The sequence below is a fragment of the Heptranchias perlo genome, chromosome 20 (genome assembly GCF_035084215.1).
Source record: "Heptranchias perlo isolate sHepPer1 chromosome 20, sHepPer1.hap1, whole genome shotgun sequence".
NCBI lineage: Eukaryota > Metazoa > Chordata > Chondrichthyes > Hexanchiformes > Hexanchidae > Heptranchias > Heptranchias perlo.
Genome location: NC_090344.1, coordinates 8156561 through 8228649, shown reverse-complemented (window position 1 = coordinate 8228649; position 72089 = coordinate 8156561). Strand labels below are relative to the sequence as shown.

At 44.3% G+C, this 72089-nt stretch overlaps 12 non-coding genes across 12 annotated transcripts; 7 read left to right on the top strand and 5 right to left on the bottom strand.

Annotated features, from left to right (window-relative positions):
* The first annotated feature begins 966 nt into the window (after positions 1–966).
* On the top strand, positions 967–1040 carry trnat-ugu (transfer RNA threonine (anticodon UGU)). Its single transcript has one exon. It is a non-coding gene; the product is annotated as a tRNA-Thr (tRNA).
* A 3348-nt stretch (positions 1041–4388) lies between these two features.
* On the top strand, positions 4389–4470 carry trnas-gcu (transfer RNA serine (anticodon GCU)). Its single transcript has one exon. It is a non-coding gene; the product is annotated as a tRNA-Ser (tRNA).
* A 23126-nt stretch (positions 4471–27596) lies between these two features.
* Positions 27597–27669, bottom strand: trnak-cuu (transfer RNA lysine (anticodon CUU)). The gene has a single exon. It is a non-coding gene; the product is annotated as a tRNA-Lys (tRNA).
* A 4238-nt stretch (positions 27670–31907) lies between these two features.
* On the bottom strand, positions 31908–31981 carry trnai-aau (transfer RNA isoleucine (anticodon AAU)). Its single transcript has one exon. It is a non-coding gene; the product is annotated as a tRNA-Ile (tRNA).
* A 947-nt stretch (positions 31982–32928) lies between these two features.
* trnai-aau (transfer RNA isoleucine (anticodon AAU)) lies at positions 32929–33002 on the top strand. The gene has a single exon. It is a non-coding gene; the product is annotated as a tRNA-Ile (tRNA).
* Positions 33003–35492: 2490 nt separating this feature from the next.
* On the top strand, positions 35493–35566 carry trnai-aau (transfer RNA isoleucine (anticodon AAU)). Its single transcript has one exon. It is a non-coding gene; the product is annotated as a tRNA-Ile (tRNA).
* A 526-nt stretch (positions 35567–36092) lies between these two features.
* On the bottom strand, positions 36093–36182 carry trnap-ugg (transfer RNA proline (anticodon UGG)). The gene is given in 2 exon segments: positions 36093–36128; positions 36147–36182. It is a non-coding gene; the product is annotated as a tRNA-Pro (tRNA).
* A 1632-nt stretch (positions 36183–37814) lies between these two features.
* trnai-aau (transfer RNA isoleucine (anticodon AAU)) lies at positions 37815–37888 on the top strand. The gene has a single exon. It is a non-coding gene; the product is annotated as a tRNA-Ile (tRNA).
* A 526-nt stretch (positions 37889–38414) lies between these two features.
* Positions 38415–38504, bottom strand: trnap-ugg (transfer RNA proline (anticodon UGG)). Its single transcript is given in 2 exon segments — positions 38415–38450; positions 38469–38504. It is a non-coding gene; the product is annotated as a tRNA-Pro (tRNA).
* A 2894-nt stretch (positions 38505–41398) lies between these two features.
* On the top strand, positions 41399–41472 carry trnai-aau (transfer RNA isoleucine (anticodon AAU)). The gene has a single exon. It is a non-coding gene; the product is annotated as a tRNA-Ile (tRNA).
* Positions 41473–44835: 3363 nt separating this feature from the next.
* trnak-cuu (transfer RNA lysine (anticodon CUU)) lies at positions 44836–44908 on the top strand. The gene has a single exon. It is a non-coding gene; the product is annotated as a tRNA-Lys (tRNA).
* Positions 44909–56229: 11321 nt separating this feature from the next.
* trnag-gcc (transfer RNA glycine (anticodon GCC)) lies at positions 56230–56300 on the bottom strand. Its single transcript has one exon. It is a non-coding gene; the product is annotated as a tRNA-Gly (tRNA).
* Between the last annotated feature and the right edge of the window lie 15789 nt (positions 56301–72089).

Below are 72089 nucleotides of genomic sequence, written 5' to 3'. Positions count from 1 at the left end.
CTTCATAAAGTTCAACTAGTTTTGTTAGACTTGACTTTCCCGATACAAATCCATGCTTGCTCTCTCTGATCAATTCATGTTTATCCAAGTGCTCAATCTTTCTTTCCCTAATAACGGATACTGGCAACTTCCCCACAACGGATGTCAGACTAATGGGTCTATAATTTCCAACATCATCTCTGCTACCCATCCCAAATAATGGAGTGACATTGAAATTGTTTCCATCAAAGGAACAATTCCTGAATCAAGAGATTTTGAACGATCATGACTAAAGCATGTACAATTTCCTCACCTGGTCCTCTCAGTCCCCTGGGATGGTAACCATCAGGTCCTGGAGATTTGTCTATCTTTAATCTAATTATTTTCTCCATTGCCATTATTTTACTTATACTGAAACCCCTTGATTTATTTACAGTTTTCCTCATATCTCTGATATGTTAGCCTCATTTATTTCTGTGACGAACGAAGCAAAGTAAATATTTAGCAACTCTACATTTCATGATTTTCAATTGCAATATCACCTCCATCTGTCTTTAAGCGGCCCACATTACTCTCAGCCTCCCTTATTTCACTTAATATACTGGTAAAAATCTTGACTGTTGTCCTCATTTTCCCTAACAGGTTTATCTCCTTTTCCCTGTTCGGACCTCTTACGGTTTTTTTATTTTCAGCACCAAAATAAACAAAGTAAAGTGCGTCTCAGTAGTTCTTCACTTTCAGAGCGAGAATTGTCTAAACCGGTAATTTATTTAATGTAACAAACATAAGTACACATACTCATCCGCATATCAACGCATTGATGGAGACACAAAGATAAACAAAACAAGATATGTCGGCAGCATCGGGATGCACATGTGAACGGACAAACCAAACAGACAAAGATGAAACGGTCTGAACCCCAAACAGACAGTGACGTATCGCTGATAGATATTAGTGAGAGGAGGTGGGGCTGAGCTATCATGAATGGGCGCTGTGGCTTAGTTGGTTAAAGCATCTGTCTTGTAAACAGGAGATCCTGGGTTCAACTCCCAGCAGTGCCTTGCATAGCTAATTATTTTTACCTAATTTGTGGAATTAAGCGACAAAATGGCACTTTGGAATTGGTATTTGTTCAGGTTTGAGGAGGAAACTGATATCAGATTGACTCTTCTAAAACGCCCTTTCATTGTGCAGTCAGACCTCTCATAGAATGTGTCAGCAACGGGTTAACTTAAAGACACGTTCTCGTTTTGGGGCTCGTGGAGGTCAGGGCATAATTCACAATTTGAGGTTCAAACCCGGAAGTAGTCCTAATTTGGACCGAGACTTGTGATCTTGACCTGCGGTGAAAATCTTTGCAAAGAGGAAAATGAAGTCCGCAGATCACTCCACCTGAATCTCCCGACCCCGATGAAATATATCCCAGGCTGTTAACAGAAGCAAGGAAGGAAATAACGGAGGCTCTGGTCATCATTTTCCAATCCTCTCTGGTTACAGGTGATATGCCGAAGGATTGGAGGACTGCTAAAGTTGTACTGTTGTATAAACAGGGAGAAAAGGATAGATCAAGTAATTACAGACCGGTCAGGCTGAAGGTATTCTATTAAATCTACTCTGCACTTCCTCCACTGCCAATACACGGAGGAGAGGACTCTTGACTGACAAGCCTCAGCTCTATCAGGAGAGGGAGACTGACCCACGCTCTCTCTTGCTTCTGGGATGTACCACTTTTGAAAAAAGAAGGTGAATTTCTCGATATCTTTAAACGCTCTGTCTCACTGCACATGGTTTAAAGTGTATTGTGGGACGCTGTGAGTGTCTCTGTACCTGTAAACTCTCTGACTCACTGCACGGATGTTTAATGTGTACTGTAGGATAGTATGTAAGTATCTCTGTATCTTTAAACTCTCTGTCTCTCTGCACAGGTAATGAAAGTGTATTTTAGGATGGTGTGTGTGTCTTTATGCCTTTAAACTCTCTGTTTCACTGCACAGCATTGACAGTGTATTGAAAGATGGTGTGAATGGGATGAGGGTCTGTGGGGCGAAGTGTAGCCGATTGGGAGCAGCGCCCGTTTGCGGGGTGAGTATTGCACGCTTGATTTTCTCTCTCCCTTCTATCTTTCTTTCTCTCTCTCTTTCTTTCTTTCACCTCCCTCTCTCCCATTCTTTCTTTCACTCTCTTTTCATTCCTCTTATTTCGTGCTTTTTCTTTCTGCCCCAGCACCTTTTGTCTTTATCCTGTTTTTGTTCTCCATGTGTCTCTGCTGGATGATCCATAATTCAGACCTGCCGCTTCTTCCAGCTTTTCCTTCCTTCTACGATCATGGTCTATTTCATTGAGACTTTCCTGCGGCCTTGCCGAATCAAACATTCACTTTCACATTCTTCCGGCTTTAAGTTTGCTCTCCATCGACCGCTGTTTCTCGGGGACACATGTCCCGTTCGCATCAATGTTCATTTGTGCCTTGAAACCAGTCGATACATTTCGATCTGCTCCAGAGACAAGCTCTAAGAAAGCAGGGCTGGCATTCGGTAGGACAGCGCATACTTTTCCGTGAAATTTCCATGGGTTATCTTGTGACACGGGGGATGTTAACTGAAGAACTGGGTTTTGTTTTCATGGTCGTTGGCGCTTTTCCCCGAACAGTTGATGTGCGGGAGAGACGGGCGGCGCTACATAGCTGCGAAAGACGGCTGAAATGTGCATTTTTGGCAAACTGGGCGGTGCAGGAAAGTCGGAAATGTTCCGCTTGATCTTAATAGGTCTGTGGAAATGTCCGATTGAAAAGGAATGAGGAGAAATGAAAAGAGCGGCAATGGTGAAAAGGTGTCGATTACAGGAGGTTGGCCGTGAGCGAAAGGTCCTTTGAAAGCTCGTCGCGGAGGAGATTTTGTTCGGAAACGGCAGACTTTAAGCGCGTGGGGAAAGTAAAGTGCGAGCTGCGTTCTTGGGTCAAATTGGGTGTGTTCAGGAAAACAGCCACTGTGAAATCACAAAAATGAAAACAGAAAATGCTGAAAACGCTGAGCAGGTCAGGCAGCGCCTGTGGAGAAAGAACCAAGGAAACGTTTCAGCTGTATGAGCTTTGTCATCCGATCTGAATGGCTGACCATGTGCGTGAGTAACTGCGCTGTTTCAGATGCTGGTTTCCATCTCTGAATTATTTGGGTTCGAATCTCACTGCTGCCAGAATTTGTCGACCCTTCCATTTTCGCCGCCTCACCAAAAACCCTTCTTTGATGAGAAGTGCTTTTCCGCATTGCTGGTTTACACCTGTTTTCTCAATTCAGCTAAGTCTGGATTGCCACCCAACTGTTTCTTGGACGGAGGTGTTGGGACTGTGAGGTGTGATCTTGGTGAAGTATCAATCCATGTGCACAATGGCGCCCTGGTGAACCGAGTACCTCTTATAGTCAGTATAATATAAAAGATATGCACCATAATTATGAATTTCTTCTTTGCATCACACTAGGATTTATTATCAGGGAATATACATGAGCAGGTCGATTTACGTCACGCTCCGCTCGCTTCGCATCGCCTCCCACAAATAGAATAGAATCAGAGAAAGGTCACAGCACGAAAAGAGGCCATTCGGCACATCGAGTCCGTGCCGGCTCTCTGCAAGTGCAATCCAGACAAACCCACTCCCCCACCCTTTCCCTGTAGACCTGTATTCTCTTTCGTTTCAAATACTTATCCAGTTCTTTATTGAACACCATGATTGAATCTGCCTCCACCACCCCCTCGGTCGGTGTATTCCAGACCCTAAACACTCGCTGTGTCGAAAAGTTTTTCCTCATGTCACCTTTGGTTCTTTTGCCAAACACCTTAAATCTATGTTCTCTGGTCCTTGAACCTTCCGCCAATTGGAACAGTTTCTCTCTATCTCCTCTGTCTAGATCCTTCATGATTTTGAATACCTCTATCAAATCTCCTCGTAACCGTCTCTGTTCCAAGCAGAACAACCCCAGCTTCTCCAATCTATTCATGAAATTAATACCCCTCATCCCTGGAATTATTACAGTAAATCTCTTCTGTGGGGATTCGTTAGTAACATCGCCGAATCCCCCACCATCAACATACTAGTGGTCACCATTAACCAGAAACATAACTGGACCAGCGACATAAATATTGTGGCGACAAGAGCAAGTCAGAGGCTGGATATTCTGCGCCAAGTGACTCACCTTCTAACTCCCTAAAGCCGTTCACCCATTTACAAGGCGCAAGTTGAGTGAGTTGGAATACTCATGTGATGGTCATGGACCTGAAACGTTAACTCTGTTTCTATGTCGAAAGATTCTGCCTGACCTGCTGAGGATATACACATTTACAGTTTTGATTTCAGATTGGCAACATAGCCAGAATTTTAATTTTGAATAAAGGGGGTTTCGCATATATCTGCATGCGATGAGGTGGCCGAGAGGTTAAGGCGATGGACTGCTAATCCATTGTGCTCTGCACGCACGGGTTCGAATCCCATCCTCGTCGTTATTGCGTTTAAGTTTTGTTTCTCCCATTCAGTCCACCCAGAAGGTCTGGTGAAAGTCCCATCCTTCTCGAAACGGCAGACGGAGGGTTTTGCATTGTTTGCTGAAATCAGCAACAGTTCCTTCCAGGAAGGTGTTGAGATTGTGAGATCGCGAAATATCAGAGTGTACATTGGTGTCATTGTAAAATGAGTAAATCTTATGGTCAACGTAAGAGAAACTTACGTCCCATAATTATGATTTATGTCCGGATCATTTCGTGTCTGTGTCTGTTTAAAAGGGATGTGCTGTAAGTCCCGGATCATTCTGTGTGCGTTTTACGCGATTTTCTTGATACCTTTTTCCTTCTGAACTGAAATGACGATCCTCTCTCGAGAAAAAGGTTCACCGCCTGCTTCGGGCAACTGGTCGGAAAAATAACAAAAACTGATGAGACCAAGTTCATTCTGCTGGGCTTCCATTCCAAGCTCCGCACTCTATCCCCCATTCAGACCCACCCCCGCCTGGACAGTATAATCTGCGATATTCATAAGGGAATGGAGAAGCAGAATATCACGGTTATAATTTTCTTCGTTGCTCAACACTGAATAGCTTCAATTGTCATGATTCAGAAGGTAATCATAGGATCATAGAATCTTACATCACAGAAGGAGGCCATTCGGCCGTCGTGCCAGTGTCGGCTTTTTCGAAGACCTGTCCAAATTAGACCCACACCCCAGATTTTTCCCAATAATCATGCAAATTAGTCCTCTTCAATTATGTCCAATTGCCTTTTGAATGATCCCATGGAATCGGCTTCCACCATCCTTTCAGGAAGTGCGTTCCTGATCTTAACAACCCTCTGTGTGAAAAAAATTCTCCTCAATTCCCCTCTAGTTATTTTCCCAATTATTTTAAATCTATGATCTCTGGTTACCAACCCACATGCCAGAGGAAACAGTTTCTCCCTACTTGCTCTTTCAAAACCCCTCATTATTTTGAATACCTCTATTAGGTCTCCCGTTAACCATCTCTGCTGTAAGGAGAACAATTCCAGCTTCTCCAATCTCTCCAAATAACTGAAGTCCCTCATCCCTGGTATCATCCAGGTCAACCTGCGCTGAATCCTCTTCAATCCCTTTTCATCCTAAAGTGTGGTGCCCAGATCTGTACAATATACTCCAGATGAGACCTAAACACTGATTTGTAAGGATTAGTATGATTTCCATTTTTTGTATTCAATGCCCCTATTTACAAAGCGAAGTATCCCATATGCTTTCTTAACCGCCTTATCAACTTGCCCTGTTTTCTGAATATGAACCCCCAGGTTCCTCTGCTCTTGGAACCCCCCATAAATTGTTCCATTTAGATTATACTGCCTCTCCATGTTCTTCTTCTAAAAGTGCATCACTTCACACTGATCGGCGTTAAATCTGTCACGTGACCGCCCATTTCACCAGTCTGTCCATGTCCTCCTGAAGTCTGCTATCATCATGCTCACTATTTACTACGTTGCCAAGTTCTGTATCATCCGCAAACTTCGAAATTGTACTCCCTTTTCCCACATCCAAATCATTTATATATAACAAGAAAAGCAATAGTCCTAATACCGACCACTGGGGGATTCCACTGCATATTTCTCCCCAGTCAGAAAAACATCCGTTCACCACGACTCTCTGCCTCCTATCCCCCAGCCTATTACTTGCCCACGTTACCACCGGCCCTTTAATCCCACGTGCTTCTAGTTTTCGAATAAGTCTGAATTTCTGAAATGTGTCTTGAAAATATCTGTAACCCCGTAATTTTATTGTTAAACAATGAGAATACAGATATTAGGACCGGATGATAGATCGGGTTCATTCCCATTATCCGCAGGTGACGGGACCCGAGCAGGGGAAATCCCATCTCGGTTTATATTTTCCGAAAACGGAGACGGAAAATAGCAAAACTCAACCGGTCGAAATCCAACAATTGGACGAAGAACCGACAGCCTTTTCCCATCCCGGGTTTGCAGACCTGGCTGTTGAAGGAAGCCTGATAAGTCCATTAGGGATCAACAGCGAAAGTGAAGAAACGCAGACAGAGATAGAGAGATACATGCAAAGAAAAATAGTATAAATCTCCAATTCTGTGGTTGAGCAGAATTTAGGTGGCAGCTTAAAGGAAATTCGTCGCATGCCGTGAAATCTTAGACGTGTACATAGGGCTGGATTCTTACATTATTTCTGAAAAAAGTAAACGCTGCCTGGTAACTACAGCTCTTATTTATTTGACCATTTTACAGTGGCGGTTTGAAGTGATTTCGAATCTCAGTGAATTTCAAGACCATGCTTGATCCACTCGTTTGGTCACCCACAGGTAGCACGCGGTTGTAGACTGCGCAGGATAATCACAGGAACTCTGCCAGACTGCATGTTCCAGACTTGTATCCAACGCTACACGTGCAGCCTGCAGCCGTGCGTGCATTGGTGGTTCAGTGTAGAACCCTCGCCTCCCGACGGGAAACCAGGGGTTTGGTTCCAGGCCAATGCAGCTTCCTTTACCTTTTGTATCTGTACCAATGAAATCCCCTGAATTGGGATAAATTCATGTGCCGGCTTCAATCTGTACAACTTCTTGAAAGATTATCTTCATTTCGTCCACGTGTCTTTCGTGGACATACCTTCTGCATTCTGTCCTCTGGTGTTAAAACATGCTCGGCTGGAGATAAGTCAAACCTGCCTTCTGCACTTGCTTCAAAGATGTGAGAAGCCAATTGGTGGTTTTTGACGAAAAATGGGGACGCAAGGGGGCTCATACCGGGATTTGAACCAGTGAAACTCCCTCAGCGAGAATCAGATCCAAAGTCCAACTGGTAACAGAGCCGTGCAGCCACTGTAAAATTTCGCTGCCACGCAGCCGATCCGCCATCCTTTCAGAACACCATGGCCATCCAATCTCGCTTTCTTGTACGATATACGATGTAGAGCAATATCAGGTTCTAAACTAATTATTTCAGATCAACAATATTCGTCTCTCTTTATCAAATTTGTTTTGAATGTACGACTTGTATTATCAAGTAACACTTTACAGGATGAATTACTCTGAAACGACATTGTCGTCTGTCTCGGCATCGTCATAGTTTACACTCCACCAGAAGTACACTTGACTCAAATTGCTGCTTTCATTCACCATGAGAACGAAGAGCCACGAATGTGGAAACATTAGCTACGAAATTATCAGCTGGGTTGCACCTTTCCATTTCCTACTTCCTCAGTCTTTTTTTTCTTTACCCTTCTCTGCTATTTTTGCAGGTTAGATCAGCCATCGCCGTTCAAGAAAGCCTGAGAAGTCCATTGTGGACAATACAGAGAGACAAGAGACAAGAGACGGAGACATGGAGAGATGGAGCGATGCATGCAAAGAAAATAAAGAGTATAAATGTCATTTTTTGCAAACTAGCAGAATTTATGTTACAGATTGGGAGAGATTCCTTCTTGGGTCTTGAAATCTTGCAAGAGAAGATTGGACACAAGTTAAAATCGTAGGCCTCGCTGGAGAATCTCTCATTCTGGGAGAGAGATAAATGCGGTCAATTAACTCCAATTAATCTATTTCAGCAATGAAGGGATCTTTAAACAGTAGCTCTGCGAGCAGAATTCAAACCTGGGCAGGAAAACCTCAATTGAATTTTGAGTCCAACGCTTTAAACACTCGGCCACCGCAGCTGTAAACGGCATGTTCATTCAGATCGGATTCCAAATGGACACATGCTGCTGTTACAAACGCGCGCATTGGTTGTGCAGGGGTCGAATTCTTACCTGTTACGCTGGAGACCTTGGTTCGATTCCCAATACAATGCAGGATCATTCTGCAACAATGAGGAGCTGAGGAGCAAAAGTATACCATTTCGCCCCTCGAGCCTGGTGCGCAATTCAATGAGATCCTGGTTGACATGTAACCTAACTGCTTATTATCGCCATAGCCACATATCCCTTAATGCCTTTGGTCAACAAAAATCTATCAATTTCAGTCTTAAAATTGACAATTGAGCTCGCATCAACTGCTGTTTGCGGAAGAGAGTTCCAAACTTCTGCCTCCCTTTGCTTGCAGAGGTGTTTCCCAACTTCACGCCTGAAAGTCCTGACCCTCATGTTTAGGCTCTGTCCCCGAGTCCGAGACACGCTAACGGGCGAAAATATTTTTTTTCTGTTTACCCCACCAGTTCCCCTTAATATTTTGAAATGTTCGATCAAATCAGCACTTAATGTACTTATTTCGAGGCAAACCCGAGTTTATGTAATCTCTCCGCGTAATTTAAACTTTGGAGTCCTGGTAGCACTCTAGTAAATCGACGCTGCACTCACTTCATAGCCAATATATCCTTCCTAAGGTGCGTTGCCCAGAACTGAAGACAATACTCCAGGTGTGGTCTAAACAGATCTTTGTACAGCTGTATCATAATGCCTATCTCCTTGTATTCTCGTCGTCTAGATATAAAGACCAACATTCCATTAATCTTTATGATTATTTTTATGCCTGTCCATGACATTTTAATGATCTGTATACATGGGCCCCTCAGTCTTTTTGGACCTCCACTGTTTCGAGCTTTTCACCATTTAGAAAGTACACTGATTTATCCTTTTAGGTCGAAAGTAGATGACCTCACACTTGACGAAATTCAGAACCATTTGACGCAATTTTACCCATTCATTTATTATATTAATGCCTCTCTGTAATTTTATGCTTTCATCTGCACTGCTTACAATGCTGCCCATCTTGGTGTCATCGGCAAACTTGGATATGTGCCTTTCTATCCCGTCATCTAATATCCGCCTGAATTGGGAAAAATCCAAATTCAGTTTCAATCTCCTCATCAGCTTGAGACATTTTATTTGCTTCATGTGTGTTGCGCCGACGAAACTTCGGCATTCAGTCCACTGGAGCTCAAACATCCTCTGGCCACAATTCAGTTCTCCCAACAACAAAACTGAAAAGATGTGAGAATCCAATTGGTAACTTTTCACTAAAAGAAGCAACACAAGTCCGGGACTTGAACCCGGGACCTCTCGCATATTACTCAATGAAACGCCCTAAGCGAGAATCATACCCCTAGACCAACGAGCCGCTGTTAGTTTAGTTGTGAAGCCAGTGTAAATGTTCGTTGCGTCTCACAGCCGATCGGCCATCCTTTCAGACCACTTCTGTCCATCCAATCTCGTTTTCTATTCGGGTGCACAGCAATATCAAGTTGTGCTACAACTATTTCCATTCACCAATATTAGTCTCCCTTTACCAAATTGCTTTCGAGTCCACGACTTGAGTTATCAAGTAAGACGTTTCAGAATTAGCTGCTCTTAAACTGCATTGCTTGGGAGGATACTGAGAGTCGTGTCGATTTGTGGCACGCTCTGTTCCCTTTGCATTGCATCCGAAACATAGAATTGAATCATAGAAATGTTACAGCACGGAAAGAGACCATTCGCGCCAACGAGTCCGTGCTCGCTCTCTGCAAGTGCAATCCAGCTAGAACCAATCCTCGAAGCCCTGCATTATTTTTCCTTTCAAGTACTTATCCAGTTCCCCTTTGAAGGCCATGATTGAATCTGCCTCCATCGTACCCTCGGGCAGTCCAGATCCGAACCTCTCGCTGTGTAAAAAAGTTTTTCCTCATGTCACGTTTGGTTATTTTGACAATCACCTTAAATCTATGTCCTCTGGTTCTTGATCCTTCCGCCAATAGGTACAGTTTCTCTCCATCTCCTCTGTCCAGACACTTCGTGATTTTGAATACCTCTATCAAATCTCTACAAAACCGTCTCTGTTTCAAGGAGAACAACCTCAGATTCTCTTGCCTATACACGTAACTAATGTCCCTCATCCATGGAATTATGCTGGTATTTTTTATCTGCACCCCCTCCAAAGCCTTCACATCTTTCCTGAAGTGCCATGTCCAGAACCGGACACAATAATTCAGTTGTGTTCAAACCAGTGTGTTATAAAGTTTCATCATGACAGCTATACATTTGTACTCCATACATCTATTTATAAAGCCCAGGATCCCGTATGCTTTTTAACCGCTTTCTCAATCTGCCCTGCCACATTCAACGATTTGTACACATAAACCCCTCTTTGTTCCTGTACCGCTTTTACATTTGTGCCCTGGAGTTTATATTGCCTCTCCTCGTTCTTCCAACCGAAATGTATGACTTCTCATTTTTCTGCATTAAATTTCATCTGCCACGTCGCCGCCCATGCCACCAGCCTACCGATATCCTTTGAAGACTATCACTATTCTTATCACTGTTTACGACCATTCCAAGGTTTGTTTCACCTGCAAATTTTAAATTGTGCTCTGTGCACTCAAGTCCAAGTCATTAATATATATCAAGAAAAGCAGTGGTCCCAGCACTGATCCCTGGGGAACGCCACTGTACACCTCTCGCCAGTTCGAAAAACAACCGTTCACCAGTAATCTCTGTTTCCTGCTCTTAGTCAATTCCGCATTCATGTTGTTACTGCCCCCTTTATTCCATGGGCCGCAATCTTGATGATAAGCCTACCATGCGGCACTTTATCAAACGCCTTTTGAAAGTCCACATACACCACATCAACTGAATTGCCCTCATCTATCCTCTCTGTTACCTCATCAAAAAACTCTTACAGGTTAGTTAACCACGATTTGACTTTAACAAATCCGTGCTGCCTTTCCCGAATCAATCCACCCTCGTCCAGGTGACTGTTAATTCTATCCCGGGTTATCGTTTCGAAACGTTTCCCCACCACTGAGGTTAAACTGACTGGCCTATAGTTGCTGGATTTAATCGTACACCCTTTTTTGGACAAGGGTGTAAACTTTGCAATTCTCCAGTCCTCTGGCACCACCCACATATCTAAGGATGTTTGTTGATTATGGCCAGTAACTCCGCAATTTCCACCTTTACTTCCCTCAGCAACCTAGCATGCATCCCATCCGGACCTGGTGCTTTATCCACTTTAAGTACAGCCAGCCGTTCAAGTGCCTCTGCTTTTTAAATTTTTAGACCAACCAGTATCTTAACTATACCTTCTTTTGCTGAGACTCTGGCAGCATCTTCTTGGTAAAAACAGATGCAAAGTACTCATTTGGTACCGAGGCCATCCCCTCTGCCTCCATCAGTAGATCTCCTTTATCGGGCCTAATCGGCCTCTCCCCTCCCCTTACAACCCGTTGAATGTTTACATGCCTGTCGAAAACTTTTGGATTCCCTTTTATGCTGGCCGTCAGTCTATAGTCATATTTCTCTGTGCCTCTCATTTCCTTTTTCACTTCCCCTCTGAACTCCCTAATTTCGGCCTGGTGAAAGAGCGCATAAAAAAAGTTAGCATTTCTTTCAGCCGGAAACAGAAAGTTACTGGTTGATTAATGGCGATTTGAACAAATATTCGTCTTTTTTACAGTGTTTAATCAGTTTTGACAAGTTAATACAGTGAACTAATACAGTAAAGTATTTTGTAAAAGTTGAATTCCTGATCGGGAACCGCCTCAGACAGCGCATTACTGCCCATCCCTGGGATACAAGATACTACCGAAGCTTTGACAACACATCGCAGGTCCCGCTGCAAAGACACAGCTTGCCAGCTGTTCAGCAATTTGGAGCCTGGACAGGGAGTTAAACGCTGAACCATCATCTCACTACCCACTTTAGTCTGATACTCTACCGACTGAGCTACCCAGGCTCGATCGAACATAAGCTCCCATCGTACGTATTCATGGGAGGTCTCTGAATTATCCCTGCAGCCGTCGAGCAAGGGTGAGGTCCGTTTGATAAAATTCTCAGTAACGTGTTGAGGAGAATCCTTGTTCCTGTTGAACATGATGTAAGAAACATGGACAGTGAACTCGTGAGTTTATAATTCTTCTTGTTTGTGCCAAATGTCTTGTCATTCGTTAGCAGCAATTAAAATAACACTTTACCCAGCGGCTCAAAAGCTGAACTTATCCCACACGGGAGCTGGAAAAGGCATCTCGACCTTTCAGCGTATTAATATCTGTAAGCTGAATAATTTCTCCCGTTACACAGTGACACCAGGCAGAATATTTCCCTTCCAAATTTTCCCCACACGACACTTCCAACCGATGAATATCGGCTTAACGAAAAGAAGAATTTCTTGTTTGGTTCTTTCGATTTAAATATCTCGTAACGGCCCCTTTGCCATGTGAGATGCCGCTCAAAGCCCCCTCTCCCCCTATGAACAAGTAAACTGGCACCTGCTATTGCAAGACGGTAGACCAGAGGAACCCAAGAGCCCACATGGGAACACTAAGAAGTAGCTGCGTTATGGAACATACCAGTTGTACCTTGAACTCCAGTCAAAATGTTCGGAGTAAAAGGTTTGATTGTTTTAGAAGACGCTCGAACTCACAACCTGGTCATTTCTGGAGCCCACACTGCTATAAATAAGTAACGCACGCTTAACAATTGTGCAAAACGAGAGCAGCGCAAAACCGACAGCATCAGCGCTCCTGCCAAACAGCTTCATTTGCGGTCTCTCAATTATCACTTCGAGATCTTTCTCAAACAGAAGCCTCCAATCCAGATGCTCTTCGTTAAATAACAATTCCCGAATCAAGAGAGTTTTGATCGATCATGACTAAAGCATGTACAATTTCCTCACCTGTTCCTTTTAATCCCTGGGATGGTAAACATCAGGTCCTGGAGATTTGTCTATCTTTAGCCTAATTATTTTCTCCATTGCCGTTATTTTACTTATACGAATCCCCGTGATTTATTAACAGTTTTCCTCGTGTCTCTGGGATGTTATCCTCATCCATTTCTGTGACAACTGATGCAAATAAAAATTGAGCAACTGCCATTTCCTGATTTTCAATTACAATATCACCTCCATCTGTTTTTAAGCGGCCCAAGTTACTCTAAGCCTCCTTTCTATCTCTTAATATACTTGTAAAAACGTTGAGAGTTGTCCTCGTTTTCCCTCACAAGTTTTTCTCCTTTTCCCTTTTTGCTTCTCTTACGATTTTTTAGTTTCAGCACCACAATAAACAACACTTCGCTGTAAAGTTCGGCTCAATAGTTCTCCAATGTCAGAGCGAGAATTGTCTGAAGCCCTAATTTATTTAATGTAACAAATACAATCACACATAATCATCCGTGTATCAACGCACTGATGGATGCACAAAAGATCAACACAGCGAGAAATCCACTCAGTTTCGGAATGCACAGGTGAACGGACAAGCGAAATGGACAGAGATGAAACGGCCTGAACCCCCAATAGTGAAGTGTCGCTGATAGATATTAGTGCGAGGAGGTGGGGCTACTGCATCATCAATTGACGCTGTGGCTTAGCTGGTTAAAGCATCTGTCTCATAAACAAGAGATCCTGGGTTCAACTCCCAGCAGTGCCTTGTATAGCTTATTATTTTACATAATTTGTGGAATTAAGCGACAAAATAACACTGTGGTGTTTGTCTTTTTTCAGGTTTCAGGAGGAAACGGACAGCAAGATGACTGTTCAAAAACGCCCTTTCATTGTCCAGACAGACCTCTCATAGAATGTGTCAGCCACACGTTAATTTAAGGACACGTTCTTGTTTCTGGGCTCGTTGTGGTGGGGGCATAATTCACGATTTGAGGTTCAAAGTCGGAACTCGTCCAAATTTGGACCTCGACTTGTGATCTTGACCTGCGGTACAAACGTTTGCAAATAGGAAAAATAAGTCCTCAAATCGCTCCACCTGAATCTCCAGGCCCAGATGAAATATATCCCAGGATGTTAACAGAAGCAAGGAAGGAAAAAGCGGAGGCTCTGACTCATTTTCCAATCCACCCTGGCAAAAGGTCTCGTGCTGGAGGATTTGAGGATTGCTAACGTTGTACCATTGTTTAAAAAGGGAAAAAGGGATAGATCGAGTAAATACAGGCCAGTCAGCCTAAACTCGATGGTGGGTAAATTATTGAGCACAATTCTGACGGAAAGTATGAATCGTCATTTAGAAAGGCACGGATTAATCAAGGACAGTCAGCGTGGATTTGTTAAGGGATGGTCGTTTGAATTGAATTATTTGAGGAAGTATCAAGGAGGATCGATGAGGGTAGCGCGATTGATGTAGTCTGCATGGATTTTAGCGAGGCTTTTGGCAAAGTCCTACAGGGCAGATTGGTCAAAAATGTAAAAGCCCATTGGATCCAAGGGACATTGGCAAGTTGAATCCAAAATTGGCTGAGTGGCAGGAACCAAGCGGTTGTGGTCGACGGGTGCTTTTGTGACTGGAAGGCTGTTTCGAGTGGGGTTCCATGCTGCTTCGTACTAGGTCCCTGCATTTCGTGGTACAGATCATTGATTTAGACTGAAATGTAGGGGGCATGATTAAGAAATTTGCAGATGATACAAAAATTGGTCCTGTGGTTGATAGTGAGGAGGAAAGCTGTCGACTGCAGGAAGATATCCATAGAGCGGACAGGTGGATAGAAAAGTGGCAAATGCAATTCAATCTGAAGAAGTGTGAGGTAATGCATTTAGTCGGGGGGGGGGGCAAAAAGGCAAGGGAACACACATCAAATATTGTAATTAATTTGCCATTTAGACTCACTTTCTGCAATTTTACTAATGTCTTCCTTTATTTTTCGCATTTTTCCTTTGTATTAACTACAGCTCGCTATTAGGTGTCGTCCCTAAATTTTGAAATTGTACTTCCGATTCCCGTGTCCAAATCATGAATGTAAATTTTGAACAACAGTGGTCCCAGCACCGATAAATTGTGAACAGCAGTGGTCCCAGCACCGATAAATTGTGCACAGTGGTCCCAGCACCGATAAATTGTGAACAGCAGTGGTCCCAGCACCTATAAATTGTGAACAGTGGTTCCAGCACCAATAAATTGTGAACAAGTGTGGTCCCAGGAATTGTGATCTTGAACTTCAGTTGAAACTTTTGCATAAAAGGAAATAACGTCCCCAAATCGTCCCACATGAATCTCAAACGCTTTGGGAAGAAGTTCAATGGAAACAATCAGGACTTTAAAGGCACCTCAACGACCTGAACTTTCGTTGAATGAATTTTGTTAGCCATTACATTCGACCATGAAATCGCCCTTGACGTTCATCTCACTGAAGCAGAGTGTGGCCGCTTTGTATCTGTGAGCATGTCGGTCGCGTGTTTAGCTTTGATATTGATCGCTTCCAATTTGTAAAATTTCATCAATCGTCAGCGAAAAGAAAACTAGAATCGAATTGTCCCTGTAAGTGATGAAGTGAAGGGATTGGTGCTCCAAGCAGATCTGGAAAATGCGTGGTGCAATCGGTCAGGAGTTCCAAATCCACCCTCCAGCCTCTCGGCAATCATATTAACTGAGCTTTACTCTGGCCCAGTGTCACCGCACTGAAATCGAGTATTTGTGCGGCATGTTTTTCTTCATAGTTGCTGGTTTAAGAGTGAAGACCGGCTTGTTGGATTTTCAACCCTGCAAGTTTCAACCATTCATTTTTCACTGACTGTAGACAGTTGTTATATTGGTCGCTACAAACTCAAAGTTTAGCCCAGTGAATTATTGGTTTAGCAGGTGACCTCTTCACCTGTTTTCGGCGGTGTTATCCGTTCGCGTGAAAGTTTGATGGTTCGAGCCCTTATTTTATCCTCAGGATTCATCGCCTCAAAGTTCCAAGGTTTCAACGTATGTTTTGGAATCAAGAAAATGTACCGGAATCATTGCCAGCTGAGCAGGGCTGATATTCTACCATTTACCTTGCGGTCGGGAATCAGGCTCATGAATCATGTAAAGGAATGGAACATTGGCTTCACGGAAATTACAATTCTCCTTGACAGACAAGCCCCCGAAAGGCCCGAAGGGAGGCCGCATTCGCAGCAGGAGAGCTGGTTCGCTGTGACATGGAGATTTCTGTAGTGAGCGAGACCAGACTGTTCCTATGTTCAGGGAATAAATTTCACACCCTTTATTTTGGAAAAGCAAAACGGTGGGGATTTTTGTCATAGCCCGATGCCTTTCGTGTTGTATCAGATGTTCCTCGTTGCGTTCCTTTCATCTTGATCGGAGAACCAGTTCGGGCGTTCCTGTGATAAAGAGCGACAATTGCCAGTTAATGTTAAATTTAACAACGACTCTACTGCGTTTTTAATCCCACTCTTAAGATGCAGTCTATAAAATGAAAAAAATTCACCACATTCAAAGCATAAAAATCTTATTAAAGTTTTGACTGTGTCTCGGTAACCACGTCAACATCGCCATCAGTCTGAAATAGAAAGTTATCGATTGATTCATGGTGATTAAAACAGGGATTCAACTACGAACAGGATTTAATTAGCTTCATGTAATTAATTTAATAAGTTCATAACTCTTTTTAAAGTTAATTCCCTCACTGGGAATCGAACCACGCGGCGGTGAGAGTACCGAATTCTCACCACCAGGCCATTGGGGAGCTCCCAAGATTGCGCACGAGACAAAGTGGAACTGATGACATTATTTTTTCTTTCGCTCTTTCATAATTCATTCAGCTCTGTGTTTATTCTCAGGCCTCTTATCTCTCCTTCTTTTCAGCTTCTGACTGCGGATATTCCTGTGGCTAAATATGAATAATATAGAACATCTTACAGCCCCGTTATATTTGCTGTTTCTCTGTGCAGTTCTGTGCAAAATCAAACTGTACGCAAATACCGACAGTGCCTCTCTCTCACTCCCCAAAGAAGCAGCAGGAGATGCCACTTTAAACTGTCAGTTGCTTCAAATGATTCCCGATGGACCTGCGTGCAATTGCAGCTTTCCCAGGAGCTGCATTCGGTGCGTGAATTTTGGAAACGGAAACATGTCCATCAGCAGCTTGTGGTCGTATTTTACCTCACTTTCCATTTCATTTGCATGCCGACTTGCACTTGGTGATGTCATTGCCTGAACATCACCTCTGTCGCGATAGTATTAAGGGATATGGGCCAAAGGCAGGTATATGGAGTTAGATCACAGATCAGCCATGATCTTATCAAATGGCGGAGCAGGCACGAGGGGCTGAATGGCCTACTCCAGTTCCTGTGTTCCTATTCCTATATAATCTGCACTGCTTATAACGCTGCCCATTTTGGTGTCATCGGCAAACTTCCATATGTCGCTCTCTATCCCGTCATCTAAAATCAATGAGACCGCCTGAAGAGGGGGAGATTCACATTCAGCATCAATCTCTGCATCATCTTGAGACATTTTATTTACTTCACATGTGTTGCACTTTGGAAACTTCAGCACTCTGTCCTCTGGAGCTCAAGCATGCACTTTAATCCTACCAACAGGAACACTGAAAAGATGTCAGAAGCTAATTGGTGAATTTTACACTCAACGTAGCGGAACAGCAAGAGCTTATCGGGGATTTGAGCCCGGGATTTCTCGGATATTAATCAACCAAAGCCCCCGAAACAAGAATCATACATCTAAACCAACCAGACGCTGTTGCTTACATCATGCAGCCAGTGTAAACTTTCGCTGTCACCCATAGCCGATCGGCTACCCTTTCAGACATCTTCTGTCCATCCAATCTCGTTTTCTATTCCGGTATACAGCAATATCAAGTTGTACACTAGCTATTTCCAGTCACCAATATTAGTTTCCCTTTACTGAATTGGTTTCGTCTCTACGACTTATATGATCAAGCAAGACGTTTCAGAATCAGTTGCTCGGAAACTACATTGCTTTGGAGGATACTGAGGGGTGTCAATAAAAAGACGGACCTTGGAGTGCATGTCCACAGATCCCTGAAGGTAAGAGGAGAGGTGGTTAAGGTGGTTAAAAAGGTATAAAGGATACTTTGCTTTATTAGCCGAGGCATAGAACGTAAGAGCAGGGAGGTTATTCTGGAACTGAATAAAACACTAGTTCGGCCATAGCTGGAGTATTGCGTACAGTTTTGGTCACCACATTACAGGAAAGATGGGACTACACTAGAAATGGTACAGAGATTTACGACGATGTTGCGAAGAGTGGAGAATTTTGGCTATGAGGATAGATTGGATAGGCTGAGGTTGTTTTCTCTGGAACCGACGAGGCTGAGGGAAGATTTAATTGAGGAGTATAAAATTATCACGGGCCTCGATAGAGTGGATAGGAAGGACCTGATTCACGTAGCAGAGAGTTCAATAAAAAGGGTCATAGATTTAAGGTAATTGGTAGAAGGATTAGAGTGAAGCAGAGGGGATTTTTTTTCCACCCAGCGGGTGGTGAGGGTCTGGAACTCACTGCCTGAGAGGTTGGGAGAAGCAGAAACACTAATCGGGTTTAAAAAGCACATCAATATGCACTTGAAGAGCCGTAACCTACAAGACTACGGACTAAACGCTGGTAAGTCGGTTGATGCTGGATATCTATTTTCCGGCCGGTACAAACATGATGGGCCGAATGGCCTCCGCTAACGTAAATTTTAATGATTCTATGATTCTTTGATATAATTGCCGTCTGTCTCGGCATGGTGATAATATACACTATACCATAAGAACACTTTAAACAAATTGATGCGTAGTTTCACTGTGAGAGCGAAGAGATCTTAATGTTTAGACATTGACTGCAGCAGCTGGGTTGCACCTTTACTTTTCCTACCGTCTCAACCTTTCTTTAACCTTCTCTGCTGGTGTTGCAGGATCGATCAGGCATCGCCGTTTAAGGAAGCCTGAGAAGTCCATCAGAGGACAACACAAGAGACAGAGACAGGGAGAGATAGAGAAATGCATGCAAAGAAAATAAAGATTATAAACAGAATCATAGAATCATAAAATGGTTACAGCAGAGAAGGAGGCCATTCGTCCCATCGAGCTCGTGCCGGCTCGTTGTTAAAGCAATCAAGATAGTCCCATTCCCCCGCTCCTTCCAGTTAGCCCTGAATTTATTTCCCTTCAAGTATTTATCCAATTCCTTTTTGAAAGCCACCTTTCAATCAGCGCATTCCAGATTACAACTACTCGCTGGGTAAAGAAGTGTTTCCTTATGTCGCCTTTGGTTCTTTTGCCAATCACCTTAAATCTGTGTCCTCTGGTTCTCGACCCTTCCGCCAATGGGAACAGTTTCTCTTTATTTATTTATTCCAACCCTTCATGATTTTGAACACTTCGATCAAATCACCTCTTAACGTTCTCTGATCTAAGAACAACCCGAGCACGGGGTAAATGCGGTCAATTAGCTTCAATTCATTTATTTGAGCCTTAAACAGCACTTTAAACATTACTGTGACATTATGGTAGCGCGGCCTCGCGGTCTAAGGTGTTAAATTTAATTTCTATAGAGGCGTGGGTTTGAATCCCACTGCTGTTAGAATTTCTGCCAAAGTTTATTTTGATCTGTTCACAGAAAACCCGATTATAGTGCGATGGAGCAGAGAATGTGAAAGAAGCTGAAAATGAAAGTGCAGATATTATTTTCATCACGGGGACAGGACACGTTTCCACAGGAAAGGGTCTCTCACCTTAAGATTCTTTGCAGCAGAGGAGGAGAGGTGATCAAAGTGACCGGGCTCCAGCAGCGCAATCAGTCAGTGCGCGGTTCTTGTATAACCGTACAGGGTCGGGAAATGGCGAGGTTGTTCGTCGAGTCTCACCTTGGTCAACGAATCCTTTTCCTTGTGAACATTTCGAACGGAGCTGAACGTATAATTGAGTGTTCCAAAATGCATCAATTATTTGTATCGCCACGTGGTTCCTCTTGTTGCAATATCAGATGAGATATTTAGTGTTATTAGTTTACAGGAGGGAGGCTGCGGTATTGGAGCCGCAAACTATGATTTTGATCCATCTACAAATTATGGGATTTAGCTTGAGCTTTCACCCTGCGCGTTCGACCGCTCAGTCACGATACTTTCCATCTTGCGATGTTCAGGAGCTACTTTCACAGGAATAGAATTACTGCAAGCAAGAATTCTACCCCTCAAGCACCAATGCTCACAGGCAGCAGGATGAATGTGTCCAGTTGGAAAACTTTCTGAAGGAACATGCAGTCTGACAGAGCCGGAAGTCCAGCAGATTGACTTTTGCGGTGAACAGATGATGAGCCTCCATCTTGAGAGTGTTTCACCAATCCAGCTCAGAGAGGATTAAGCATTATAAATTCGGGTGGGACTGGAGCCACTTGTATCAGAGGAAGTGGAGGGAGTTGTTTCCCTTCCTTGACGGGCATTAATGATCCTGTTGCGGTTTTGCTGCAAAATTTCACTTCCCAGCGCCGAAATCACCGAACCCTGAACTAAAATTCAACGATGGTGAGATTCGGACACACAACCTTTGCAGTGATAAGAAGAAGTCCCACGTGCTACCCATGGCACCACAAATCGGCTGTCGATTAGGTTATTTAACGTTACCCATATGCTGCTTTGAAACTCTTGCTGCGGTGCAGTAAGTGGTTCAAAAGCTCAGTGGGGATTCATAGCGCTCCTGAGAAATCGACACATCGACGGTTTGTGCAATGCATAGTCCTCTCTCTCGCTCCCATTTGCTCACTCTCGCTTTCTCTCTTGAGCTCTGACTCTCCCCGTTTATCTCAAGAGGGCTGGAAAACAAGGGGTGGATGTTATGTTACAGCTGCACAGAGCTCTGGTGAGACCCCATCTGGAGGATTGCATTCAGTTCCGGGCACCCACCTCAGGAAGGATGTATTAACCTGGACGCTCGAGGGGCTGAATGGCTTACTCATGTTCCCAAGTTCCAATGAATGGAACAATAATTCAACTGTAGAGACCCTAATGTATCAGGATGAGTGAGTGAAGAATGTTTTCTGTTTGAAGTACTGATTTCATTAATTGAATACTCCCAGTGTCCTACCTCATTGCAGCCCAGGCCGGACAGAGTGCTCGCACAAAGTGGCATTTTCTGTGAGAACACGAAAGACTTGTTCAGGCCATGTCAGTACCGAGTGCGGGTAGGCCTGCGCGTGAAATGGAAAAGTGAGGTGAAATACTCCAACAAGCAGCGGATGTCTCTGTTTCTATTTCCAATATTCACGCAAGCACGGGCCCATGATCCCCACTCACACTCTCCTTCCAATCTCACACACCTCGCTTTGGTTCGAAATCGTGTATGTTTTCTCAATGGGACTTAATTTGAAGAAAGCAGTGCTGTAACAACCCGGGGATATTGAAGAGATGCAGTACAAGAAGATACATAAAAGGCAAATGATAAAAATGACTGTTCTGACACTGTGAGCTACAGTTAAAGGCTGACAACATTTAAAGTCTCATGCAGCAGGTACGGGTCCAAATCTTTCACGTGGCATCTCCTTCTGTTTCTGTCACTCCTTTTCCTCCACGGAGAGTGGATTTGGAATTCCTGTGCGGCTGCATTGCGCATTTTCCAGATCTGCTTCGAGCGCAATTCACTCCAGTTCATCAATTGCACACATTAGTTTGATCAAGGGGAGAGGACACCTTTTCACAGGCAAGGGCTGTTCATCCTATTGTTTTTCTAGCAGAGTAGGGCAGATCATCAAAGTAACCGGATTGGGTGAACTGTCCGTGCAGGTGCCTGGTGGGCTCGTGGTTATGATTCGGCGTTCACACCTCAAAAATTAATTGCATGAAACCAAATAAACTCGACGAAAAGAAGAATATTTCTGTAAACACCATTAACCAACCTATAACATTCTGTTGCAGACTGAAAGAGACGCCAACGTGGTTACCGAGTGACAGTCACAAGTTTAATAATGATTTGTTTTGTATGTGAAACGCTTTTCAGACTGCATTTTAGGAGACTGGTTGGACAGCTTGCTAGAGTAAAACATGCCACAATGTCGTGATCGCGGGTTTGATTCCTGTATGGGTTGATAAGGGGCTTTGTTTTGGGTATTCGTAATTTTAAAATCCAAGCTTTACAATCAGATCCACAGACAAATTCACGGGACAATTTTATTGAATAACATCCATTGTAACTTTACCCCTGGGCCGGAGAAACAAGTCTTTATTTTTCTTTTTCTTTCTCCGGTTTGCAGAGAAACGTTTAACTCGCGGCCTGTTCCCATTAATGATCATCAGCAACAACAGAAAGACAGAGCGGGTCCGACCGCCCCGAGATGTGGAAAAAGGATCAGTTTAGAACAAATGCATCAAATCAAATGGTCACCCGGCACCGAGAGAGGAAAAACCAAGAGGAAAAGGCAGAACGTAACAGAGAAATAAAAACCAAATGCAGACGATATAAATATTTCCCATCGTTGATGTCTCTCTGTTCCATCCCCAATCCTTCAGTGGCGGGGATAAAATTTCACTGCAAATAAATGTGAGAATCGACCCAAAGAAGAAGAAGCTAAATAACCAAAAACTGCCAAACACTGGATGACACCAAAGACCTTTAAGTTTTCAGTCGAATGCAACCGCGACTGAGCTATTGGGACACCAAAGCAAATGTAACTTTTCGCCATTGTCTTGCAAGAAAATATCACCCCAGCGACGCCTTACTGTTCATTACTGCACTTCATATATAAACATCACACTCATATATACCCAACCACAGTCCATAGATAAACACCACACTCATATATACACACCCACAGTTCATATGTCAATACTGCACTCATAGAAATACATCCCCAGTTCATATATAAACATCGCACTCATATATACATCCCCACAGTTCATATATAAACATCGCACTCATATATCCACACTCACAGTTCATATATAAACATCGCACTCATATATACATACCCACAGTTCATATATAAACATCGCACTCATATATACACACCCACAGTTCATATATAAACATCACACTCATATATACACACCCCACAGTTCATATATAAACATCGCACTCATATATGCACACCCACAGTTCATATGTCAATACTGCACTCATATATACACATCCACTGTTCGTATATAAACATCTCACTCAAAGACACTCACCCACAGTTCATATTTAAACATCGCACACCTATATATACATCGACAGTTCATATATCAACATCGCACCCACATATACAAATCCACAGTCCATATATCAACATCGCACTCATATATACATACCCACATTTCATATATAAACATCGCACGCATATATAAACACCCACAGTTCATATATAAACATTGCATTCATATACACTCACCCACAGCTCATATATAAATAGCGCATTCATTGATAGTCACCCACAGCTTATATATTAAAATCGCATTTTTTTTATTCGTGCATGCGATGTGGGCGTCGCTGGCGAGGCCAGCATTTATTGCCCATCCCTAATTGGCCTTCCAGAACTGCTGCAGTCCGTGCGGAGAAGCTTCTCCCACAGTGCTGTTAGGAAGGGAGTTCCAGGATTTTGAACCAGCGACGATGAAGGAACGGCGATATATTTCCAAGTCGGGATGGTGTGTGACTTGGCGGGGAACGTGCAGGTGGTGTTGTTCCCATGCGCCTGCTGCCCTTGTCCTTCTAGGTGGTAGAGGTCGCGGGTTTGGGAGGTGCTGTCGAAGAAGCCTTGGCGAGTTGCTGCACTGCATCCTGTGGATGGTCCACACTGCAGCCACTGTGCGCCGGTGGTGAAGGGAGTGAATGTTTAGGGTGGTGGATGAGGTGCCAATCAAGCGGGCTGCTTTGTCCTGGATGGTGTCGAGCTTCAAATGTGTTGTTGAGCTGCACTCATCCAGGCGAGTGGAGAGTATTCCATCACACTCCTGATTTGTGACTTGCAGATGGTAGAAAGGCTTTGGGGGGTCAGGAGGTGAGTCACTCGCCGCAGAATATCTAGCCTCTGACCTGCTCTTGCAGCCACAGTATTTATATGGATGGTCCAGTTAAGTTTCTCGTCAATGGTGAGCCCCAGGATGTTGATGGTGGGGGATTCGGCGATGGTAATGCCGTTGAATGTCAAGGGCAGGTGGTTAGACTGTCGCTTGTAGGAGATAGTCATTGCCTGGCCCTTATCTGGCGCCAATGTTACATGCCACTGATGAGCCCAAGCCTGGGTGTTGTCCAGGTCTTGCTGCATGCCGGCTCGGACTGCTTCGTTATTTGAGAGGTTACGAATGGAACTGAACACTTTGCAATCATCAGCGAACATCCACATTTCTGACCTTATGATGGAGGGGAGGTCATTGATGAAGCAGCTGAAGATGGTTGGGCCGAGGACACTGCCCTGAGGAACTCCTGCAGCAATGTCCTGGGGCTGAGATGTTTGGCCTCCAACAACCACTACAATCTTCCTTTTTGCTAAGTATGACACCAGCCACTGGAGAGTTTTCCCCCTGATTCCCATTGACTTCAATTTTACTGGAGCTCCTTGGTGCCACACTCGGTCAAATGCTGCCTTGAAATGAAGGGCAGTCACTCTCACCTCACCTCTGGAATTCAGCTCTTTTGTCCATGTTTGGACCAAGGCTGTAATGAGGTCTGCAGCCGAGTGGTCCTGGCGGACCCCAAACAGAGCATCGGTGAGCAGGTTATTGGTGAGTAAGTGCCGCTTGATCGCACTGTCGACGACACCTTCCATCACTTTGCTGATGATTGATAGTAGACTGATGGGGCGGTAATTGGCCGGATTGGATTTGTCCTGCTTTTTGTGGACAGCACATACCTGGGCAATTTTCCTCGTTGTCGGGTAGATGCCAGTGTTGTAGCTGTACTGGAATAGTTTGGCTAGAGGTGCAGCTCGTTCTGGAGCACAAGTCTTCAACACTACAGCCGGGATGTTGTCGGGGCCCATAGCCTTTGCTGTATCAAGTGCACTCAGCCGTTTCTTGATATCACGTGGAGTGATTCGAATTGGCTGAAGACTGGCTTCTGTGATGGTGGAGATATCGGGAGGAAGCTGAGATGGATCATCCACTCGGCACTTCTTCCTGAAGATGGTTGCAAACGCTTCAGCCTTGTCTTTTGCACTTACGTGCTGGATTCTGCCATCATTGAGGATGGGGATGTTTACACAGCCTCCTCCTCCCGTTAGTTGTTTAATTGTCCACCACCATTCACGACTGGATGTGGCAGGACTGCAGAGCTTTAATGTGATCCGTTGATTGTGGATTCGCTTAGCTCTGTCTATGGCATGTTGCTTCCGCTGTTTAGCATGCATGTAGTCCTGAATTGTAGCTTCACTGGGTTGGAACCTAATTTTTAGGTACGCCTGGTGCTGTTCCTGGCATGCTCTTATGCACTCCACATTGAACCAGGGTTGATCCCCTGGCTTGTTTATTAATGGTAGAGTGAGTAATATGCCGGGCCAAGATATTACAGATTATGCTGGAATACGATTCTGCTGCTGTTGATGGCCCGCAACACCTCATGGATGCCCAGTTTTGAGCTGCGACATCTGTTCTGAATCTATCCCATTTAGCACGGTGGTAGTGCCACACAACATGTTGGATGGTATCCTCAGTGCGAAGACGGGACTTCGTCTCCACGAGGACGGTGCGGTGGTCACTCCTACCAATACTGTCATGGACAGATGCATTTGCGACAGGTAGATTGGTGACGACGAGGTCAAGTAACTTTTTCCCTCGTGTTGGTTCTCTCACCATCTGCCGCAGTTCCAGTCTGGCAGCTATGTCCTTCGGGCCTCTGCCAGCTCAGTCAGCAGTGATACGACCGAGCCACTCTTGGTGATGGACATTGAAGTCCTCCATCTAGAGTACATCCTGTGCCCTTGCTACCCTCAGTGCTTCCCCCAAGTGGTGTTCAACATGGAGGAGGACTGATTCATCAGCTGAGGGAGGGCGATTGGTGGTAATCTGCAGGAGCTTTTCTTGCACTTGTTTGACCTGATGCCATGAGATTTCATGGGGTCCAGAGTCAATGTTGAGGACTCCCAGGGCCACTCCCTCCTGACTGGATATCACTGCACCGCCACCTCTGGTCGGTCTGTCCTGCCGGTGGGACAGGACATGCACAGGGATGGTGATGGAAGAATCTGGGACGTTGGCTGAAAGGTATGATTCTGTAAGTATGGCTATGTCAGGCTGTTGCTTGACTAGTCAGTGGGACAGCTCTCCCAATTTTGGCACAAGTCCCCAGATGTTAGTGAGGAGGACTTTGCAGGGTCGACTGGGCTTGGTTTGCCTTTGTCGTCTCCGGTGCCTAGTGGTCCGATGCCGGGTGGTCCGTCCGGTTTTATTCTTATCATGACTTTTATTAGCGAGATTTTACAACTGAGTGGCTTGCTAGGCCTTTTCAGAGGGCAATGAAGAATCAACCACATTGCTGTGGCTCATTTATACTCACTCACAGTTCATATATAAACATCGCACTCATATATATACACCCACAGTTCATATATAAACATCGCACTCATATATAAACTCATTCGGTTTATAAAGCAACAGCGCGCTCATACACCCACACCCAGTTTATAGTAGCAGATCGGTAAGGATCGCCGATAGAGCTCTCAGATTCCGAGAGTCCGAAGTAGCAGCGACCGAACAAATTCTGGATCGAATCCTTAACACAGACCGGTCGATCCACCTGTAAAATTACATCGCACTTGGATATCAGGGAGGGTAATGGTTTCTGAGAATGTATCAGGGAGCCTAATGGCTTCTTACTGGCGATCCATCGGGGCAAGGGGATCTCAGAGAGGGGAAGGGACTGTCAGAAGGTATCAGAGAGTGCAAGGGGATCTCAGAGCGGGGAAGGGATAGTCAGATGTCATCAGAAAGTGTCAGGGGGCTCAGAGAAGGGAAGGGACTGTCAGAGGGCATCGGAGAGTACATTAAGAACTGAGAGAGGGGAAGGACTGCCGAGTCTGAGAGAGTGTAAGGGGGCTCAGGGCAGATCTGTGTAAGGGGCACTCAGTGGGTATGAGAGAAGATAAAGAACGCTGACAAGGTTCAAAGATGATCATGGACTCTCTGAGGTCAGAGACAGAGTGTATCAGAGAAGTTATGGAGCTCAGCGAGAATCAAAGAGGGTAAGGGGGGCTCAGGATGTATCAGAGAGGCGAATGGATCCAGAGATGTCATCTTCTAAATATTACAATTTCTAACATTCAACATTTTTGATAACAGCAATAAATGAAGCCGATTGAACCGATAATCTGCCGTGTCCCATCTGGAGGGAATGAGAAGGTAGAATCGGGAGGGACTGGATATTTGGCAACGCTCAAGGTTTCATTTCACACAGCTCAGTGTTGTGTCTGTTTTTGAACTGGATTTCATGAACTCGAGAAAAGAGGTTGCAATTTGAAAATTTATTACCCATTGTGAAAAATAGAACACAAATCGCCCAACGTGGGGCTCGAACCCACAACCCTCAGATTAAGAGTCTCATGCTCTACCGACTGAGCTAGCCGGGCTGGTTACTAAAGTTCTTCCCATTCTATTATTGTAGAGAGACAGCTGTTGGCTTTGCTGCAGGGGTTCAGTTCGTTCTGCAATCTCAGGGTTTCTCCTTCTGTGCACCTGATTTTCATTCTGGAGTCAGTCTGATGCCTTTTGCACGTCATTCAGCACCACGCTGAGCTGAAAAGGAACATCGGAACAGGAGAGGGCCATTCAGCCCCTCTTCCTGCTGTGCCATTCAATTCGATCATGACGTGATCTGCAACTCAACTCTCCTTCCCCGCCTTGGACACATATCCCTTGGAACCCAAACCGAGAAATGACCTATCAATATCAGTCTTGAAAATTTGAATTGAGCCACAATCCACATCCTTTTGGCCGAGAGAGTTCCAGCTTTCGGCCGTATTTTGTTTGCTAAAGTAATTCCTGATTTCTTGCCTGATTGGTCTGTCTCCAATTTCAAGATTAAAACCCCTCATTATGGATTCCGCCAACATAGAGAGAGATGACACAAAAATAGACAGAATTATAAGCAGTGCAGATGGAAGAATGAGATTACAGAGAGATATTACGAGATAAAGTGAATGGGCAAAACTGCGGCAAATGGATTTCAACGTAAGCAAGTGTGAGGCCGTCCACTTTGGACCTCAAAAAGATAGATCAGAAAACATATTAATGGATGTCACTCCAAAAAATTAACCTTATGACATTTTGTGTGGATTCGCTTGTTTCTGAAGTCTGCCAAACTTTTAAAAGTTACCAAAATATTGCAATAGGAACCTTATGGTCAGAACAGGGATCGAACCCGCGACCTTGGCGTTATTAACACCACGCTCTCGCCAACTGAGCTAACCGACGATGCATACATCTTAGCTTTATGGGCTTACCCACGTGTTGGGTAGTTTGTGTTTATTTTTGAACCGGCTGACGGGGTTTTTGGACGAATGTTGATTACACCACATCCCTGAAACATTGTTACTTGTTTCTGTATACATTGTCGATGATGTAGATCAAAATTAACAAACAAAGAGCACTTTAATGTAACAAATTAAATTCCGATCAATATTATTTTACGAACAATGAACAGCCCATCCATAAAACACTGCCCCGCGATAAAACCTGTGGGCAGGACCCTGAGCTACTGTGAAAATGATATCACCGCAACGTGATTCGATCAGGCTGCGTTTTGACGTTGAGTCAGATGTCTGTCTGTCTATCTGTCTGTCTGTTTATCCGTCTGATTGGGTCTCTGCCTTATTCTCAGGCCAGGCTTTTTGTTTGCTGGCTGCAGGCCTCGCTCCCCGACTGACTGAACAACGACCGGGCCGTGTGTCAGAATCAATGACTGTGACTGACTGTCTGCCCATTTATGGCCACATTTCTGAGTTCCTGCCTTCGCTCTGTGTCGCAGGCCTTTCTCTGTCCATTAGGATGACAACACACCCACAAGCTTCACGACTGAACGCAGGTTTGGTCAGTCTGTCCTCGCAGGTCCTTCGGAAGCTAATGATTTTGAACTGAATTATTTTTCCTGAGTGCCTTGTGAAGTTTTGTTCAGTGATATGTTTGCGAAAGAGAAGGGAGGAAATAGTTAGTGTGCAACTCGACATTTCTCTACATCGGAATAGAAAACGTGATTGGATGGATAGAAGAGGTCTGAAAGGATGGCCGATCGGCTGTGGGTGGCACCGAATTCTGCAGTGGCTGCAGTGGTTCATTACCGGTAATGAAAATGAGGTAATATACTACCACAAGCTGCCGGTGAAAATCATTCCATTTCCCAAACTTGACCCACCGAATCAAATGAAGCTCGTGGGAAAGCTACAAGACAACGCCGGTCTATCGGGCATCGTTTGAAGCAACTGGCAGTTTAAAGTGGCATCTACAGCCATGCAAGTACTGCCATGTGCCGCTGCGATCGACGAGTGGTTGAAGCGTTAAAATCAAGATCAAATGGAGTTTTCCTTCGCAGGTTTGATTTCTGCTCGCTGAATTATTGTTTAAAGATCCGTTCAATGCTCAAATGAATGAACTGGATCTAAGTCACTTCATTTATCTCTCTCAGAGCATGAGAGATACTCGAGCGTGGCCGGCGCTTTGAATTGGGTGCCCAATGTACTCTTGCAAAATTCAAATACACAAGAAAGAATCTTGCCCAATCTGCAACTAAAATTCTGGTACTTTGCAGAACCACCCATTTATACTCGACTTTATTTACATGAATCTCTCTACCTCTCCATGTCTCTTGTCTCCATGTTGTCCCCTGATGGACTTCTCAGGCTTCCTGGAACGGTAAAGGCTGATCTAACCTGCAACACCAGCAGGGAAAGGTGAAGAAAATAAAGAATGAGACGGTCGGAAAAGTAAAGGTGCAACCCAGCTGATAAATTCGGAGCTAATGTCTCCACATTTTTGTCTCTTCGCCCTCACAGTGAAAGAAAACAGCAATGTGAGTAAAATATACTTATGGTAGCTTGTATACTCTGATGATGCCGAGACAGATGCCAATGTACCTTCAGATTAACTAATTCTGAAAAGTATTATTTGAAAAAACAAGTCGTACATTGTAAACGAATTTAGTAAAGAGAGGCTAATATTGGTGACTGGAAATAGGTAGTGTACAACTTGATATTGCTGTATTTTGGAATAGAAAACGAGATTGGGTGGACAGAAGCGGTTGGAAAGGATAGCCGATCGGCTGAAGACAATGGTGAAATTTTAGACCGGCTGCAGGGCTTTCTAGCAAGCGCTTCGTTGGTCTAGGGGTATGATTCTCGCTTAGGGCGTTTTTCTAATAGAATATGCGAGAGGTCCCGAGTTCAAATCCCGGACGAACCCTGTTATCTCACTGCTTTTTAGTGAAAAGTCACCAATTGGATTCTCACATCTTTGCAGTTGTTCGAATTGAATTATATTTGAGCTCCAGAGGACAAAGTACAAAAGTTTCCAAGGCGCAACACACACGGAGTAAATAAAATGTCTCAAGATGATGTGGAGATTGAAGCTGAATGTGAATTTACCCCAATTTAGGCGGTCTCATTTTTTAAAAATTCGATCACGGGATGTGGGCGTCGCTGGCAAAGCCGGCATTTATTGCCCATCCCTAATTGCCCTCGAGAAGGTGGTGGCGAGCCGCCTTCTTGAATCGCTGCAGTCTGTGTGGTGACGGTTCTCCCACAGTGCTGTGAGGAAGGGAGTTCCAGGATTTTGACCGAGCGACAATGAAGGAACGGCGATATATTTCCAAGTCGGGATGGTGTGTGACTTGGAGGGGAACGTGCAGGTGGTGTTGTTCCCATGCGCCTGCTGCCCTTGTCCTTCTAGGTGGTAGAGGTCGCCGGTTTGGGAGGTGCTGTCGAAGAAGCCTTGGCGAGTTGCTGCAGTGCATCCTGTGGATGGTGCACACTGCAGCCACAGTGCGCCGGTGGTGAAGGGAGTGAATGTTTAGGGTGGTGGATGGGGTGCCAATCAAGCGGGCTGCTTTATCTTGGATGGTGTCGAGCTTCTTGAGTGCTGTTGGAGCTGCACTCATCCAGGCAAGTGGAGAGTATTCCATCACACTCCTGACTTGTGCCTTGTAGATGGTGGAAAGGCTTTGGGGAGTCAGGAGGTGAGTCACCTGCCGCAGAATACCCAGCCTCTGACCTGCTCTCGTAGCCACAGTATTTGTATGGCTGGTCCAGTTAAGTTTCTGGTCAATGATGACCCCCAGGATGTTGATGGTGGAGGATTCGGCGATGGTAATGCCGTTGAATGTCAAGGGGAGGTGGTTAGACTCTCTCTTGTTGGAGATGGTCATTGACTGGCACTTATCTGGCGCGAATGTTACTTGCCACTTATCAGCCCAAGCCTGGATGTTGTCCAGGTCTTGCTGCATGCAGGCTCGGACTGCTTCATTATCTGAGGGGTTGCGAATGGAACTGAACATTGATATTAGATGACGGGATCGAGAACCACATATCCAAGTTTGCCGATGACACAAAGATAGACAGAATTATAAGCAGTGTGGATGGAAGAATTAGATTACAGAGAGATATTACTTGATTCAGTGAATGGGCAAAACGACGGCAAATGAATTTCAACGTAAGCAAGTTTGAGGCCGTCCACTTTGGACCTCAAAAAGATAGATCAGAAAACATATTAATGGATGTTACTTCAAAAGATTGACCTCATGACATTTTGTGTGGATTCGCTTGTTTCCAAAGTCCGCGAAACTTTTAAAAGTCACCTAAATATTGCAATAGGAACCTTATGGCCCGTACGGGGATCGAACCCGCGACCTTGGCGTTATTAGCACCACGCTCTAACCAACTGAGCTAACCGGCTATGTAGACATTTTAGCTTTATGGGCTTACCCGCGTGTTGGGTAGTTTGTGTTTATTTTTACACCAGCTGACAGGGTTTTGCAACGAATATTGAATAAACCACATCCCTTAAACATTGTTACTTGTTTCTGTATATACTGTCGAGGATGTAGATCAAAATGAACAAACAAAGAGCACTTTAATGTCACAAATTAAATTCCGATCAATAATATTTTACTCACAATGAACAGCCCATCCATAAAACACTGCCCCGCTATAAAACCTGTGGGCAGGACCCTGAGCTACTGTGAAAATGATATCACCGCAACATGATTCGATCACGCTGCGTTTTGACGTTGAGTCAGATGTCTGTCTGTCTATCCGTCTGATTGGGTCTCTGCCTTATTCTCAGGCCAGGCTTTTTGTTTGCTGGCTGCAGGCCTCGCTCCCCGACTGACTGAACAACTACCGGGACGTGTGTCAGAACCAATGACTGTGACTGACTGTCTGCCCATTTATGGCCACATTTCTGAGTTCCTGCCTTCGCTCTGTGTCGCAGGCCTGTCTCTGTCCCTTCGGATCACAACACACCCACAAGCTTCACGACTGAACGCAGGTTTGGTCAGTCTGTCCTCGCAGGTCCTTCGGAAGCTAATGATTTTGAACTGAATTATTTTTCCTGAGTGACTTGTGAAGTTTGGTTCAGTGATATGTTTGCGAAAGAGAAGGGAGGAAATAGTTCGTGTGCAACTCGACATTTCTCTACATCGGAATAGAAAACGTGATTGGATGGATAGAAGAGGTCTGAAAGGATGGCCGATCGGCTGTGGGTGGCACCGAATTCTGCAGTAACAATGTTTAAGGGATGTGGTTTATTCAATATTCGTTGGAAAACCCTGTCAGCTGGTGTAAAAATAAACACAAACTACCCAACACGCGGGTAAGCCCATAAAGCTAAGATGTCTACATGGCCGGTTAGCTCAGTTGGTTAGAGCGTGGTGCTAATAACGCCAAGGTCGCGGGTTCGATCCCCGTACGGGCCATAAGGTTCCAATTGCCGTATTTTGGTAACTTTTAAAAGTTTGGCAGACTTGAGATACAAGCGATTCCACACAAAATGTCATAAGGTTAATTTTTTGGAGTGACATCCATTAATATGTTTTCTGATCTATCTTTTTGAGGTCCAAAGTGGACGGCATCAAACTTGCTTACGTTGAAATCCATTTGCCGCAGTTTTGCCCATTCACTTAATCTTGTGATATCTCTCTGTAATCTCATTCTTCCATCCACACTGCTTATAATTCTGTCTATCTTTGTGTCATCGGCAAACTTGAATATATGGTTCTCGATCCCGTCATCTAATATCAATGAGACCGCCGAAATTGACGGAAATTCACATTCAGCTTCAATCTCCACATCATCTTGAGACATTTTTTTTACTCCGTGTGTGTTGCGCCTTGGAAACTTCTGCACTTTGTCCTCTGGAGTTCAAATATAATTCAATTCGAACAACTGCAAAGATGTCAGAATCCAATTGGTGACTTTTCACGAAAAAGCAATGAGATAACAGGGCTCGTCCGGGATTTGAACCCGGGACCTCTCGCATATTCCTTTAGAAAAACGCCCAAAGCAAGAATCATACCCCTAGACCAACGAACCGCTTGCTAGAAAGCCCTGCAGCCGGTCTAAAATTTCACCATAGTCTTCAGCCGATCGGCTATCCTTTCCAACCGCTTCTGTCCACCCAATCTCGTTTTCTGTTCCTATTTGCAGCAATATCAAGTTGTACACTACCTATTTACTGTCACCAATATTAGCCTCTCTTTACTAAATTCGTTTACAATGAACGACTTGTTTTTTCAAATAATACTTTTCAGAATTAGTTAATCTGAAGCTACATTGGCAACTGTCTCGGCATCGTCAGAGTATACAAGTTACCATAAGTATATTTTACTCACATTGTTGTTTCCTTTCACTGTGAGGGCGAAGAGACAAAAATGTGGAGACATTAGCTACGAATTTATCAGCTGGGTTGCACCTTTACTTTTGCGACCGTCTCAATCTTTTTTTTCCTTTACCTTTCCCTGCTGGTGTTGCAGGTTCGATCAGCCTTTACCGTTCCAGGAAGCCTGAGAAATCCATCAGGGGACAACATCGAGACAAGAGACAAGGAGAGATCTGGAGATTCATCCAAATAAAGTCGCTGATAAATGGGTGGTTCTGCAAAGTCGCAGAATTTTAGTTGCAGATTGGGCAAGATTCTTTCTTGTTGTATTTGAATGTTGCAAGAGTACATTGGGCACCCAATTAAAACGCCGGCCACGTTCGTGTATCTCTCATGCTCTGAGAGAGATAAATGAAGTGAGTTAGATCCAGTTCATTCATTTGAGCATTGAACGGATCTTTAAACAATAATTCAGCGAGCAGAAATCAAACCTGCGAAGGAAAACTCCATTTGATCTTGAATTTAACGCTTCAACCATTCGGCGATCGCAGCGGCAGTGGCAGTACTTGCATGGCTGTAGATGCCACTTTAAACTGCCAGTTGCTTCAAACGATGCCCGATAGACCGGCGTTGTCTTGTAGCTTTCCCCGGAGCTTCATTTGATTCGGTGGGTCAAGTTTGGGAAATTGAATGATTTTCAGCGGCAGCTTGTGGTGGTATATTACCTCATTTTCATTACCGGTAATGAACCACTGCAGCCACTGCAGAATTCGGTGCCACCCACAGCCGATCGGCCATCCTTTCAGACCTCTTCTATCCATCCAATCACGTTTTCTATTCCGATGTAGAGAAATGTCGAGTTGCACACTAACTATTTCCTCCGTTCTCTTTCGCAAACATATCACTGAACAAAACTTCACAAGTCACTCAGGAAAAATAATTCAGTTCAAAATCATTAGCTTCCGAAGGACCTGCGAGGACAGACTGACCAAACCTGCGTTCAGTCGTGAAGCTTGTGGGTGTGTTGTGATCCAAAGGGACAGAGACAGGCCTGCGACACAGAGCGAAGGCAGGAACTCAGAAATGTGGCCATAAATGGGCAGACAGTCAGTCACAGTCATTGATTCTGACACACGGCCCGGTAGTTGTTCAGTCAGTCGGGGAGCGAGGCCTGCAGCCAGCAAACAAAAAGCCTGGCCTGAGAATAAGGCAGAGACCCAATCAGACGGATGGACAGACAGACATCTGACTCAACGTCAAAACGCAGCGTGATCGAATCACGTTGCGGTGATATCATTTTCACAGCAGCTCAGGGTCCTGCCCACAGGTTTTATAGCGGGGCAGTGTTTTATGGATGGGCTGTTCATTGTTGGTAAAATAATATTGATCGGAATTTAATTTGTTACATTAAAGTGCTCTTTGTTTGTTAATTTTGATCTACATCCTCGACAGTATATACAGAAACAAGTAACAATTTTTAAGGGATGTAGTTTCTTCAATATTCGTTGTAAAACCCTGTCAGCTGGTGTAAAAATAAACACAAACTACCCAACACGCGGGAAAGCCCATAAAGCTAAGATGTCTACATGGCCGGTTAGCTCAGTTGGTTAGAGCGTGGTGCTAATAACGCCAAGGTCGCGGGTTCGATCCCCGTACGGGCCATAACGTTCCTATTGCAATATTTTGGTAACTTTTAAAAGTTTGGCAGACTTGAGAAACAAGCGAATCCACACAAAATGTCATGAGGTCAATTTTTTGGAGTAACATCCATTAATATGTTTTCTGATCTATCTTTTTGAGGTCCAAAGTGGACGGCCTCAAACTTGCTTACGTTGAAATCCATTTGCCGCAGCTTTGCCCATTCACTTAATCTAGTGATATATCTCTGTAATCTCATTCTTCCATCCACACTGCTTATAATTCTGTCTATCTTTGTGTCATCGGCAAACTTGGATATGTGGTTCTCGATCCCGTCATCTAATATCAATGAGACCGCCTAAATTGGGGTAAATTCACATTCAGCTTAAATCTCCACATCATCTTGAGACATTTTATTTACTCCGTGTGTGTTGCGCCTTGGAAACTTCTGCACTTTGTCCTCTGGAGCTCAAATATAATTCAATTCGAACAACTGCAAAGATGTCAGAATCCAATTGGTGACTTTTCACTAAAAAGCAGTGAGATAACAGGGCTCGTCCGGGATTTGAACCCGGGACCTCTCGCATATTTCATTAGAAAAACGCCCAAAGCGAGAATCATACCCCTAGACCAACGAGCCGCTTGCTAGAAAGCCCTGCAGCCGGTCTAAAATTTCACCATAGTCTTCAGCCGATCGGCTATCCTTTCCAACCGCTTCTGTCCACCCAATCTCGTTTTCTATTCCAAAATACAGCAATATCAAGTTGTACACGACCTATTTCCAGTCACCAATATTAGCCTCTCTTTACTAAATTCGTTTACAATGTACGACTTGTTTTTTCAAATAATACTTTTCAGAATTAGTTAATCTGAAGCTACATTGGCATCTGTCTCGGCATCGTCAGAGTATTCAAGCTACCATAAGTATATTTTACTCACATTGCTGTTTTCTTTCACTGTGAGGGCGAAGAGACAAAAATGTGGAGACATTAGCTACGAATTTATCAGCTGGGTTGCACCTTTACTTTTCCGACCGTCTCAGTCTTTTTTTCCTTTACCTTTCCCTGCTGGTGTTGCAGGTTAGATCAGCCTTTACCGTTCCAGGAAGCCTGAGAAGTCCATCAGGGGACAACATCGAGACAAGAGACAAGGAGAGATAGAGAGATTCTTGTAAATAAAGTCGCTTATAAATGGGTGGTTCTGCAAAGTAGCAGAATTTTAGTTGCAGATTGGGCAAGATTCTTTCTTGTGTATTTGAATTTTGCAAGAGTACATTGGGCACCCAATTCAAAGCGCCGGCCACGCTCGAGTATCTCTCATGCTCAGAGAGATAAATGAAGTGAGTTAGATCCAGTTCATTCATTTGAGCATTGAACGGATCTTTAAACAATAATTCAGCGAGCAGAAATCAAACCTGCGAAGGAAAACTCCATTTGATCTTGAATTTAACGCTTCAACCACTCGGCGATCGCAGCGGCACATGGCAGTACTTGCATGGCTGTCGATGCTACTTTAAACTGCCAGTTGCTTCAAACGATGCCCGATAGACCGGCGTTGTCTTGTAGCTTTCCCAGCAGCTTCATTTGATTCGGTGGGTCAAGTTTGGGAAATTGAATGATTTTCACCGGCAGCTTGTGGTAGTATATTACCTCATTTTCATTACCGGTAATGAACCACTGCAGCCACTGCAGAATTCGGTGCCACCCACAGCCGATCGGCCATCCTTTCAGACCTCTTCTAACCATCCAATCACGTGGCCATAAATGGGCAAACAGTCAGTCACAGTCATTGATTCTGACACACGGCCCGGGAGTTGTTCAGTCAGTCGGGGAGCGAGGCCTGCAGCCAGCAAACAAAAAGCCTGGCCTGAGAATAAGGCCGAGACCCAATCAGACGGATAAACAGACAGACAGATAGACAGACAGACATCTGACTCAACGTCAAAACGCAGCGTGATCGAATCACGTTGCGGTGATATCATTTTCACAGCAGCTCAGGGTCCTGCCCACAGGTTTTATAGCGGGGCAGTGTTTTATGGATGGGCTGTTGATTGTTAGTAAAATAATATTGATCGGAATTTAATTTGTTACATTAAAGTGCTCTTTGTTTGTTAATTTTGATCTACATCCTCGACAGTATGTACAGAAACAAGTAACAATGTTTAAGGGATGTGGTTTCTTCAATATTCGTTGTAAAACCCTGTCAGATGGTGTAAAAATAAACACAAACTACCCAACACGCGGGTAAGCCCATAAAGCTAAGATGTCGACATGGCCGGTTAGCTCAGTTGGTTAGAGCGTGGTGCTAATAACGCCAAGGTCGCGGGTTCCATCCCCGTACGGGCCATAAGGTTACTATTGCAATATTTTGGTAACTTTTAAAAGTTTGGCAGACTTTGGAAACAAGCGAATCCACACAAAATGTCATGAGGTCAATTTTTCGGAGTAAGATCTATTAATATGTTTTCTGATCTATCTTTTTGAGGTCCAAAGTGGACGGCCTCAAACTTGCTTACGTTGAAATCCATTTGCCGCAGTTTTGCCCATTCACTTAATCCAGTAATATCTCTCTGTCATCTCATTCTTCCATCCACACTGCTTATAATTCTGTCCATCTTTGTGTCATCTGCAAACTTGGATATGTGGTTCTCGATCCCGTCATCTAATATCAATGAGACCGCCTAAATTGGGGTAAATTCACATTCAGCTTCAATCTCCACATCATCTTGAGACATTTTATTTACTCCGTGTGTGTTGCGCCTTGGAAACTTCTGCACTTTGTCCTCTGGAGCTCAAATATAATTCAATTCGAACAACTGCAAAGATGTCAGAATCCAATTGGTGACTTTTCACTAAAAAGCAGTGAGATAACAGGGCTCGTCCGGGATTTGAACCCGGGACCTCTCGCATATTCCATTAGAAAAACGCCCAAAGCGAGAATCATACCCCTAGACCAACGAGCCGCTTGCTAGAAAGCCCTGCAACCGGTCTAAAATTTCACCATAGTCTTCAGCCGATCGGCTATCATTTCCAACCGCTTCTGTCCACCCAATCTCGTTTTCTATTCCTATTTGCAGCAATATCAAGTTGCACACTACCTATTTCCAGTCACCAATATTAGCCTCTCTTTACTAAATTCGTTTACAATGTACGACTTGTTTCTTCAAATAATACTTTTCAGAATTAGTTAATCTGAAGCTACATTGGCATCTGTCTCGGCATCGTCAGAGTATACAAGCTACCATAAGTATATTTTACTCACATTGCTGTTTCCTTTCACTGTGAGGGCGAAGAAACAAAAATGTGGAGACATTAGAGCGTGGTGCTCATAACGCCAAGGTCGCGGGTTCGATCCCCGTACGGGCCATAAGGTTCCAATTGCAATATTTTGGTAACTTTTAAAAGTTTGGCAGACTTGAGAAACAAGCGAATCCACACAAAATGTCATGAGGTCAATTTTTCGGAGTAACATCTATTAATATGTTTTCTGATCTATCTTTTTGAGGTCCAAAGTGGACGGCCTCAAACTTGCTTACGTTGAAATCCATTTGCCGCAGTTTTGCCCATTCACTTAATCTGGTAATATCTCTCTGTAATCTCATTCTTCCATCCACACTGCTTATAATTCTGTCCATCTTTTTGTCATCGGCAAACTTGGATATGTGGTTCTCGATCCCGTCATCTAATATCAATGAGACCGCCTAAATTGGGGTAAATTCACATTCAGCTTCAATCTCCACATCATCTTGAGACATTTTATTTACTCCGTGTGTGTTGCGCCTTGGAAACTTCTGCACTTTGTCCTCTGGAGCTCAAATATAATTCAATTCGAACAACTGCAAAGATGTCAGAATCCAATTGGTGACTTTTCACTAAAAAGCAGTGAGATAACAGGGCTCGTCGGGGATTTGAACCCGGGACCTCTCGCATTTCATTTAGAAAAACGCCCAAAGCGAGAATCATACCCCTAGACCAACGAGCCGCTTGCTAGAAAGCCCTGCAGCCGGTCTAAAATTTCACCATAGTCTTCAGCCGATCGGCTATCATTTCCAACCGCTTCTGTCCACCCAATCTCGTTTTCTATTCCTATTTGCAGCAATATCAAGTTGCACACTACCTATTTCCAGTCACCAATATTAGCCTCTCTTTACTAAATTCGTTTACAATGTACGACTTGTTTCTTCAAATAATACTTTTCAGAATTAGTTAATCTGAAGCTGCATTGGCATCTGTCTCGGCATCGTCAGAGTATACAAGCTACCATAAGTATATTTTACTCACATTGCTGTTTCCTTTCACTGTGAGGGCGAAGAGACAAAAATGTGGAGACATTAGCTACGAATTTATCAGCTGGGTTGCACCTTTACTTTTCCGACCGTCCAAATCTTTTTTTTCCTTCACCTTTCCCTGCTGGTGTTGCAGGTTCGATCAGCCTTTACCGTTCCAGAAAGCCTGAGAAGTCCATCAGGGGACAACATCGAGACAAGAGACAAGGAGAGATAGTGAGATTCATCTCAATAAAGTCGCTTATAAATGGGTGGTTCTGCAAAGTAGCAGAATTTTAGTTGCAGATTGGGCAAGATTCTTTCTTGTGTATTTGAATATTGCAAGAGTACATTGGGCACCCAATTCAAAGCGCCGGCCACGCTCGAGTATCTCTCATGCTCAGAGAGAGATAAATGAAGTGAGTTAGATCCAGTTCATTCATTTGAGCATTGAACGGATCTTTAAACAATAATTCAGCGTGCAGAAATCAAACCTGCGAAGGAAAACTCCATTTGATCTTGAATTTAACGCTTCAACCACTCGGCGATCGCAGCGGCACATGGCAGTACTTACATGGCTGTAGATGCCACTTTAAACTGCCAGTTGCTTCAAACGATGCCCGATAGACCGGCGTTGTCTTGTAGCTTTCCCAGGAGCTTCATTTGATTCGGTGGGTCAAGTTTGGGAAATTGAATGATTTTCAGCGGCAGCTTGTGGTAGTATATTACCACATTTTCATTACCGGTAATGAACCACTGCAGCCACTGCAGAATTCGGTGCCAGCCACAGACGATCGGCCATCCTATCAGACCTCTTCTATCCATCCAATCACGTTTTCTATTCCGATGCAGAGAAATGTCGAGTTGCACACTAACTATTTCCTCCGTTCTCTTTCGCAAACATATCACTGAACCAAACTTCACAAGTCACTCAGGAAAAATAATTCAGTTCAAAATCATTAGCTTCCGAAGGACCTTCGAGGACAGACTGACCAAACCTGCATTCAGTCGTGAAGCTTGTGGGTGTGTTGTGATCCTAAGGGACAGAGACAGGCCTGCGACACAGAGCAAAGGCAGGAACTCAGAAATGTGGCCATAAATGGGCAGACAGTCAGTCACAGTCATTGATTCTGACACACGGCCCGGTAGTTGTTCAGTCAGTCGGGGAGCGAGGCCTGCAGCCAGCAAACAAAAAGCCTGGCCTGAGAATAAGGCAGAGACCCAATCAGACGGATAGACAGACAGACATCTGACACAACGTCAAAACGCAGCGTGATGGAATCACGTTGCGGTGATATCATTTTCACAGTAGCTCAGGGTCCTGCCCACAGGTTTTATAGCGGGGCAGTGTTTTATGGATGGACTGTTCATTGTTGGTAAAATAATATTGATCGGAATTTAATTTGTTACATTAAAGTGCTCTTTGTTTGATAATTTTGATCTACATCCTCGACAGTATATACAGAAACAAGTAACAATGTTTAAGGGATGTGATTTATTCAATATTCGTTGTAAAACCCTGTCAGATGGTGTAAAAATAAACACAAACTACCCAACACGCGGGTAAGCCCATAAAGCTAAGTTGTATACATGGCCGGTTAGCTCAGTTGGTTAGAGCGTGGTGCTAATAACGCCAAGGTCGCGGGTTCGATCCCCGTACGGGCCATAAGGTTCCTATTGCAATATTTTGTTAACTTTTAAAAGTTTGGCAGACTTGAGAAACAAGCGAATCCACACAAAATGTCATGTGGTCAATTTTTTGGAGTAACATCCATTAATATGTTTTCTGATCTATCTTTTTGAGGTCCAAAGTGGACGGCCTCAAACTTGCTTACGTTGAAATCCATTTGCCGCAGTTTTGCCCATTCACTTAATCTAGTGATATCTCTCTGTAATCTCATTCTTCCATCCAAACTGCTAAGAATTCTGTCTATCTTTGTGTCATCGGCAAACTTGGATATGTGGTTCTCGATCCCGTCATCTAATATCAATGAGGCCGCCTAAATTGGGGTAAATTCACATTCAGCTTCAATCTCCACATCATCTTGAGACATTTTATTTACTCCGTGTGTGTTGCGCCTTGGAAACTTCTGCACTTTGTCCTCTGGAGCTCAAATATAATTCAATTCGAACAACTGCAAAGATGTCAGAATCCAATTGGTGACTTTTCACTAAAAAGCAGTAAGATAACAGGGCTCGTCCGGGATTTGAACGCGGGACCTCTCGCATATTCCATGAGAAAAATGCCCAAAGCGAGAATCATACCCCTAGACCAACGAGCCGCTTGCTAAAAAGCCCTGCAGCCGGTCTAAAATTTCACCATAGTCTTCAGCCGATCAGCTATCCTTTCCAACCGCTTCTGTCCACCCAATCTCGTTTTCTATTCCTATGTACAGCAATATCAAGTTGTACACTACCTATTTCCAGTCACCAATATTAGCCTCTCTTTACTAAATTCGTTTACAATGTACGACTTGTTTTTTCAAATCATACTTTTCAGAATTAGTTAATCTGAAGCTACATTGGCATCTGTCTCGGCATCGTCAGAGTATACAAGCTACCATAAGTATATTTTACTCACATTGCTGTTTTCTTTCACTGTGAGGGCGAAGAGACAAAAATGTGGAGACATTAGCCACCCATTTATCAGCTGGGTTGCACCTTTGCTTTTCCGACCGTCTCAGTCTTTTTTTCCTTTACCTTTCCCTGCTGGTGTTGCAGGTTAGATCAGCCTTTACCGTTCCAGGAAGCCTGAGAAGTCCATCAGGGGATAACATGGAGACAAGAGACAAGGAGAGATAGAGAGATTCATGTAAATAAAGTCGCTTATAAATGGGTGGTTCTGCAAAGTAGCAGAATTTTAGTTGCAGATTGGGCAAGATTCTTTCTTGTGTATTTGAATTTTGCAAGAGTACATTGGGCACCCAATTAAAAGCGCCGGCCACGCTCGAATATCTCTCATGCTCTGAGAGAGATAAATGAAGTGAGTTAGATCCAGTTCATTCATTTGAGCATTGAACAGATCTTTAAACAATAATTCAGCGAGCAGAAATCAAACCTGCGAAGGAAAACTCCATTTGATCTTGAATTTCACGCTTCAACCACTCGGCGATCGCAGCGGCACATGGCAGTACTTGCATGGCTGTAGATGCCACTTTAAACTGCCAGTTGCTTCAAACGATGCCGGATAGACCGGCGTTGTCTTGTAGCTTTCCCAGCAGCTTCATTTGATTCGGTGGGTCAAGTTTGGGAAATTGAATGATTTTCACCGGCAGCTTGTGGTAGTATATTACCTCATTTTCATTACCGGTAATGAACCACTGCAGCCACTGCTGAATTCGGTGCCACCCACGGCCGATCGGCCATCCTTTCAGACCTCTTCTATCCATCCAATCACGTTTTCTATTCCGATGTAGAGAAATGTCGAGTTGCACACTAACTATTTCCTCCGTTCTCTTTCGCAAACATATCACTGAACAAAACTTCACAAGTCACTCAGGAAAAATAATTCAGTTCAAAATCATTAGCTTCCGAAGGACCTGCGAGGACAGACTGACCAAACCTGCGTTCAGTCGTGAAGCTTGTGGGTGTGTTGTGATCCGAAGGGACAGAGACAGGCCTGCGACACAGAGCGAAGGCAGGAACTCAGAAATGTGGCCATAAATGGGCATTGATTCTGACAATGACTGTTCAGTCAGTCAGATTCTGACAATGACTGTTCAGTAGTTGTTCAGTCAGTCGGGGAGCGAGGCCTGCAGCCAGCAAACAAAAAGCCTGGCCTGAGAATAAGGCAGAGACCCAATCAGACGGATAAACAAACAGACAGATAGACAGACAGACATCTGACTCAACGTCAAAACGCAGCGTGATCGAATCACGTTGCGGTGATATCATTTTCACAGGAGCTCAGGGTCCTGCCCACGGGTTTTATAGCGGGGCAGTGTTTTATGGATGGGCTGTTGATTGTTAGTAAAATAATATTGATCGGAATTTAATTTGTTACATTAAAGTGCTCTTTGTTTGTTAATTTTGATCTACATCCTCGACAGTATATACAGAAACAAGTAACAATGTTTAAGGGATGTGGTGTCATCAACATTCGTCCAAAAACCCCGTCAGCCGGTTTAAAAATAAACACAAACTGCCCAACACGTGGGCAAGCCCATAAAGTTAAGGTGTATGCATAGTCGGTTCGCTCAGTTGGCGAGAGCGTGGTGTTAGTAACGCCAAGATCGCGGGTTCGATCCCTGTTCTGGCCATAAGGTTCCTATTGCAATATTTTGGTAACTTTTAAAAGTTTGGCAGACTTCAGAAACAAGCGAATCCACACAAAATGTCATAAGGTTAATTTTTTGGAGTGACATCCATTAATATGTTTTCTGATCTATCTTTTTGAGGTCCAAAGTGGACGGCCTCACACTTGCTTACGTTGAAATCCATTTGCCGCAGTTTTGCCCATTCACTTTATCTAGTAATATCTCTCTGTAATCTCATTCTTCCATCTGCACTGCTTATAATTCTGTCTATCTTTGTGTCATCTCTCTCTATGTTGGCGGAATCCATAATGAGGGGTTTTAATCTTGAAATTGGAGACAGACCAATCAGGCAAGAAATCAGGAATTACTTTAGCAAACAAAATACGGCCGAAAGCTGGAACTCCCTCGGCCAAAAGGATGTGGATTCTGGCTCAATTCAAATTCTCAAGACCGATATTGATAGATCATTTCTCGGTTTGGGTTCCAAGGGATATGTGTCCAAGGCGGGGAAGGAGAGTTGAGTTGCAGATCACGTCATGATCGAATTGAATGGGACAGCAGGAAGAGGGGCTGAATGGCCCTCTCCTGTTCCGATGTTCCTTTTCAGCTCAGCGTGGTGCTGAATGACGTGCAAAAGGCATCAGACTGACTCCAGAATGAAAATCAGGTGCACAGAAGGAGAAAACCTGAGATTGCAGAACGAATTGAACCCCTGCAGCAAAGCCAACAGCTGTCTCTCTACAATGATAGAATGGGAAGAATTTTAGCAACCAGCCCGGCTAGCTCAGTCGGTAGAGCATGAGACTCTTAGTCTCAGGGTCGTGGGTTCGAGCCCCACGTTGGGCGATTTGTGTTCTATTTTTCACAATGGGTAATAAAATTTTCAAATTGCATCCTCTTTTCTCGAGTTCATGAAATCCAGTTGAAAAAACAGACACAACACTGAGCTGTGTGAAATGAAACCTTGAGCGTTGCCAAATATCCAGTCCCTCCCGATTCTACCTTCTCATTCCCTCCAGATGGGACACGGCAGATTATCGGTTCAATCGGCTTCATTTATTGCTGTTATCAAAAATGTTGAATGTTAGAAATTGTAATATTTAGAAGATGACATCTCTGGATCCATTCGCCTCTCTGATACATCCTGAGCCCCCCTTACCCTCTTTGATTCTCGCTGAGCTCCTTAACTTCTCTGATACACTCTGTCTCTGACCTCAGAGAGTCCATGATCATCTTTCAACCTTGTCAGCGTTCTTCACCTTCTCTCATACCCACTGAGTGCCCCTTACACAGATCTGCCCTGAGCCCCCTTGCACACTCTCAGACTCGGCAGTCCTTCCCCTCTCTCAGTTCTTAATGTACTCTCCGATGCCCTCTGACAATCCCTTCCCTTCTCTGAGCCCCCTGACACTTTCTGATGACATCTGACTATCCCTTCTCCGCTCTGAGATCCCCTTACACTCTCTGATACCCTCTGACAGTCCCTTCCCCTCTCTGAGATCCCCTTGCCCCGATGGATCGCCACTAAGAAGCCATTAGGCTCCCTGATACATTCTCAGAAACCATTACCCTCCCTGATATCCAAGTGCGATGTAATTTTACAGGTGGATCGACCGGTCTGTGTTAAGGATGAGATCCAGAATTTGTTCGGTCGCTGCTACTTCGGACTCTCGGAATCTGAGAGCTCTATCGGCGATCGGTACCGATCTGCTACTATAAACTGGGTGTGGGTGTATGAGCGCGCTGTTGCTTTATAAACCGAATGAGTTTATATATGAGAGCGATGTTTATATATGAACTGTGGGTGTATATATATGAGTGCGATGTTTATATATGAACTGTGGGTGAGTATATATGAATGCGATGTTTATATGTGAACTGTGAGTGAGTATAAATGAGCCACAGCAATGTGGTTGATTCTTCATTGCCCTCTGAAAAGGCCGAGCAAGCCACTCAGTTGTAAAATCTCGCTAATAAAAGTCATAATAAGAATAAAACCGGACGGACCACCCGGCATCGGTCCACTAGGCACCGGACACGACAAAGGCAAACCAAGCCCAGTCGACCCTGCAAAGTCCTCCTCACTAACATCTGGGGACTTCTGCCAAAATTGGGAGAGCTGTCCCACTGACGAGTCAAGCAACAGCCTGACATAGCCATACTTACAGAATCATATCTTTCAGCCAAAGTCCCAGATTCTTCCATCACCATGCCTGTGTATGTCCTGTCCCACCGGCAGGACAGACCCACCTGAGGTGGCGGTGCAGTGATATACAGTCAGGAGTGAGTGGCCCTGGGAGTCCTCAACATTGACTCTGGACCCCATGAAATCTCATGGCATCAGGTCAAACATGGGCAAGGAAACCACCTGCTGATTACCACCTACCGCCCTCCCTCAGCTGATGTATCAATCCCACTCCATGTTGAACACCACTTGGGGGAAGCACTGAGGGTAGCAAGAGCACAGAATGTACTCCAGTTGGAGGACTTCAATGTCCATCACCAAGAGTGGCTCGGTCGTATCACTGCTGACTGAGCTGGCCGAGGCATGAAGGACATAGCTGCCAGACTGGAACTGCAGCAGATGGTGAGAGAACCAACACGAGGGAAAAAGTTGCTTGACCTCGTCGTCACCAATATACCTGTCGCAAATGCATCTGTCCATGACAGTATTGGTAGGAGTGACGAAGTCCCGTCTTCGCACTGAGGATACCATCCAACGTGTTGTGTGGCACTACCACCGTGCTAAATGGGATAGATTCAGAACAGGTCTAGCAGCTCAAAGCTGGGCATCCATGAGGTGCTGTGGGCCATCAGCAGCAGCAGAATTGTATTCCAGCATTATCTGTAATATCTTGGCCCGGCATATTCCTCACTCTACCATTAATAAACAAGCCAGGGGATCAACCCTGGTTCAATGTGGAGTGCATAAGAGCATGCCAGGAACAGCATCAGGCGTATCAAAAAATTAGGTGCCAACCTGGTGAAGCTACAATTCAGGACTACATGAATGCTAAACAGCGGAAGCAACATGCCATAGACAGAGCTAAGCGAATCCACAACCAACGGATCAGATCAAAGCTCTGCAGTCCTGCCACATCCAGTCGTGAATGGTGGTGGAAAATTAAACAACTAACGGGAGGAGGAGGCTGTGTAAACATCCCCATCCTCAATGATGGCAGAATCCAGCACGTGAGTGCAAAAGACAAGGCTGAAGCGTTTGCAACCATCTTCAGGAAGGAGTGCCAAGTGGATGATCCATCTCAGCCTCCTCCCGATATCTCCACCATCACAGAAGCCAGTCTTCAGCCAATTCGAATCACTCCACTTGATATCAAGAAACGGCTGAGTGCACTGGATACAGCAAAGGCTATGGGCCCCGACAACATCCCGGCTGTAGTGTTGAAGACTTGTGCTCCAGAACGAGCTGCGCCTCTCGCCAAACTGTTCCAGCACAGCTACAACACTGGCATCTACCTGAGAATGCGGAAAATTGCCCAGGTATGTCCTGTCCACAAAAAGCAGGACAAATCCAATCCGGCCAATTACCGCCCCATCAGTCTACTCTCAATCATCAGCAAAGTGATGGAACGTGTCGTCGACAGTGCTATCAAGCGGCACTTACTCACCAATAACCTGCTCACCGATGCTCTGTTTGGTTTTCGCCAGGGCTACTCGGCTCCAGACCTCATTACAGCCTTGGTCCAAACATGGAAAAAAGAGCTGAATTCCAGAGGTGAGGTGAGAGTGAATGCCCCTGACAACAAGGCAGCATTTGAGCGAGTGTGGCACCAAGGAGCTCCAGTAAAATTGAAGTCAATGGGAATCAGGGGGAAAACTCTCCAGTGGCTGGAGTCATACTTAGCAAAAAGGAAGATAATAATGGTTGTTGGAGGCCAAACATCTCAGCCCCAGGACATTGCTGCAGGAGTTCCTCAGGGCAGTGTCCTTGGCCCAACCATCTTCAGCTGCTTCATCAATGACCTTCCCTCCATCATAAGGTCAGAAATGGGGATGTTCGCTGATGATTGCAAAGTGTTCAGTTCCATTCGCAACCCCTCAAATAACGAAGCAGTCTGAGCCGGCATGTAGCAAGACCTGGGCAACATCCAGGCTTGGGCTCATAAGTGGCAAGTAACATTGGCGCCAGACAAGGGCCAGGCAATGACCATCTCCTACAAGAGACAGTCCAACCACCTCCCCTTGACATTCAAAGGCATTACCATCGCCGAATCCCCCACCATCAACATCCTGGGTCTCACCATTGACCAGAAACTTAACTGGACCAGCCATATAAATACTGTGGCTGCAAGAGCAGGTCAGATATTCTGCGGCGAGTTACTCACCTCCTGACCCCCCAAAGCCTTTCTACCATCCACAAGTCACAAGTCAGGAGTGTGATGGAATACTCTCCACTCGCCTGGATGAGTGCAGCTCCAACAACACATAAGAAGCTCGACACCATCCAGGACAAAGCAGCCCGCTTGATTGGCACCCCATCCACCACCGTAAACATTCACTCCCTTCACCACCGGCGCACAGTGGCTGCAGTGTTTACCATCCACAGGATGCAGTGCCGCAACTCGCCAAGGCTTCTTCGACAGCACCTCCCAAACCCGCGACCTCTACCACCTAGAAGGACAAGGGCAGCAGGCACATGGGAACAACACCACCTGCACGTTCCCCGCCAAGTCACACACCATCCCGACTTGGAAATATATCGCCGTTCCTTCATCGTCGCTGGTTCAAAATCCTGGAACTCCCTTCCTAACAGCACTGTGGGAGAAGCTTCACCGCACGGACTGCAGCAGTTCTGGAAGGCCAATTAGGGATGCGCAATAAATGCTGGCCTCGCCAGCGACGCCCACATCGCATGCACGAATAAAAAAAATGCGATTTTTATATATAAGCTGTGGGTGACTATCAATGAATGCGATATTTATATATGAGCTGTGGGTGAGTGTATATGAATGCAATGTTTATATATGAACTGTGGGTGTTTATATATGCGTGCGATGTTTATATATGAAATGTGGGTATGTATATATGAGTGCGATGTTGATATCTGGACTGTGGATTTGTATATGTGGGTGCGATGTTTATATATGAACTGTCGGTGTATATATAGGTGTGCGATGTTTAAATATGAACTGTGTGTGAGTGTATATGAGTGAGATGTTTATATACGAACAGTGGATGTGCATCTCTGAGTGCAGTATTGACATATGCACTGTGGGTATGTATATATGAGTGCGATGTTTATCTATGAACTGTGAGTGTGTATATATAAGTTCGATGTTTATATATGAACTGTTGTTGTGTGCATGAGTGCGGTGTTTATATCTTGAACAGTGGATGTGAATATATGAGTGTGGTGTTTATCTATGGACTGTGGTTGGGTATATATGAGTGTGATGTTTATATATGAAGTGTAGTAATGAACAGCAAGGCGTCGCTGGGTGATATTTTCTTGCAAGACAATGGCGAAAAATTGCATTTGCTTTGGTGTCCCAACAGCTCAGTCGCGGTTGCATTGGACTGAAAACTTAAAGGTCTGGTGTAACCCAGTGTTTGGCAGTTTTTGGTTATTTAGTTTCTTCTTCTTTGTGTCGATTCTCGCATTTATTTGCAGTGAAATTTTATCCCCGCCACTGAAGAATTGGGGATGGAACAGAGAGACATCAACGATGGGAAATATTTATATCGTCTGCATTTGGTTTTTATTTCTCTGTTACCTTCTGCCTTTTCCTCTTGGTTTTTCCTCTCTCGGTGCCGGGTGACCATTTGATTTGATGCATTTGTTCTAAACTGATCCCTTTTCCACATCTCGGGGCGGTCAGACCCGCTCTGTCTTTCTGTTGTTGCTGATGATCATTAATGGGAACAGGCCGCGAGTTGAACGTTTCTCTGCAAACCGGAGAAAGAAAAAGAAAAAGAAAGACTTGTTTCTCCGGCCCAGGGGTAAAGTTGCAATGGATGTTATTCAATAAAATTGTCCCGTGAATTTGTCTGTGGATCTGATTGTAAAGCTTGGATTTTAAAATTACGAAAACCCAAAACAAAGGCCCTTATCAGCCCATACAGCAATCAAACCCGCGATCACGACATGATGGCATGTTTTACTCCAGCAAGCTGTGCAACCAGTCTCCTAAAATGCAGTCTGAAAAGCGTTTCACATACAAAATAAATCATGATTAAACTTGTGACTGTCACTCGGTAACCACGTTAGCGTCTCTTTCAGTCTGCAACAGAAAGTTATAGGTTGGTTAATGGTGTTTAAAGAAATATTCCTCTTTTCGTCGAGTTTATTTGGTTTCATGTAATTAATTATAGAGGTGTGAACGCCGAATCATAACCACGAGGCCACCAGGCACCTGTACGGACAGTTCACCCAATCCGGTTACTTTGATCATCTGCCCTACTCTGCTAGAAAAACAATAGGATGAACAGCCCTTGTCTGTGAAAAGGTGTCCTCTCCCCTTGATCAAACTAATGTGTGCAATTGATGAACTGGAGTGAATTGCGCTCGAAGCAGATCTGGAAAATGCGCAATGTAGCCGCACAGGAATTCCAAATCCACTCTCCGTGGAGGAAAAGGAGTGACAGAAGCAGAAGGAGATGCCACGTGAAAGATTTGGACCCGGACCTGCTGCATGAGACTTTAAATGTTGTCAGCCTTTAACTGTAGCTCACAGTGTGAGAACAGTCATTGTTATCATTTGCCTTTAAGGTATCTTCTTGTACTGCATCTCTTCAATATCCCCGGGTTGTTACAGCACTGCTTTCTTCAAATTAAATCCCATTGTGAAAACATACACGATTTCAAACCAAAGCGAGGTGTGTGAGATTGGAAGGAGAGTGTGAGTGGGGATCATGGGCCCGTGCGTGCGTGCATTTTGGAAATGGAAACAGAGACATCCGCTGCTTGTGGGAGTATTTCACCTCACTTTTCCATTTCACGCTCAGGCCTACCCACACTCGGTACTGACATGGCCTGAACAAGTCTTTCGTGTCCTCACAGAAAATGCCACTCTGTTCGAGCAGTTTGTCCGGACTGGGCTGCAATGAGGTATGACACTGGGAGTATTCAATTAATGAAATCAGTACTTCAAACAAAAAACATTCTTCACTCACTCATCCTGATACATTAGGGTCTCTATATTTGAATTATTGTTCCATTCATTGGAACTTGGGAACATGAGTAAGCCATTCAGCCCCTCGAGCATCCAGGTTAACACATCCTTCCTGAGGTGGGTGCCCGAAACTGAATGCAATCCTCCAGATGGGGTGTCGCCAGAGCTCTGTGCAGCTGTAACATAACATCTACCCCTTTGTTTTCCAGCCCTCTTGAGATAAACGGGGAGAGTGAAAGCTCAAGAGAGAAAGCGAGAGTGAGCAAATGGGAGAGAGAGAGAGGACTATGCATTGCACAAACCATTGCTCTGTCGATTTCTCAGGAGCGCTATGAATCCCCACTGAGCTTTTGGACCACTTACTGCACCGCAGCAAAAGTTCCAAAGCAGCATATGGGTTACGTGAAATAACCTAATCGATAGCCGATTTGTGGTGCCATGGGTAGCACGTGGAACTTCTTCTAATCACTGCAAAAGTTGTGTGTCCGAATCTCACCATCGTTGAATTTTAGTTCAGGGTTCGGTGATTTCGGCGCTGGGAAATGAAATTTTGCAGCAAAACCGCAACAGGATCATTAATGCTCGTCAAGGAAGGGAAATAACCCCCTCCACTTCCTCTGATACAAGTGGCTCCAGTCCCACCCCAATTTATAAGGCTTAATCCTCTCTGAGCTGGATTGGCGAAACACTCTCAAGATGGAGGCACATCATCTGCTCACCGCAAAAATCAATCTGCTGGACTTCCGGCTCTGTCAGATTGCATGTTCCTTCAGTCAGGTTTCCAACTGGACACATGCATCCTGCTGCCGTGCAAGCATTGGTGCTTGAGGGGTAGAATTATTGCTTGCAGTAATTCTATTCCTGTGAAAGTAGCTCCTGAAGATCGCAAGATGGAAAGTATCGTGACTGAGCGGTCTAACTCGCTAGTTTAAAGCTCAAGCTAAATCCCATAATTTGTAGATGGATCAAAATCATAGTTTGCGGTTCCAATACCGCAGCCTCCCTCCTGTAAACTAATAACACGAAATATCTCATCTGATATTGCAACAAGAGGAACCACGTGGCGAGACAAATAATTGATGCATTTTGGAACATCAATTATACGTTCAGCTACGTTCGAAATGTTCACAAGGAAAAGGATTCGTTGATCGAGGTGAGACTCGACGAACAACCTCGCCATTTCCCGACCTTGTACGGTTATACAAGAACCGCGCACTGACTGATTGCGCTGCTCGAGCCCGGTCACTTTGATCACCTCTCCTACTCTGCTGCAAAGAATCTTAAGGTGAGAGGCCCTCACCTGTGGAAACGTGTCCTGTCCCCGTGATGAAAATAATATCTGCACGTTCACTTTCAGCTTCTTTCACATCCTCTGCTCTATCGCACTACAATCGGGTTTTCTGTGAACAGATCAAAATAAACTTTGGCAGAAATTCTAACAGCAGTGGGATTCAAACCCACGCCTCTATAGAAATTAAATTTAACACCTTCGACCGCGAGGCCGCGCTACCATAATGTCACAGTAATGTTTAAAGAGCTGTTTAATGCTCAAATAAATGAATTGAAGCTAATTGACCGCATTTACCCGGTGCTGGGGTTGTTCTTAGATCAGAGAACGTTAAGAGGAGATTTGATCGAAGTGTTCAAAATCATGAAGGGTTGGAATAAATAAATAAAGAGAATCTGTTCCCATTGGCGGAAGGGTCGAGAACCAGAGGACACTGATTTAAGGTGATTGGCAAAAGAACCAAAGGCGACGTAAGGAAACAGTTCTTTACCCAGCGAGCAGTTGTAATCTGGAATACGCTGATTGAAAGGTGGCTTTCAAAAAGGAATTGGATAAATACTTGATAGGAAACAAATGCAGGGCTAACGGGAAGGGGCGGGGGAATGGGACTATCTTGATTGCTTTAACAACGAGCCGGCACGAGCTCGATGGGACGAATGGCCTCCTTCTCTGCTGTCACCATTTTATGATTCTATGATTCTATGTATTCTCTTTATTTTCTTTGCATGCATTTCTCTATCTCTCCCTGTCTCTGTCTCTTGTGTTGCCTTCTGATGGACTTCTCAGGCTTCCGTGAACGGAGTTGGCTGATCGAACCTGCAACACCAGCAGAGAAGGTTAAAGAAAGGTTGAGACGGTAGGAAAAGTAAAGGTGCAACCCAGCTGCTGCAGTAAATGTCTAAACATTAAGATCTCTTCACTCTCACAGTGAAACAAAACACCAATTTGATTAAAGTATACTTATGGGAGAGTGTATATTATCACCATGCCGAGACAGACGGCAATTATATCATAGAATCATAGAATCATTAAAATTTACGTTCGCGGAGGCCATTCGGCCCATCATGTTTGTACCGGCCGGAAAAGAAATATCCAGCATCACCCGACTTACCAGCGTTTAGTCCGTAGTCTTGTCGGTTACGGCTCTTCAAGTGCATGTTAAAGTGCTTTCTAAACCCGATGAGGGTTTCTGCTTCTCCCACCCTCTCAGGCAGTGAGTTCCAGACGCTCACCACCCGCTGGGTGGAAAAAAATTCCATCTGCTCCACTCTAATCCTTCTACCAATTACCTTAAATCTATGCCCCCTTTTTATTGAACTCTCTGCTACGTGAATCAGGTCCTTCCTATCCACTCTATCGAGGCCCGTGATAATTTTATACACCTCAATTAAATCTCGCCTCAGCCTCGTCGGTTCCAGAGAAAACAACCTCAGCCTATCCAATCTATCCTCATAGCCAAAATTCTCCACTCTTCGCAACATCGTCGTAAATCTCTGTACCATTTCTAGTGTAGTCCCATCTTTCCTGTAATGTGGTCACCAAAACTGTACGCAATAGTCCAGCTGTAGCCGAACTAGTGTTTTATTCAGTTCCAGAATAACCTCCCTGCTCTTACATTCTATGCCTCGGCTAATAAAGCAAAGTATCCTTTATACCTTTTTAACCACCTTAACTACCTGTCCTCTAACCTTCAGGGATCTGTGGACATGCACTCCAAGGTCCCTCTTTTTATTGACACCCCTCAGTATCCTCCAAAGCAATGTAGTTTCCGAGCAAATAATTCTGAAACGTCTTGCTTGATAATATAAGTCGGAGAGACGAAACCAATTTAGTAAAGGGAAACTAATATTGGTGACTGGAAATAGTTAGCGTACAACTTGATATTGCTGTACACCGGAATAGAAAACGAGATTGGATGGACAGAAGAGGTCTGAAAGGGTAGCCGATCGGCTATGGGAGACAGCGAAACTTTACACTGGCTGCATGATGTAAGTAACAGCGCCTGGCTGGTCTAGATGTATGATTCTTGCTTCGGGGGCTTTGGTTGATTAATATCCGAGAAGTCCCGGGCTCAAATCCCCGATAAACTCTTGCTGTTCCGCAACGTTGAGTGTAAAATTCACCAATTAGCTTCTGACATCTTTTCAGTGTTCCTGTTGGTAGGATTAAAGTGCATGTTTGAGCTCCAGAGGACAGAGTGCTGAAGTTTCCAAAGTGCAACACATGTGAAGTAAATAAAATGTCTCAAGATGATGCAGAGATTGATGCTGAATGTGAATTCCCCCGATTCAAGCGGTCTCATTGATATTAGATGACGGGACAGAGAGCGATATATGGAAGTTTGCCGATGACACCAAAATGGGCAGCGTTATAAGCAGTGCAGATTATATAGGAATAGGAACACAGGAACAGGAGTAGGCCATTCAGCCCCTCGTGCCTGCTCCGCCATTTGATAAGATCATGGCTGATCTGTGATCTAACTCCATATACCTGCCTTTGGCCCATATCCCTTAATACCTTTGGTTGCCAAAAAACTATCTATCTCAGATTTAAATTTATAAATTGAGCTCGTATCAATTGCCGTTTGCGGAAGAGAGTTCCAAACTTCTACAACCCTTTGTGTGTAGAAATGTTTTCTAATCTCGCTTCTGAAAGGTCTGGCTCCAATTTTTAGACATTGCCCCCGACTTCCAAAATCCCCAACCAGCGGAAATAGTTTCTCTCTATCCACCCTATCTGTTCCCCTTAATATCTTATAAACTTCGATCAGATCACCCCTTAACCTTCGAAACGCTGGAGAATGCAACCCCAATTTGTGTAATCTCTCTTCGTAACTTAACCCTTGAAGTCCGGGTATCATTCTGGTAAATTCCAGAGAGACATTAATATAATGAATGAATGGGCAAAACTGTGGCAAATGGATTTCAATATAAGCAAGTGTGAGGTCATCCACTTTGGACCTCAAAAGGATAGATCAGAATACTTTATAAAAGGTGAAAAATTCGAAACTGTGCAGTTCCAAAGGAACTTCGGTGTCCATGTACATAGATCAATTACATGTCATGGACACGAACAGAATATAATCAAAAAGGCTAATGGAATGGTGGCCTATATGTTTAGAGGATGAGAATAGACATTATGCTACAGCTACACAAAGCTCTGGTTGGACCACACCTGGAGTACTGTGTTCAGTTTTGGGCACCGCACCTTAGGAAGGATATATTGGCCTTGGAGGGAGTGCAGTGTGATTTACTAGAAAGATAACTGGACTCTTGGCAATAAATTATGAGGAGAGATTGCACAAACTATAGTTGTATTCCCTTCAATTTAGTAGATTAAGGGTTGATGTGATCGAAATGTTCAAGATATTAAGAGGAACTGATGGGGTAGATGGATAGAAACTATTTCCGCTCGTTGGGGTGTCTAGGACTTGGGGACATAGGCTAAACATTAGAGTCAGACTTTCAGGAGTGAAGTTGGGAAACACTTCTGCAAGCAAAGTGTTGGAGAAGTTTGGAAATCACTTCCATGAACAGCAGTTGATGCGAGCTCAATTGTTAATTTCAAACCCGTGATTTATCGATTTTTGTTAACCAAAGATATTTAGAGATATGGGACTAAGGCGGATACAGGGATTTCGGTCACAACTCAGCCATGATCGGATTGAGTTGCGGAACAGACTCGACGGACCAAATACCACAATCCTGTTCTGAGGTTCCTCATTGGTGCAGAATGCAAAACGATCTTGCGTTGGCCGGGAATCGAACCCGGGTCTCCCGCGTGGCAGGCGAGAATTCTACCCCTGAACCACCAATGCTGGCTTTTGTAGCAGTTACATGCTCCTATATGGAATGCTGTCTAAACGAACATGCCGTTTACAGCTGCGATGGCCGAGTGGTTCAAGCGTTGGTCTCAAAACTCCATTGGGGTTTTCCTGCCTTGGTTTGAATTCTGCTCGCAACCCCCAACTGTTTAAAGTTCTCTTCAATGCTCAAATAGATTAATTGGAGTTAATTGACTGCATTTACCGCTCTCCCAGCATCAGAGATACTTCAACGTGGCTGGTGCTTTCAATTGAGCGTCCAATCTTCTCTTGCAAGATTTCAAGACCCGAGAAGGAATCTCTCCCAATCTGTAACTTAAATTCTGGTCGTTTGCAAAACCTGACATTTATACTCTTTATTTTCTTTGCATGCATCTCTCTATCTTTCCCTGTCTCTGTCTCTTCTCTCTCTGTTGTGCCCGACGGGCTTCTCAGGCTTCCTTGAACGGCGAAGGCTGATCTCACCTGCAACACCAGCAGAGAAAGGTAAAAAAAAGGACTGAGACGGTTGGAAAAGTAAAGGTGCAACCCAGCTGCTGCAGCTAATGTCTACACACTTATGTCTCTTCACTCTCACAGTGAAACAAAGCATCAATTTGATTAAAGTATACTTCTGGTCGAGTGTATATTATCGCGATGCCGAGACAGACGGCAATGATATCATAGAATCCGAGAAAGTTATGCCAAAGAAGGAAGCCATTCTGCACATCGTGCCTGTGCCGGCCGAAAAATCGGTACCGAGCCTCATCTCACTTTCCAGCGTTTAGTCCCTAATCTTGTCGGTTACGGATCTTCACGTGCATATTGAAGTTTTTTATTTTTCAATGCGATGAGGGTTTCCGCCTCTCCCACCCTTTCTGGCAGTGATTTTCCGACCCCCACACCCACCACCCTCTGGATGGAAAAAAAAATTCACTCCCCTCTAATCATTCTACCGATTACCTAAGATTGATGTATCCTGATTATTGACCTCCCTACGAAGGGAAATAGGTCCTGACTATACACTCGATCGAGGCCCGTCATAATGTTATACACCTCAATTAAATCTCCCAACAGCCTCCTCAGTTCCAAAGCAAACAACCCCAGCTTATCCAATCTAATCTCAGAGCTAAAATTCTCCAGTTCTGGCAACATTGTCTTAAATCTCCTTTGTCCCCTTTCTCGTGCAATCACATCTTTCCTGCAATGTGGTGACCACAACTGTATGCAGTATTCTTGCTGTGGCCTAACTATTGTTTTATAAATTTCTACCAGAACCTCCCCTGCTCTTATATTCTATGCCTCGGCTAATAAAGGAGAATATTCTTTATGGCTTCTTAACCACCTTATCTAGCTGTTCTGCTGCCTTCTGGGATCTGTGGACATGCACTCCAAGGTTTTGCTGTTTCTCTACATCTCTCAGTCTCCTCCCAAGCAATGTAGTTTCAGAGCAACTCATTCTGAAACGTCTTACTTCATAATTCAAGTCGTACAGTCGAAACCAATTTGTTAAACGGAGACTAATATTGGTGACTGGAAGTAGTTCATGTACAACTTGATATTGCTGTGCACCGGAACCGAAAACGAGATTGGATGGACAGAAGAGGTCTGAAAGGATGGCCGATCGGCTGTGGGAGGCAGCGCACCTTTCAACTGACTTCACGACTTCAGCATCAGTGGTTTGTTGGTCTAGGGGTATGATTTTCGCTTCGAGGGTTGTGTTATGTGATATGCGCGCGATCTCAGCTTCAAATCCAGCATGACCCCTCCTGTTTCTGTGCTTTTAGTGAAAAGTCACCAATGTGCTTCCGATATCTTTTCAGTTTTGCTGTTGGTAGAATTGAATTATATCCAGAGAATGTTTGAGCTCCAGAGGACAGAGTGCGGAAATTTCCAAGGCACAACACAGGTGAAAAAATAAATGTCTCAATATGATGAGGAGATTGAAGCTGAATGTGAATTTACCCCAGTGCAGTCGGTCTCATTGATATAAGATGACGGGATAGAGAGCGACATGTGCAGATGACGCCAAGATGGGCAGCACTGTAAGCAAAGTAGATGGAAGCAGAACATTACAGAGAGTATTTAATATAATAAATGAATGGGCAAAACTGTGGCAAATGGATTTCAATTTAGGTAAGTGTGAGGTCATCCAACTTGGACCTATAGAGCATTGATCAGAATACGTTCTAACTGGTGAAATGCTCGAACCCGTGGAGTTCCAAAGGGACTTAGCGGTCCATATACATAGATCATTAAAATGTCATGGACAGGTACAGAAAATAATCAAAAAGGCTAATGGAAAACTAGCTTTTATATCTAAAGGACCAGAATACAAGGTGATAGACATTATGCTACAGCTATACAAAGCTCTGGTTAGACCACACCTGGAGTACTGTGTTCAATTCTGGGCACCGCACCTTAGGAAGGATATTTTGGCCGTGGAGGTAGTGCAGTGTAATTTTGCTAGATTGATACCTGGAATCCAAGGGTTAAATTACGAGGGGAGATTACACAAACTAGGGTTGTATTCCCTGGAATTTAGTAGAATAAGGGCTGATTTGATTGAAGTTTTCAAGATATTACGGGGAACTGTTGGTGTTGATGGAGAGAAACTCTTCCCGCTCGTTCGGATGTCTAGGACTCGGGAACCTGGCCTAAAAATTGGAGTCAGGAATTTCAGGAGTGAAATTAGTTAACACTTCGACAAGCAAAGGGGGGTAGAAGTTTGGATCTCACTTCTGCAAGCGACAGTGTCAGCTTAATTGTTGATTTTAAACCTGAGACTGATAGATTTGCGGAACCGGCTCGAGTGGCTAAACTCATCTTCCTAATTGGTGCAAAACATGAAACGTTCATGCATTGTCCGCGAATCGAATCCGTGTCAGAGGCCAGAATTCTATCCCAGAGCCACCAATACTCGTACGTACACGCACTGCATATGTACATTTATGTAACTCTCATAGTGATTGAAAGCAGCAATTTGAGTAAACTATACTTATGGTAGAATGTAAACTATGACGATGTCGAGACAGACGATTATGTTGTTTCAGAGCAATTCATTTTGCATAGTGTTACTTGATAATGCAAGTCTTACATTCAAAGCAAATTTGATAATGAGCGAGAAATATTGTTGATATGAAATGATCAGTGTGGAACCTGATATTGCTCTACATCGTGCATCGTAGAAGAAAGCGGGATTGTATGGCCAGAGCCTTCTGAAAGGATGGCGGAACGGCTGCATGGCAGCGAAATTTTACAGCGGCTGCACGGCTCTGTTGCTTGTTGGTCTTTGGGTCTGAATGTCGCTCAGGAAGTTCGAATCGTTCAAAATTCCGAATGAGCCCTGTTATGTCCCCATTTTTAGTCAAAAATCACCAATTGGCTTCTTACATCTTTTCAGCGGTGTGGAAGGCAGTTTTGACTTATCTCCAGCAGAGCATGTTTGAGCACCAGAGGAAAGAAAGCAAAGGGTTTGTCCATGCAACACAAGTAGACGAAATGAAGATCATCTTTCAAGAAGTTGTAGATTGAAGCCGGCACATGAATTTATCCCAATTCAGACAATCTCATGGGTACAGAACAAAAAAGTTAAAGGATGCTGCATTGGCCTGGAACCAAACCTCTGGTTTCCCACCAGCAGGCGAGGGTTCCACCACTGAACCACCAATGGACACACGGCTGCAGGCAGCACGTGCAGCTTTGGATACATGTCTAGAACATGCACTCTGGCAGAGTTCCTGTGATTACCCTGCGCAATCGACTCCACAGCCGCGCGATGCGTTTGTGTTAACTTATAGATTAAGCATGGTCGTGAAATTCACTGGGGGTTCGAAACCAGCTTACACGACGATTGTGAAACAGTCAAATAAATAAGAGCTGTAATTACCAGGCAGTGTTTACTTCTCTCAGAGGTTAAGGGATAATCCAGCCCAATGTTCACCTTTAAGATTTCACGACTTGAGACAGAATTTCAAAAAAACTGTACCTTAAATTCTGCTCAATCACAGAATTTAGAGATTTATACTATTTTATTTCTTTGCATGCATCTCTCTATCGCTGTCTACGTTTCTTCTCTCTCTTATCAGGCTTCCTTGAACGGCCAGGTCTGGAAACCGGGGATGGAAAAGACTGTCGGATCTTCAGTCCAATTGTTGGATTTCGACGGGATGAGCTTTGCTATTTTCCGTCTCCGTTTTCGGAAAATATAAACCCAGATGGGATTTCACCTCCTCAGTCCCGTCACCTCCGGGTAATGGGAATGAACCCAATCTATCGCTCGGTCGGAACATGCGTATTCTTATTGCTGAAGTATAAAATTACGGGGTTACAGCTATATTCAGGAGCATTTTAGAAATTAACACGTAACAGACTTATGCGAAAACTAGAAGCACGTGGAATTAAAGGACCTGTGGTAACGTGGGCACCTAATTGGCTCAGGAATGGGAGGCAGAGAGTCCTGGTGAACGGATACCCTTATACATTAGGGTCTCTATACTTGAATTATGTTTTCATTTATTGGAGCATAGGAACAGGAATCGGCGATTCAGCCCCTCGAGCCTCCAGGTTAACACATCCTTCCTGAGGTGGAGTGCCCAGAACTGAATGATGTCCTCCAGATGATGTCTCACCAGAGCTCTGTGCAGCTGTAACATAGCTTCCACCCCTTTGTATTCCAGCCTTCTTGAAATAAACGGGGAGAGTAAGAGCTCAAGAATGAAAGCGAGAGAGAGCAAGACTAATAGAGAGAGACAGACAGACAAACAGATCACTCGGCATTGGAGAAACCGTCGCTGTGTAGATTTCTCAGGAGCTGCTGTGAATCCCCACTGAGCTTTCGAACCACTTGCTCCACCGCAGCAAAAAGTCATAAGCAGCAAATGGGTAATGTGAAATCACATAATCGACAGCCGATTTGTGGCGCAATGGGTAGCACGTTGGACTTCAAATCATCAGCTCCAAAGTTGTGGATTCCAATTTGACTACCGTTGAAGTTGAGAGCTCAATTTTGGTGGTGGGAATTAGAACTTTGCAGCAAAACCACAACAGGATCACGAATGTTCATCAAAGAAGGGAAACAACCTGAAAATCGCAAGAATTCAAGTATCGTGACTGAGCGGTCGAACACGCTGGTTTAAAGCTCCAGTTAAATCCCATAATTTATAGATGGATCAAAATCATGGTTTGTGGCTCCAATTCCGCAGCCTCCTTCCTGTAAACTAATAAAACTAAACATCTCATCTGTTTTTGCAACAGCGTAGGCCAGAGGAACCACATGGCTGAACAAATAACTAGATGCATTTTGTAACACACCAATTGCACATTCTAATCCGTTCGAAATGTTCACAAAGAAAAGGATTGGTTGATCTAGATGAGAGTCAACGAACAACCTCGCCATTTCCCGACCCTGGACTGTCATATAAGGACCGCCCACTGACTGATCGCGCCGCAAGAGCCCGGTCACTCTGATCACCCGTCCCACTCTGCTGGAAGGAATATTAAGGTGAGCGGCCCTCACCTGTGGGAACGTGTCCTGTCCCCGTGATGAAAATAATATCTGCAGTTACACTTTCAGCTCCTTTCACATCCTCTGCTCCATCGCACTAAATTCGGGTTTTCTGTGAACAGGTCAAAATAAACATTGGCAGAAATTCTAAGAGCATTGGGATTCAAACCCACGCCTCCATAGAAATTAAATGTAACACCTCAGACCGCGTGGCCGCGCTACCATAATGTCACAGTAATGTTTAAAGAGCTGTTTAATGCACAAATATATGAATTGAAGCTAATTGACCGCATTTACCCCGTGCTGGGGCTGTTCTCCTTCGAGCAGAGAACGTTAAGAGGAGATTTGATAGAAGTGTTCAAAATCATGAAGGGTTTCGATAAAGTAAATAAAGAGAAACTGTTCCCATTGGCTGAAGGATCGAGAACCAGAGGACACAGATTTAAGGTGATTGGCAAAAGAACCAAAGGCGACATGAGGAAACACTTTTTTTACCCAGTGAGTATTTATAATCTGGAATGCGCTGCCTGAAAGGTTGGTGGAAGCAGATTCAATCGTGACTTTCAAAAAGGAATTGGATAAATATTGAAGGGAAATAAATGCAGCGCTACCGGGAAGTGGCGGGGGAATGGGACTAACTGGATCGGTCTTACAATGAGCCAGCGCGGGCTCGATGGACCGAATAGCCTCCTATGCTGTAACCATTTTATGATTGTATGATTCTATTGATAATCCTTATTTTCTTTGCATGTATTTCTCTATCTCTCCCTGTCTCTGTCTCTTGTGTTGTTCCCTGATGGACTTCTCAGGCTTCCTTGAACGGCGTTGGCTGATCGATCCTGCAACACCAGCAGAGAAGGTTAAAGAAAGATTGAGACAGGAGGAAAAGTAAAGGGGCAACCCAGCTGCTGCAGCCAATGTCTACACATTAATGTCTCTTCGCTCTCAATTAAGTCACTCTCTTTTCATTCCTCTTATTTCGTTCTTTTTCTTTCTGCCTCCAGCACCTTTATCTGTATCCTGTTTTTGTTCCCTCATGTGTCTCTGCTGGATGATCCAAAATTCAGACCCGCCGCTTATTCCAGCTTTTTCTTCCTTCCACAATAATGGTCCATTTCATTGAGACTTTACTGCGGCATTGCTACTCTAACATTCACCTTCACATTCTTACGCCTTTATGTTTGCTCTATATCGACCGCTGTTCCTCGGGGGCACATGGCCCGTTCATTTGTGCCTTGAAACATTTCCACCTGCGTGACTGTTCCAGAGACAAGCACAAAGAAAGCAGGTCTGGCATTCCGAAGGACAGCGGCATACTTTTCCGTGTAATTTCCATGGGGTATCTTGTGACACGGGGGATGTTAACTGAAGAACTGGGATTTGTTTTCATGGTCGTTGGAGCTTTTCCCCGAGCAGTTGATGTGCGGGAGAGACGGGCGGCGCTACATAGCTACGAATGACGGCTGAAAGGTGCACTTTTGACAATCTGGGCGGTGCAGTCAGGTCGGAAATGTTCCGCTTGATCTTAATAGGTCTGTGGAAATATCTGATTCAAAAGGAATGAGGAGAAATGAAAAGAGCGGCAATGGTGAAAAGGTGTCGATTGCAGGAGATTGGCCGTGAGCGAAAGGTCCTTTGAAAGCTCGGCGAAGAGGGGAATTTTGTTCGGAAACGGCAGACTTTAAGCGCGTGAGGAAAGTGAAGTGCGAGCTGCGTTCTTGGGTCAAATTGGGTGTTTTCAGGCAAACAGCCATTGTGAAAGCATAAAAATGAAAACAGAAAATGCTGAAAACGCTGAACAGGTCAGGCAGCACCTGTGGAGAAAGAACCAGAGGGAACGTTCCAGCTGCATGACCTTTGTAATCAGAACTAAAAGGTTTGTCATGTGTTTGAGCAACTTTGCTGTCGAAGATGCGAGCTTCCATCTCTGAATTATTTGGGTTCGAATCTTACTGCTGCCAGAATTTGTCGAGTTTTTCATTTTGGACGCCACACCAAAAACCCTTCTTTAATAAGAAGTGTTTTTCCGCATTGCTGGTTTACACCTGTTTGTAAAATTCAGCAAAGTCTGGATTGCCACCCAACTGTTTCTTAGACGGAGGTGTTGTGACTGTAAGGTGTGATCTCGGTGAAGTATCAATCAATGTGCACAATGGCGCCCTGGTGAACCGAGTACCTCTTATCGTCAGTATAATATCAAAGATATGCACCATAATTATGAATTTCTTCTTTACATCACACTAGGATTTATTATCAGGGAATGGACATGAGCAGGTCGATTTACGTCACGCTCCGGTCGCTTTGCATCGCCCCCGACACAAAGAATAGAATCATAGAAAGGTCAGAGCACGAAAAGAGGCCATTCGGCACATCGAGTCCGTGCCGACAATCTGCCAGTGCAATCCAGACAGACCAACTCCCCCACCCTATCCGTGTAGCCCTGTATTTTCTTTCGTTTCAAATACTTATCCAGTTCCTTATTGAAGACCATGATTGAATCTGCCTCCACCACCCCCTCGGGCAGTGCATTCCAGATCCTAAACACTCGCTGTGCAGAAAAGTTTTTCATCATGTCACCTTTGGTTCTTTTGCCAAACACCTTAAATCTGTGTTCTTTGGTTTTTGATAGGAACAGTTTCTCTCTATCTACTCTGTCTCGATCCTTCATGATTTTGAATACCTCTATTAAATCTCCTCGTAACCGTCTATGTTCCAAGCAGAACAACCCCAGCTTCTCCAATCTATCCATGAAACTTATGCCCCTCATCCCTGGAATCTTTACAGTAAATCTCTTCTGTGGGGATTCGGTATTAACATCGCCGAATCCCCCACCATCAACATTTGGTGGTCACCATTAACCAGAAACAGAACTGGACCAGCCACAGAGGCTGGATATTCTGCGCCAAGTGACTCACCTTCGAATTCCCTAAAGCCGTTCAACCATCTACAAGGCGCAAGTTGAGTGAGTTCGAATACTCATGTGATGGTCATCGACCTGAAACGTTAATTCTGTTTCTATGTCTAAAGATTCTGCCTGACCTGCTGAGGATACGCACATTTAAAGTTTCTGCTTCAGGTTGGCAACAGAGTCAGTATTTTCATTTTGAATAAAGGGTCTTTCACGCATTTCTCAATGCGACGAGGTGGTTGAGAGGTTAAGGCGATGACCTGCTAATCTATAATGCTCTGCAAGCGTGGGTTCAAATCCCATCTTCGTCGTTATTGTGTTTAAGTTTTGTTCCTCTCATTCGTGAAAGAATGTCTGGTTCAAGTCCCATCCTTCTCGAAACGGCAGACGGAGGGTTTTGCATTGTTTGCTGAAATCAGCTGCAGTTCCTTCCAGGAAGGTGTTGAGATTGTATGGTCGCGAAGTATCAGATTGAAGATTGGTGTCGTTGTAAAAAGAGTAAATCTTATGGTCATCGGAAGAGAAACGTATGTACCATAATTATGATTTATGTCCGGATCATTGCGTGTCTGTGTCTGTTAAAAATGGATGTGCTGTAAGTCCCGGATCATTCTCTGTGCGTTTTACCCGATTTTCTTGATACCTTTTTCCTTCTGAACTGAAATGACGATCCTCTCTCGAGAAAACGGTTCACCGCCTGCTTCAGGCAACTGGTCGGAAAAATAACAAAAACTGATGAGACCAAGTTCATTCTGCTCGGATTAAATTCCAATCTCCGCACTCTATCCCCCATTCAGACCCACCCCCGCCTGGACATTATAATCTGCGATATTCATAAGGGAATGGAGAAGCAGAATATCACGGTTATAATTTTCTTCGTTGCTCAACACTGAATAGCTTCAATTGCAATGATTCAGCAGGTAATCATAGGATCATAGAATCTTACAGCACAGAAGGAGGCCATTCGGCCGTCGTGCCAGTGCCGGCTTTTTCGAAGACCTGTCCAAATTAAACTCACACCCCAGATTTTTCCCAATAATCCTGCAAATTCGTCCTCTTCAATTATGTCCAATTGCCTTTTGAATGATCCTATGGAATCGGCTTCCACCACCCTTTCAGGAAGTGCGTTCCTGATCTTAACAAACCCTCTGTGTGAAAATAATTCTCCTCAATTCCCCTCTAGTTCTTTTGCCAATTATTTTAAATCTGTGACCTCTGTTTACCGACCCACTTGCCAGAGGAAACAGTTTCTCCCTACTTGCTCTTTCAAAACCCCTCATTATTTTGAATATCTCTGTTAGGTCTCCCGTTAATCATCTCTGCTGTCAGGAGAATAATCCCAGCTTCTCCAATCTCTCCATATAACTGAAGTCCCTCATCCCTGGTAACATCCAGGTCAACCTGCTCTGAATCCTCTTCAATGCCTTTTTATCCTAAAGTGTGGTGCCCAGATCTGTACAATATACTCCAGCTGAGGCCTAACCACTGATTGTAAGGATTAGTATAATTTCCTTTTTTTTTGTATTCAATGCCCCTGTTTACAAAGCCAATTATCCCATACGCTTTCTTAACCACCTTATCAACTTGCCTTGTTTTATGAATATGCTCCCCCAGGTCCCTCTGCTCTTGGAACCCCCCATAATTTGTTCCATTTAGATTATACTGCCTCTCCATGTTCTTCTTCCGAAAGTGCATCACTTCACACTGATCGGCGTTAAATCTGTCACGTGACCGCCAATTTCACCAGTCTGTGCACCTCATCCTGAAGTCTGCTATTATCTTGCTCACGATTTACTACGTTGCCAAGTTATGTATCATCCGCAAACTTCGAAATTGTATTCCCTATTCCCACATCCCAGTCATTTATATATAACAAGAAAAGCAATAGCCCTAATACCGACCCCTGGGGGTTTCCACTGCATATTTCTCCCCAGTCAGAAAAACATCCGTTCACCACTAATCTCTGCCTCCTATCCCTCAGCCACGTAACCACCGGCCCTTTAATCCCACGTGCTTCTAGTTTTCGAATAAGTCTGTTATGTGTTAATTTCTAAAATGTGTCCTGAAAATAACTGTAACCCCGTAATTTTATTGTTAAACAATGAGAATACAGATATTAAGACCGAACGATAGATCGGGTTCATTCCCATTACCCGAAGGTGTCGGGACCCGAGGAGGTGAAAACCCATCTGGGTTTATATTTCCCGAAAACGGAGACTGAAAATAGCAAAACTCATCCCATCGAAATCCAACAATTGGACGAAGAACCGACAGCCTTTTCCCATCCCGGGTTTCCAGACCTGGCCGTTGAAGGAAGCCGGATAAGTCCATTAGGGAGCAACACCGAAAGTGAAGAAACGCAGACAGAGATAGAGAGATACATGCAAAGAAAAATAGTCTAAATTTCCAATTCTATGATTGAGCAGAATTTAAGCTGCAGCTTAAAGGAAATTCGTCTCATGTCGTGAGATGCACATAGGGCTGGATTATAACTTTATTTCTGAGAGAAGTAAACATTGCTTGGAAACTACAGCTGTTATTTATTTAACCATTTTACAGTGGCGGTGTGAAGTGATTTCGAATCTCAGTCAATTTCAAGACCATGCTTGACCCACTCGTTTGGTCACCCACAGGTAGCACGCGGCTGTAGAGCAGACTGCGCAGGCTCATCACAGGAACTCTACCAGACTGCATGTTCCAGACTTTTATCCAACGCGACACGTGCAAACTGCAGCCATGCGTGCATTGGTGGTTCAGTGTGGAACCCTCACCTGCCGGTGGGAAACCAGGGGTTTGGTTGCAGTCCAATGCAGCTTCCTTTACCTTTTGTATTCTGTACCCATGAGATCGCCTGAATTGGGATAAATTCATGTGCCGGCTTCAATCTGTACATCTTCTTGAAAGATTATCTTCATTTCATCCACGTGTCTTTCGTGGACAAACCCTCTACATTCAGTCCTCTGGTGTTCAAACATGCTCGGCTGGAGATAAGTCAAACCTGCCTTCTGCACCGCTGAAAGGAAATGAGAAGCCAATTGCTGATCTTTGACTAAAAATGGGGACACAACGGGGCTCAACGGGATTTGAACCAGTGAAACGCCTTGAGCGAGAATCAGACCCAAAGACCAACTCGCAACAGAGACGTGCAGCCACTGTAAAATTTCGCTGCGACGCAGCCGATCCGCCATCCTTTCAGAACACCATGTCCATACAATTCAGCTTTCTTGTACGATATACGATGTAGAACAATGTCAGGTTCTGCACTAATTATATCATTTCAACAATATCAAATTTGTTCTGAATGTACGACTTGTATTATCAAGTAACACTTTACAGAATGAATTACTCTGAAACGACATTGTCGTCTGTCTCGGCATCGTCATAGTTTGCACTCCACCATAAGTACACTTTACTCAAATTGCTGCTTTCATTCACTATGAGAGTGAAGATCCATGAATGTGGATACATTAGCTACCAATTTATCAGCTGGGTTGCACCTTTCCTTTTCCTACTGTCTCCGTCTTTTTTTTCTTTCACATTCTCTGATATTATTGCCGGTTAGATCAGCTCTCGCCGTTCAACGAAGCCTGAGAAGTCCATCGGGGACAACACAGAGAGACAAGAGACAGAGACAGGGAGAGAAAGAGAGATGCAGGCAAAGAAAATGAAGAGTAGAAATGTCAGGTTTTGCAAACGAGCAGAATTCAAGTTCCTGATTGGGAGAGATTCCTTCTCGGGTCTTGAAATCTTGCAAGAGAAGATCTGACACTAATTAAAAGCACCGGCCACGCTGTCGAATCTCTCATTCTGTGAGAGAGATAAATGCGGTCAATTAACTCCAATTAATCTATTTCAGCACTGAAGTGATCTTGAAACAGTTGCTCTGCGAGCAGAATTCAAACCTGCGCAGGAAAACCTCAATTGAATTTTGAGTCCAACGCCTGAAACACTCGGCCACCGCAGCTGTAATCCGCATGTTCGTTCAGATCGGATTCCAAATGGACACTTGCCGCTATTAAGAACGCGCGCATTGGTTGTGCAGGGGTCGAATTCTCACCTCTTATGCGGGAGACTTTGGTTCGATTTCCGGCCAATGCAGAATCATTCTCACCAATGAGGATCTGAGGAATATAAGTGTGCCATTTCTCCCCTCGAGCCTGTTCCGCAATTCAAACAGATCATGGCTGATATATGACCGAACTCCATATAATCGCTTTAGCCCCGTATCGCTTAATAACTTCAGTTAACAAAAATCGATCAATCTCAGGTTTAAAATTAACAATTGAGCTCGCATCAACTGCCGTTTGTGGAAGAGAGTTCCAAACTTCTCCCTCCCTTTGCTTTGGAGAGGTGTTTCCCAACTTCACTCCTGAAAGTCCTGACCCTCATGTTTAGGCGATGTCCCCAAGACTTCGACATCCCAGCCGGCGGAAATAGTTTTTCTCGATCTACTCCATCAGTTCCCCTTAATATTTTGAAAAGTTCGATCAAATCAGCCCTTAATCGACTAAATTCGAGGTAAACCCCAGTTTGTGTAAACTTTCCGCCTAATTTAACCCTTGGTGTCCTGGTAACATTCTCGTAAATCGACGCTGCACTCACTCCACAGCCAATATATCCTTCCGAAGGTGCGTTGCCCAGAACTGAATACAATACTTCAGGTGTGGTCTAACCAGAGCTTTGTATAACTGTATCATAATGCCTATCCCCTTGTATTCTAGTCGTCTAGATATGAAGACCAACATTCCATTAACATTTTTGATTATTTTTTTTACCTGTCCATGACATTTTAATGATTTATGTACATGGACACCGAAGTCTTTTTGGACCTTCACTTTTTCGAGCTTTTCACCATTTCGAAAATACTCTGATTTATCCTTCCAGGTCCAAAGTGGATGACCTCACACTTGACTAAATAGATATCGATTTGACGCAATTTTACCCAGTCATTCATTGTATTAATGCATCTCTGTAATTTTATGCTTTCATCTGCACTGCTAACAATGCTGCCCATCTTGGCGTCATCGGCAAACTTGGATATGTGGCTTTCTATCCCGCCATCTAATATCCGCCTGAATTGGGAAAAATGCAAATTCAGTTTCAATCTCCTCATCATCTTGAGACATTTTATTTGCTTTCTGTGTGTTGCGCCGATGAATCTTCGGCATTCAGTCCACTGGAGCTCAAACATGGTCTGGAAAGAATTCAGTTCCACCAACAGCAACACTGAAAAGATGTCAGAAGCCAATTGGTGACTTTTCACTAAAAGGAGCAACACAGGAGGGCTCATCCGGGATTTGAACCCGGGACCTCTTGCATATTATTCAATAAAACACCCTAATCAAGAACCATACCCCTTGACCAAGGAGCCGCTGTTCGCTCAATTGTGCAGCCAGTGTAACAGTTCATGGCGTCCCACAGCCGATCGGCCATCCTTTCAGACCACTTCTGTCCATCCAATCTCGTTTTCTATTCCAGTGTACAGCAATATCAAGTTGTACACTAACTATTTCCAGTCCCCAATATTAGTCTTCCTTTACCAAATTGGTTTCGAGTGTACGACTTGAGTTATCAAGTAAGACGTTTCAGGATTAATTGCTCTTAAACTACAGTGCTTGCGAGGATACTGAGAGGTGTGTCGATTTACGGCACGCTCTGTTCCCTTTGAAACGCCTCCAACACATAAAGTTGAATCATCGAAAGGTTACAGCACGGAAAGAGGCCATTTGGCCCATCGAGTCCGTGCTGGCTCTCTGCAAGAGCGATCCAGCTAGAAACACTCCCTTGCCTTTCCCCGAAGCCCTGCATTTTTTTTCCTTTCAAGTACTTATCCAGCTCCCCTTTCAAGGCCGTGATTGAATCTGCCTCCATCACATCCTCGGGCAGTGCATTCCAAATCCGAACCTCTCACTGTGTGAAAAAGTTTTTCCTCATGTCACCTTTGGTTATTTTGCCAATCACCTTAAATCTATGTCCTCTGGTTCTTAACACTTCCGCCAATGTGAACAGTTTCTCTCCTTCTTCCATGTCGAGATCCTTCATGATTTGAATACCTCTATCAAAACTCGACAAAACCGTCTCTGTTCCAAGGAGAGCAACCCCATATTCTCCAGTCGATCCATGTAACTAAAGTCCCTCATTCCTGGAATTATGCTAGTAATTTTTTTCTGCACCCCCTCTCAGGGCTTCACCTTTGTAAAACACTGGTTTGGCCTCAACTGGAGTATTGTGTCAAATTCTGGGAACCACGCTTTGGGAATGATGTGAAGGCCTGAGAGAGGGTGCAGAAAATATTTACTGGAATGATTTCAGGGATGTGGGACTTCAGTTACGTGCATAGACTGGAGAAGCTGAGGTTGTTCTCCTCAGAGCAGAGAAGGTTGAGACGAAATTTGATGGAGGTCTTCAAAACCATGAGGTTTCTTGCAGAGTAGATAGAGAGAAACTGTTTTACGCATTGAGTTGTTAGAATCTGGAATGCATTGCCCGAGGAGGTCGTGGAGGCAGATTCAATAATGGCCTTCAAAAGGGAACTGGATAAGTACTTGAAGGGAAAAAATTGCAGGGCTACGGGGATAGGATGGGGGAGTGTCACTGGGTTGCACTTGCAGGGAGCCGGCCCGCGCCCGATGGGCCGAATGGTCTCCTTCTGTGATTCTATATGTTAAGTCAATACATCCAATTGCTGGTTACGGAACAGAAATGGGTCTTTACGAATGGAAAACTTTGTAAATTACAGAATTTACATCCTAGCCATGAAATAAGAGGCTGTGAGTGCCCAAAGTGTGTAATTTCCAGGAAACAAAAGTGGAAAATTCTCCATAAACTACTTTTGGTCGTCAAATGCAGTCAGAAAGTGCAGGCGACGGAACTGTGACCGTCTTTCGCAATGATATTTATAAACCTTATTATGTTGTGATCGCTCGTGCCTAGATGTTCCCCAACGTTTACTTCTCTTATCTGCTCCATTTCACTTCCCATTACGAGATCCAGCAGTGATTCCTCTCTTGTCTGCCTGTCTCCCTTTTGTCATTTCATCGCTCCTGTCTTCTCTCCCTGCTTCCCTCTCGCAATCACTCATTCATCCACTCACTCACTTATTCACTCACTCACTCACCCATTTACTCACTCAATCACTCACTCATTCATCCACTCACTCACTTATTCACTCACTCACTCACCCATTCACTCACTCAATCACTCACTCACTCACTTACTCACGCACTCATTAGCTCACTCACTCAATCACTCACTCACTCATTCACTCACTCATTCACTCATTCGTCCACTCTCCTTTGTATCCTCTCCAGTACAATTACATTGTTTCCTGTAATATGGTGATCAGAACTGTATGCAGTACTTAAGCTGTGATATAACCAGTGTTTTATAC